Below are 59410 nucleotides of genomic sequence, written 5' to 3' on the forward strand. Positions count from 1 at the left end.
CTCCCTAGAAATCCAAGCCGTTGGTGTTGAATTGCACTCTTCAAATGTAGTGTGTGGGGGAAATCCATTCATAAGTTTCGTCTTAGGAGCCCTCCTTCTGCTAAGTAGCAGGGATCACTCACTGTATCGAGTTCAATCCTTAAAAGCCCTGTCTTTCAGATGTCTCTATTCCCTGTTCCTCTTCAGGTTGGCCTCTTGAGGTATGGGGAATGGGCTTTAGGCGATTTTATGGTGAATAGAATGGGAGGAGTGAGTCTCTTGGATTTTTGTATAGGAACTTGTATTCTCTTCTGACTTCCCTGGTCTCTATGGAACTTTCCTGCCCACCTAGTTGTTCCTGACCCTGCTGGCTTCCTCAGCTGGTGCTCACCTGCTCTCTTCTCTCTTAGCACAGGAAGGACAAAGTGGTCTTTTCTGTTTCATGGCCTCACCCCGGTCTTGTTACACTAACTGGCGACAGATGTTGTGGAAAAAATAAAGCAGTAAGAAAAGATAGAAGGAGTATTGTGTGTTTGCATGCGTGTGTGTGAGGTGCTGGTGCAATTGAAGATGGTTTGGTCAGGAAACATCTCACTGAGAAGATGGCATTTGAGCAACAACTTGAAGGAGCCGGAGAAGAGAGCCACACAGAATCTGGAAGAAGAAAATCCCAGAGGTAAGGGAGAACTGTTTCTGATATATGTTGGAGGAAATGGAAGGAGATCAGTAGGGCTAGAAAATAATGAGTCAAGAGAAAAAAACATTGCAAATAAAGGGGGTAGGGCCATGATTGTGGAAAGGGCTTTTGGTTGAATTTCAGGTAAGCTGGCAGCCATTGAGCTCTTGCGCAGATGAGTGCCAGTCTCATTTCTTCTCAAAGAAGAAGAAATTACTTGGTTACTGTGCCGAGACTCTACTCTGCTACCCCAGGGAGAAAGACCAGTTAAAAGGTTGTCAGTAATTCCAGTGAGAGGGATATTAGTGGATTGGACCAAAGTGCTAAAAGAAAGGGAGTACGAAATAATTAGATATGGATATATTTTGTAGTACAGCCAATAGCATGGGTGAATGGATTGATGTTGGGTGGGAGAGAAGGGAGAAAATTAGAATGACTTCAAAATTTTGGCTTGAATAACTAGAAGCATGAAAATATTATTAATTAAGATGTGGAAGGCTATAGTTGGATCAGCTAAGAGGGGACGTTCAGGAGTTCATTTTTGAACACGTTAATTCTGAAATGACTATAAAACACCCAAGAGTACTTGTTGAGTAGGTATTCGAAGTCTGAGGTTGAGGGAGGGGTCTGAGCTGGAGATACAAATTTGGGAGTCATGAGCATATGACCATGAAACTAGATGAGATCACCAAGGGAGAGAACATAGACAGGAACAAAAACTTAGCATAAAAACATAACAGCATAACATAACTTTTACAGCATTCAAGACCTTGAAATCTCATTTCCTGCCAGATATACTCATTAAGTATTCTACAGGCACCTCAAATTCAACATGGCCAAAACTGAATGCATAGACTGACCCCTTCCAAAACTTGCTGGGTCATCACAGCACTAGTACTCATTTCAGTGATTATCCTAGGCAATATTTTTGAGCTCTTATTATGCATTTGGCATATTACTAAGCACTTTACATACATTATTTAATTTTATCCTCCCAGTACCATCTGAAATAGATATTACTATTTTCTTTCTATTGCATATAAGAGAAATGAGATTAGAAAGCTTGGATAAATTGCCCAGAAATAGATACACAACTCTTGAGTGGGAAAGTTTGATTCCAGGTCTCTGAAATCCAGCACTCATATTTGTATCTATCAAGTCATAACAGTATCTTAATAATCAGGAAGAATAAGTCTAGAGTAGCGGTTCTCAACCTGTGGGTTGCAACCCCTGTGTTTTAGTCGTTCGACCCCCGCCGGGGTTGCGACCCACAGGTTGAGAACCGCTGGTCTAGAGACTTGTATGAGTCGTCCAATTTGTGACTTCTCACATTGTTTTGGATCATGCGGTTCTTTCAATAATGTGATGCAATTGGACTGGGATGTTGAAGGACCCAGGTTCGAGACCCCGAGGTCGCCAGCTTGAGCATGGGCTCATCTGGCTTGAGCAAAAACTCACCAGCTTGGAACCAGGGTCACTGGCTCCAGCAAGGGGTTACTCGGTCTGCTGAAGGCCCGCAGTCAAGGCACGTATGAGAAAGCAATCAATGAACAACTAAGAAGTCGCAACGCGCAACGAAAAACTAATGATTGATGCTTCTCATCTGTCTCCATTCCTGTCTGTCTGTCCCTGTCTATCCCTCTGACTCTGTCTCTGTCTCTGTAAAAAAAAAATGTGATGCAAGCTATGGACATAAGTACATGTGCAAAGAGGTCCAATAGTTTGTATTCAGTTTCATGGTTTTATAGGCACCTTTAAAATTTATCCATAGACCATGACCTTGCCAAGGTCTACCCCCATAAAAGAGTTTCTGCATTGAGTCTTTTACATTTACATATACAAACTACAACGACACAGCAAAACACTGACTAAAAATTTTAAGTGACTTCTTTTTTTGTTTTATTTATTTTATAAGATATGTATTCATACAGATCATAAATTAATACCAGATACTTTGAGAAACCTCCCTCTTAACTCTATTCCTATCTACTCTTCTCATCTTCCAATGTGTTGTATTAGCTACAACTATCACTTCCTGACTATCCAGCGTCTCTTTAATGTAAATATAAACATGGATGTATTTGTAAGTCCTCCACCCACCTCTTTTTTATAGCAAGGTAACAAAGTATGTTTATAGTTCTTCACTTTACTTTTATTAATACATATTGGACCCTTTTCCTGATCAATGCATAGAGAGCTTTTTATTTTTTTGTTGAAATATATTCCATCAATCTCACACTGATGGACATTTAGATAGTTTCTAATATTTTCTGTTGCAAACAAAACTGCAATGAATAATTGATAAAAGTCATTTAGCACACATGCAGGAATATCTTATCAGATATAGTTCTAGAAATAGAATACCAGAGTCAAAGAGTAATGCATTTATAATTTTGATAGATATTACAAAGTTGCTCTCCTTAGAGACTGCAATTTTCTGCGTACTCATCTGCAATATAAGCCAGTTTTTCTTTCTCTACAGTTCCTCAGTGGTGGCATAGTGTTAAACTTTTGAACTTTTGCAATTAAATAGGTGAGAAATGTTATTTTGCTATAGTCTTAATTTGCATTTTTCATTTTATGAGAGGGATGAGTGCCTAATAGTTCATGTTATGAGAACTTTTTGGTGTTCATTTTTCAATTGGGGTTTGGTTTTTGGACATAAGTAATTCTCTAAATATATAATTAAAATAACCTATGAAGTTACTGAAATATTATAAATAATATTACTAAATTGTATTCTGCATGGCATCATCCAAGTTCTCCCCCCAATCACTTCTCTTTCTCTGTTTTTTACAGCCAATATTCCTATAGTAAGTTCTCATTGTTATTTCTCAATGTCATGAGGTTTCTTATTTTATTTTTTATTTTATTTTTATTTTTTAAATTTTTTTTGTATTTTTCTGAAGTTGGAAATGGGGAGGCAGTCAGACAGACTCCCGCATGCACCTGACTGGGATCCCCCCCCCCCCCGCATGCCCACTGGGAGGCGATGCTCTGCCCATCTAGGGTGTTGCTCTGTTGCAACCAGAGACATTCTAGCACCTGAGGCAGAGGCCATGGAGCCATCTCAGCGCCCGGGCCAACTTTGCTCCAATGGAGCCTCGGCTGCGGGAGGGGAAGAGAGAGACAGAGAGGAAGGAGAGGGGGAGGGGTGGAGAAGCACCTGTGTGCCCTGGCCGGGAATCGAACCCGGGGCTCCTGCATGCCAGGCTGACACTCTACCACTGAGCCAACCGGCCAGGGCCATGAAGTTTCTTAATGGTGGAATAAATCCAAGCTAATAGTGAAGGCAGAGGCATTGTCCCCAAAGATGAGTTAGTCAGCCCTTACCTGCTTTAAACTCAGAAGCTCTTTTTTCTTTGGGTATCTCTGTATACCCAAGCATTTTCATGTAGTATATGTATATTTTATCTGTTGATAATTTATTGTGGTTCATGACCTTCTCTATAATGAGCCTCTTTAGCTTTTCAATTTAGAAGAAAAGACAAATACAATAGTAAAGCAAGAAAGTCAATAATGTTTTTTCTTCGATTAAATTTACATTAAGCAAGAAAAAACAGTTCTTAAAATTCTCCCAAGTACCTTTACCACTTATAATTTAAGAATATGCATTTGCAAGTTCCTGATTTTGCCCAGAAAGATCCTTCCTCTTTCCTTCCTTCCTTCCTTCCTTCCTTCCTTCCTTCCTTCCTTCCTTCCTTCCTTCCTTCCTTCCTTCCTTCCTTCCTTCCTTCCTTCTTTCCACTGATTTTAGACAGAGAGGAGGGAAGAGAGAGACAGGAACATCAATTTGTTTCTGTATGTGCCTAGACTGGGAATTAACCTCTGGGCTTTGGGACAATGCTCTAACCAACCAAGCTATCTGGTTGGGGGCCTGCCCTTAAGTACATTTTTCCAAGAGATATTTGTTTTCTGTGTTTATATTCACATGAAAAATAAACCACCTTTTCAGCTTTCATAACTGTTGTCTCTCACTTGATGAGTAATTTTTTTCACTGTTCAGAACACTTACTGAAATAGTCTGTTAAATTCTTCTCCTGTTTCTGTGTAGAGGTCATTCACCTAGGAAATGGAAACTATGATTGAATGTGATATTCCACTTTTCCAGTCAAGCAAACCATTTATTTTCAGTCTGAGAACCATTACTTTCCCTGGTTCTTCATTTCCGTCTCCAATACCAGAAGTTGGCTTTCTTTATTGGGCCATTTTTAAAAATCACATCCACCTCCCTCCCAAAAGGGTATCGGCCCTTTGAGTGAGTTACAATAGTCACAATGAATATAAAGCAACAAAGCTTCATAAATCATGGGCAAATGGCCAGGTTCACTCACTAGCTAAATGATCCCCCTTACATAGACAAAGAATATGATAAAACGGTGATATAAGACAGTAAAGGTGGCTGCACATATTAAGGCTGGCAAGATTGCCCAAGGACCTCTGCGTCCTTTTCGTGGTATGTGGCCAAAGGCTCTAAACCTTAAAATAGGATGTGCTCAGCTTCACCAACCTCCGCGACAATGGGTCTTTTATTTCTGTAAACTGCCATTATTCCCTGCTGATACAAAGATGAATTTCATGATCATCTTGTACCAGGAGTCCCCCTGTCAGGACATTCCTTGCGAGAGGGTACAAGCTGCACTTTAACCACAAATTAACACAGCAGAAGAGCTAGCTCCGTTAGAGGAACGCACCTCTCAGGGCTGCACCGAGAGCCGCAGGGGCCGCACGTCCTTTCTGAGTCTCCTCCAGCCGTTGCCACTGTGGTAGGTCAAACACAATCTCTTTTTGTTTTAACACAGCTTTAGTTTTAACAAAATTTTCAGGTTTCATAGGCTGAACATACGTATGGAAGACGTATGAAAATACGACTTCTGTGAACATCTTCCTTTTTTCTTTTACATTTTTTTAAAATCTCTTTAAAGGAACTGTAATATTTTTACATTTACCAAAAACCTACCGAATTCAAAATTAAAGTGAATACTCTTCAATTGTCCTCTCTCATTTTTGAGCACTTATAACTCCCAGGTACCATTCAGTTTTCTACCTGAGCAGAATTTAAGAAATTAAAAAAAAAAAAAAAAAAGGTTAGGAGGGAAGATTGCAACCCTAGAAACAATGCCTGTTCTTGTCTGTCATGCTCTCACCATGGTCAATCTTTGTGTAATCCTGGGGTGTGCTGGCCAACACCCAGCTCCACTCTCCAGCCTTTTATTGAAGTGTAAATTCATCTTCAGTGATTCTGGAATTGCTTTGGGTTGGCACCTGGCTGCAGGCGTCACCGTCCCTCTGGGGAAAAACCAAAGTCCAGAATAATTTCATTAGAATTAGAATTTAGTGTCCCGCCCCAAGACCAGGCAAACACTAGATGTCCACCTTCAACCCTACGCTGTTGGGATTTAGTCTACATCCTCTGGGGTTTTCCATTGGTCAGGGAGTGAGTATAGGTCTCCGTGTGACTCTGACCATCCTCCTGGCAGCCTCCAGTGCTGCCCAGGGCGGGAACCAGGGACGTGCTGTCTCTCACCTGCACCCTGTCTGGCTGTGGGGTGCGGACGACATTTACTCATCTCCACATCCCGGGGCCTTCCTTGAGCTGCATTCCTCGGTTCTGCCTCCTATTGTGGATGAGATTTGCTTCCTGTGTCGCTGAGTTGTATTTAGATTCAATTAACAGTTGGCTCTTGGCTTAGGGTTAATTTCCAACATTATTCCATAAGTCCTAACTATCCGTTGCTCAATCAAAAGCTTAGCTTGCTTTTTTATGAGCTTCCAAGCATTATTCCACTGTGGCTGGAGAATAGCATGCACTAGTGGTTTTTCAAGTTCAGACCTGAATTGCTAACTTGTCATCTAAAGCCTAACTCCAGTCCATCCTGATAAACAGTTTCCAGGACGGTGAGTCAGTCTTTTGGAAAAGTAGCAATTTTAAAGGATCAGAGTCCACCAACAGTGCTTCAGAGAGAACCTTGCAAATCTTTGCCGACAAAGGACATTTCTGGAATTGTGCATGTTTGTGCCGTCTGCTTTGTGTGTTGCCCCTGACTTAAAGTTTTTTCCATTTCAGCCACTGACAAGTTCACGAAGTGACTTCCTGCAATCTGAATAGAAAGCAACTGATAGCAGGGGCTCCAAAGCTTATATGTGGCCATGCCTACATTAACAGCCAGGGCCCAGAGTATCCGGCCTTACCTTCAGTCACTACTCTTGCAGAAGATCAAAAAGTTTCATTCTGACAGGGAGAAGCAGTAATTCTCCCTCTGGTCCCTGAGGACAGCATGGTTACTGAGGCTGGTGAGAAGACCTCCAGCAACAGAGATGAGAGTGCTCAGCCATAACGTGGATGTTTTCAGTGACAACTGAGTCTGCTCCCAGGAGCAAGAGCAGGTATCAGTTTCACTTGCAGCCCATGGTCAAGAAGGCTTCAGGTACCTTCTGAGCCCTAATAGGGCTGAAAGAGAAATATTTAAATGGGAGAAGGTAGAGACAAAGGGTAGGAATGAAGCCCAAAGATGTTTTCCCCATCCTTGTTTTAACCACTTGATTTTTTAATTGTCCTCTTCTGATTTGAGAAAGTGCAGGTTATGTGTGTATACATACAGGATTAATCTCAACTGACCACTTGCAATTCTAGGGTTATTTTCAGGAATGCCTGGAGACAAGGTGCTGAACTTTGGGTATGCAACTAAAGGGGAATAAATTCCACTCTTTGGGTAAAACCAACTCTCCTCCCCCCAAATTATCTTTCATGTATTTTAGTGGTTCCTGATTCAGATACAAAGTGCATCCTATGGGATTAAGGAAGGACTCTGGGAGCTGTGTCGGGAAGTCCCGGACTTCGGTGGTATTTGCCTGCACTTTCTTTGTCTTGTTAAAACTCAAGTTTCATGAGTCATTTCAGTTATCCACCCCTGAGTAATTGATGCTTTACAGTAGATTTTTAAATTTTAAATTTTGAAATAAAATTTAATGAGGTAACATTGATCAATAAGAGTACATAAGGTTTCCGGTGAACATCTCTATGGTATTTGAACTGTTGATTGCATTGTGTGCCCATAACCCAAAGTCAAATAATTTTTCATCACCATTTTTGTCCTTCTTTTCTCTTCTTCCCTTTTCCCCTCCCCTGGGTATCCATTTCACTTTTATCTATGTACATGAGTCTCAGTTTTATATCCCAAATATGTGTGAAATCATATAGTTCTGAACTTTTTCTGATTTACTTATTTCATTTAGTACAATGTTCTCAAGGTCTACCCATGCTGTCGTAAATGGCAGTATGTCATTGTTTCTTATGGCTCAGTAGCTACTCGGGAATGTGGTACAATAACAAGTTTATAAATATGTTTAGCTTGTGCCTCAAGCAAATCTTAGGCCTAGTTAAGCAACTGATAAAGTCGACCTTTGAGTAACCCCAATACTGGATCTCGACTCTTCTTTTCCCTTCATGCTCCTTTCTCCCCATTGCCCTTAGATATAGAATGCCCTTCTATATTTTTCTAATATTCTCCCATCAAAACTTTCTGTGGATAGCTCCAAGAAGCCTTCCTAATTCCTAACCATCCCCATGAAATAAAATTAGTCCCCCATTCCTCAGTGTCAACAAGAATGTGTTTTTATAAAACTGCTATGACACATCTTATGTATATAAATCCCTTGCCCCCCTGATAGACTGTCAGATTTATAAAGACAGCAATCTGGTCTTATTCATTTCCATGCATTCCACCAACTCTTAGCACAGTCTCTTATAAAAATAGGTACTCATTAAACAATCATCAAAGAAGTCAATGAAATAACAAATAGCTCTTTAGTGAGAAAGGAGATTTTTCTTTCTCCTTTGATTTACTTTGAAGAATGTTGACTGACTGGTAATGTACTTCTCAGGTACATTTGCATTCCAAATGTACAGGTGGATAAAACCTTAAGCTAAAGTAATGCTGTTTTAATCACAGCATGTCAAGCATTGCCAGACTGTAGATGAGTCAAGTGATCAGCTGTTTGGATGTATTCTTAAATGGGTGCACTAAGGACTGTTGCAGAAACTTCCCATGATGCCATGTAGGTTATTGTGACCATGAATCCACTTTAGAACCTGGAAAAGTCAGGGAACATTGATTTGGTTTCAGGTGGACAATTCCACCTTTAATAAAACTTCATTATTATTTTTATTGAGGTCATTTCCAGCATGGCACCAGTGAATCCGATGGTCATCCTGGACTTCTGCCATCAAATAGTGGCATGACCATGAGTCATGTTACTTGTGAGAGACTTTCATTTTCTTATTTATAAAATAAGAAGCTGGGTTCTATAATCTCTGGAGTGCCTTTCAGCTAAATATTTTATATGTGACCATGAGTAACTCAATTAACCAAATATACCAGACTAGCAAAGCAGGTGCCTTGTGTGAAGTCAGCAGGATCACCACTTTTACTGTGTTGGTAAATGGAAGGAAGGAGCCACGGCATGGAGGACTAACACGTCACCTTTGAATTGGAAAAAAAAAACCACGTGTGGTTATAACAGGTTTTTAGTTGTCAATTTATTTGGCCTAGAACAATATTGCACCAAATTTGCTTCTCTTTGGAATGTACTTTACCAGTTGACCTTAGAATTCTTTCTGATGTCATTGAATTGTCCAAACGTCTATATGGCCGTCAGTGGGCGGTCACTTGCCTATTTCAGAGAACCTGTGGCAAGTTAACAGCCACCACGAAGTCTCTGAAATAGGCAAGTGACTGCCCATTGCCATCTCATCAGAGGTTAAAAACAAGAGCCTATATATAAGTAAGTTGAATAGACAAAGAAAATTTATTGATGTTTGAGAGTTAAGTCCGTGGATTTAAAGTGTCATGGGAGGAAGCTGAGTGGCAGCCCAGAGAGCTTACAAAAATATTCAATTTGGACATTTCTAGTACAGGCTGTAGTTTGTTTTTCCAGGCACAGAATTGCAGTCTTAAGTGTAATTGGATTGATGGCTTCTGATATGAGCCAAGAAGTATCATAAGAAAATGGTATTGAGAAAAGCCCTCAAGTCTCACAAAACAATGATGCGTAAAAATAGAGTACCAGTTTACGATTTCATCTTTAGGTAGTTAGTTTCTGTAGGCAGTGAACTCACATGGGTCTCATTCATTTGGGCTTCCTGGAGAATATCTACCTGTGTGTGTGTGAGGTGCCTTCTGTTAGGTTGAAGCTTGCTTGGTGGATACGGAAATGGGTAAGGGAGTTGTGGCTAAAATTTGAATATTTAGTGGCATCTGACTGAACTGTCAAAGAAATGATATTCTAGAGTTCCTTACCCCATATAACCACATGCCACCTTTAGCTTCTAGAATTACTTAGAGTTATTTGTTTGTTTGTTTGTTTTGTTGGTTTCATTGCTGGCAAACTCCTCTTCTAATGGTTATAGTCTATCTTTAGATAAGGCAATAATTTAATCATATTTCTGACTGATATAACAAGACAAATCTTTCAAAAGTGACTTTGCATATTTTCAGTCTCAATATTTTTTCGTGCATTTAGAGTTTTACTCCCAGAATGAGCAATTTTAATTTCTTTTTATTTTGAATATTTTTTTTTGGATGGAGGGACTGTATGTAGGGTGACAATGAAACATCTTAATATTATCCCCCGAGTTACTTTCAAAACATAATGTAATTCCTTCTACTTTATAAACACTAGAATGATTGGATGAGTGAATCTTACATGAAGTGATGCTCTTTCAGTTCTTAAAAAACCGTTTTTGCTTCAGCAAGTCAACTAATTAACAAGGATTTCTGGAGCAAACTGTTGTGAGAAGTTCTGTTCCGACTTGGTAGCAGAGTTCATAATTAAGACCCTCTTAAGCTTAAGAGACAAAGGAAATAATGTGGTGTGGTCAGGATATTGATGGTTGAGTTTAGATTTTCTGTTGTGACTTTGAGCAAGGAGAGGGTAAGAATTTGAAGAGACTGGATAGCAATGTGGTGACCTCTTTGTATGTGGGTGTACTGCCACCTGCTGGCCTTGTCTTGTCATTGGCTAGGTTTTGAAGGCTGCTTCAGTGGATTCTTCATGATTAAAAAATTTTTTTAATTGGATGTATTGGGATGACATTGGTTAATAAAATTATACAATTTTCAGTGCACTATTAAATGATCTGCATATCATTAAGTGTTCACCACCCCAAGTCCAGTCTCCCTCCCTCATCATCTACCCCTCTACCCTCCTCCAACTCTCCCCACCCTTTCCTTCCTTCAATCACCACGCTGTTGTCTGTGTCTATAAATTTTTTCTTGGCTTAATTTCTTCACCCTTTTCACTCAGCTCCCCCCAACCCTCGTCCCCTCTGATAACTGTCAGTCTGCTCTCTGTATTTATAAGTTTTGTTTCTATTTTGTTTTTTAGTTTATTTTGTTCATTGGATTCCACATACCAGTGGAATGATATAGTACTTGTCTTTCTCTGACTGGCTTTTTGTGCCCAGCATAATAATCTCCAGATTCATCCATGGTGTTGCAAAACGTAAAATGTTCTTCTTTTTTTTTTTAACAGCGGAGTGGTATTCCATTGTGTGAATCTACCACAGCATTTTTATTGACTCATCTACTGATGGACACTTGGGCTGCTTCCAAATCTCAGCTATTGTAAATAACGTTGCAATGAACACAGGGATGCATATATTCCTTCAAATTGTTGACTTGGGTTTCTTTGAATGTATTCCCAGAAGTGGAATTGTTGGGTCAAAAGTCAGTTCCACTTTTAATTTTTTGAGGAATCTCCATGATGTTTTCCACAGAGGCTGCGCCAGTCTGCATTCCCACCAGCAGTGCGCTTGGGGGCCTTTTTCTCTGCATCCTCACCAGCACTTGTCATTTGTGGCTTTACTGACGATGCGCATTTTGACAGGCGTGAGGTGCTACGTTGCTGTGGTTTTAATTTGCATTTCTCTGATGATTAATGACATTGAGCATCTTTCCATATTTCTATTGGCCATCTGTGTGTCCTTTTCATAAAAGTGTCTATTCAGGTCCTTTGCCTATTTCTTAATTGGACTGTTGCTTTTGTGGTGTTGAGTTTTATAAGTTCCTTGTAAATTTTGGATATTAAGCCCTTAGCAGATGTACTGGCAAATATGTTCTCTCATTCAGTGGGATGTCTTCATTTTGTTGATGGTTTCCTTTGCTGTGCAAAAACTTTTAAGTTTTATATAGTCCCATTTTTTTTATTTTTGTTTTTCTTATTGCTCTAAAAAATAACATGCAGAAATACTTTCTCCTTAATATCTTTAATCAAAAGCATATGGTGTAATTCTAATTGTTAAATTATGAGCCATTATGAAATATGAATTTGAGGGGACTATTTTCCACTAAGTCAACAAACACTTACACAACACCAATTATTGACAACCTTTTAAGATAGATACTTAACGAGAGTTAAAAATGAGCTAGCTATTATTAGCAAGACAGGTAATAGCAAATGTTGGAGAGGCTGTGGAGAAAAAGGGACCCTCATACACTGTTGGTGGGAATGTAAAGTAGTACAACCATTATGGAAGAAAGTATGGTGGTTCCTCAAAAAACTGAAAATAGAACTACCTTATGACCCAGCAATCCCTCTACTGGGTATATACCCCAAAAACTCAGAAACATTGATACGTAAAGACACATGCAGCCCCATGTTTATTGCAGCATTGTTCACAGTGGCCAGGACATGGAAACAACCAAAAATCCCGTCAATAGATGACTGGATAAAGAAGATGTGGCACATATACACTATGGAATACTACTCAGCCATAAGAAATGATGACATCGGAACATTTACAGCAAAATGGTGGGATCTTGATAACATGATACGAAGCGAAATAAGTAAAGCAGAAAAAACCAGAAACTGCATTATTCCATACGTAGGTGGGACATAAAAGTGAAACTAAGAGACATTGATAAGAGTGTGGTGGTTATGGGGGGGAGGGGGGAATGGGAGAGGGAAAGGGGGAGGAGGAGGGGCACAAAGAAAACAAGATAGAAGGTGACAGAGGACAATCTGACTTTGGGTGATGGGTATGCAACATAATTGAACGACAAGATAACCTGGACTTGTTATCTTTGAATATATGTAACCTGATTTATTGATGTCACCCCATTAAAAAAATAAAATTATTATAAAAACAAATGAGCTAGCATGAAATGTTATGGGGGTTGATAGATGAGGTATCAGCTCTCCTTGGTGGAATAAACAGTTAAGTTCTTAGAGAAGGCGGTGATGGAGATAGTTCAACCTATGTCATCAGTCTCTACACTTTTTTTTTCTCTCCTGTGATGCTTCCATCTCAAACAACTTCCTCGCTTCTCTTCCTGGGCCCCTGTTTTTGTTTATCTCATCAATATTGCCTGAAATACCTTTCTTCTTACCTTTAGTTTTCTAAATGTTATCTTCCCAGACCTATTCTTTCTTTGAGAGTTTTCTTATCTACTCCAGCTATGGAGCCCAGTGACTGGTTATTATTTTTTTGCCTCGAAATAAGAAAATGCTACTTTGAACTGCTATTTTATTCTGATGTCTGGGCATTATTTCCCCAACTACACTATAAATCTCTAATAAGAAAACATTACATCAATGAGCACAGATTCTGTGCTAGACGTTCTAATAAATACTGTAGATGTATTACTTCATTAAACTCTTCCAACATCACTGTTACCTAGAAGCCATTGTTTCCTTTATTTTACAGATGAAGAGAATGAAGTGCAGAGAGATTTAGAAGCTTCCTCAAAGTGACACTGTCATTAAGCCATGGGATTGAGAATTTACACCCAGGCCATGTGGCTCCAGAATCCAGGCAGCAAATGACTTGATCCCAGCTGGTTCTGGCTGCTCAGTGAGTCATTTGCCCGTTGATAGAAAAGAGGGATCGTCTTGGCAAAGGTAGACCCCAAAGGGGAAAAGAAACCCTACATTGTTTTCTTAAGAATCCTCTCTTGAAGAAAAGACAAGCTTTATAAAGAATATTCGGTCCCAATATCACCAAGATCATTTAAGTTTTGTTCCTTCAGATGTAAGCTCTTGAGGTTTTAGTTCTTTGAGGACCTGGCTCTACATTACTGAAAACCTCTAAGAAAATGTCTCTTAATCTGTGCAGTATGGGAATCAAGGTGCAGGTCAAGAAGTATCTCTGAATTCCCAGCCTCTTCAAGATGTGGGTTTGGTATCCTTCACCAAGTACTGAGAAAGTCGTGCCCCCTGGAAAGGAGCATGACAGGAGTTCAATGTTCCACCCTTACTTCTAGAAAATGATCCTTTCCTTGAAGCTGTTAGTGGAGTTACATAAAGGGTATCCTTAAAGAAGTGAGTACATATGCGGGATATAAAACTGAAACTCATAGACACAGACAACAGTATGGTGGTAACCAGAGGGAAAGGGAAGCCAGGAAGTATTAAAGGGAAAAAGGAGTAAAAAATATGACGATGGAAGATTTGACTTTGGGTAATGAACACACAATGTAACATACAGATCATGTATATTTTGCATACTTTATTACTATAATTAATATGGCCTGACAGACATCAGAATGAGTGCCTTAAAAGAAGTTTATAGAAATATAAAAAATCACGTAAAACTATTTTACATATTTTGGTACAATAGATGCTTAATTTTCTATACAATTTCCATGACAACTTGCTGTCCAACATTTGCTAGGTCACTTGATCTCAAAGGCAGGACCTCTTCATTTCTTCCATGGCATTAAATTCTTTTATATGAGCAACCTTTATGTCCTTTGTGTGTTATCCTTTCCACATCTTCTTATAAATAGTAGTTGGAAATAGTCTGATAACCATATCTATGAATTGTGTCTTAATAATGCTAGAATGGTACTGATTTTTCAATAAAAGCAGGAACTTCTTGCTATATCTTTCCCAATGGTTGATATTAAGATCTGAGTATCTCATTGATTTTTTTATAATTTTCCCACTTGGACATTTTTAAGTGGGTTTTATTATCTCATCATACAGTAAAATAAAACATGAAAAGTATTTCTCATTTTAAACACAATTTTATAACTTGAAGGAGTCTTAGATAATATAGTTGGACTTTTTTTTTAATGGAAAAGACTATCAAATCCAAAAAGATAAGGATGCCTGACCTGTGGTGGAGCAGTGGATAAAGCGTCGACCTGGAAATGCTGAGGTCGCCAGTTCAAAACCCTGGGATTACCTGGTCAAGGCACATATGGGAGTTGATGCTTCCTGCTCCTCCCTTCTTCTTCTCTCTCTCTCTCTCTCTCTCTCTCTCTCTCCTCCTTCTCTCCTCTCTAAAAAATGAATAAATAAAAAGTCTTAAAAAAAAAGAAGCCTCAACTCTTAAAAAAAAAAAAAAAACCAAAGAGGTAAGGGTGAATTGCCCAAGTATATGCTAAATTTTTGCACTATTGCCCAGACCTAGTCTCTAGAAATGTTATCTCCTAGTTTAATGATGTTTCAATAATTGTATATTATAGACCTGATTAGATCATCTATCATTGGCTTAAAATGTTCTTTGTGACTGTTAATGATAGATTTTTATAATAAAAATTCTTTTCTTTTTTTTACCGGGTTACACGTGACCGATGGAAGGTAGTAATCAGATGGCAGTGACTGGATATCTTCTCTTGGCCTCACAGATCATCTTCATCAACACATTGTCCTTTTTGTCACACTTCTCTTTATCTCTCTGGTCACATTGAGGGGCAACTTAGGGATGATCACTCTCATATAAATCAATCCCAGACTCCACACACCCATGTACTTTTTCCTTGTATATATGTCCTTTGTAGATATCTGTTCCTCTTCCTCCATTACCTCCAGAGAAAAGAGGCATCTCTTTCATGGATTGTGCTGCACAGATGTGATTCTTTTTTTTATTTTGTATTTTTGTGGTGATTGAATGTTTCTTCCTGGCTTCTATGGCATATGACTGCTTCACAGCCATCGATAAGCCCTTGTTGTATACACTCATCATGTCCCAGAGATCTGTGTGCAGCTGGTGGCAGGGCCTTATGCCATGACTCTTCTAAACACAACAACTCATTAAATTCTCGCGTTTGACTTACCATTCTGTGGTCCAAATATTATCAAGCACTACTTCTGTGACATTTCACCACTGCTGTCCCTAGCATGGGCAGACACCTGACTCAACAAGTCAGTGCTCTGCATCTTGGCTGGATCTATAAGAGCACTCAGTGGCCTGATCAGCATGATCTCCTTTGTTGTACCCTGGTGCCCATCCTGAAGATCCAGACTGCTGATGAGAGGTGCAAAGCTTTCTCCCCTTGTTCCTCTCACCTAGCAGCTGTCTTCATCCTCTATGCAACTCTTTTCTATGTCTATGTTTAGCCTGACTCAAGTTCCTCTCTAGACAGCAATACAGTGATCTCTCTATTTTATACTGTGGTCACCTCCATGCTGAACCCTTTTACCTATGGCTTGAGAAACAAGGAGGTGAAAGCAACATTTAGGAGAAAGTTTAAAAGAAAAATGCAATAGTGTGATTTATAATGTGTATTAAATTAGAAAATTAGAAAATTCCTGAATCTGCCAGTTTAGCAGATCATTTGTATACTGAAAGTACTATTTATATTGATTTTTTTTCCTCAGTCTTCTCATTTGTGAAATGATGGAGACTACCCAAGAAAATGTAATTTATGTCAGAAGAAAAGAAGAAAATCCCTGAGAACTTTTATATGTGGTAAGATGTTTTATTCCAGACCAGAAAAGCAATGTTATAAGGAAAAGATCAACAGAGTTTATTATAAAGGTTTCACAGACCTTTTTAAAGGGTGAACAGTGGAAAATGAGAGAATAATAGCAAAACAGGTGACTCACAATGAGCTAATGTCCCAGTAGGAAAGTGTTGGAGCACATATATGAAACACAGCAGAAAAATGAAACACAGCAGAAAAATGAAACACAGCAGAGAAATAAACTAAGAAATGAATGTCTCGTGATTCAATTGAAAATAAAAAAGCCACAAATTAAATATATATAATGATATATTAAATGTTATATATAAATATATATATACATAATTGTTCAACTTTATAATTGTTTAAGTAAATAAAACCAAATTGACAAGGCAATGTGTTTTTTTTTTTCCGTCTATCAGATTGGCAAATATTAAAATGGTTATGTGCAAAGCTAGTAAGATTACCATTTGGGTATGAACAACAATTTTACACATAGCTAATAAAGCTAAGTGTGAATAAAGTAATTTGATGATTTCTATTAAAATGCACATAATATTTTTTTTTAGTACTGAGCATAATGTCTTTAATAAGAGTTGCTTCTTGAAAGGTAACTGATTTAAGATCTTCCTAAATCTAATTTTGTTGTATATGTTTGTTTTCCTTTTCTCTAATTTAATTTATTGTGTTTACATAGATTCTAGTGTTGCCCCAAAAGCATCCCCCCTCCCCCTAAAATACACATAATCTTTGACCTAGGTATTATTTTACATTTGGGAATCTATGCTGTAGAAATATGGATACTGGAAACAAATGTTGCAGCATATTTTGTAGAGGAAATAAAAGGAAAAAACCTGAATCTTCATTTTTAGGAGAAATACATATTCTTTCTTTGAAATATGTTCAGCTAATTACAAAAGGAATAAGATGTTTATGCTTTGGTTTGGAGGAAACTCTCTGACATAACCACTGATAGATGGAAAAGAGTCAAGTCAAAGTTTAATTTGCAGTTCACAATTTGTAAAAGACAAAAAAAGGAAATACAGGTGGGGAGTGAAGCTTACCTAATGTGTAAAATCGATTGGTATGTACACATGTACACGATCATAGGGCAAGTATGGAAGACTATCGGCCAAACTGTTAACATTGGTTAATTCAATAGCATGACATTGGAAGTAGCAAAGGGGGCATACACCTTTAAGTTGTTGGGCTTGTTTTACAATAAATATGTTTAATTCTATAATTACAACTCACTTTTGAAAAGCTGGAATCTGTATCAAAACTGAATGAATGAATATATCAGTAAATAAATAGAGGCTACTCTACATTCCAACATTCTCTGATTTCATGAAACATTCTTTTTTTTATATCGTTTTTAATTAATTAATTAATTAATTTAATTTTACAGAGACAGGGAGAGAGAGACAGAGAGAGGGATAGACAGGGACAGACAGACAGGAACGGAGAGATGAGAGGCATCAATCATTAGTTTTTCGTTGCACGTTGCAACACCTTAGTTGTTCATTGATTGCTTTCTCACATGTGCCTTGACCGCAGGCCTTCAGCAGACTGAGTAACCCCTTGCTGGAGCCAGCGACCTTGGGTCCAAGCTGGTGAGCTTTGCTCAAACTGCCCGCGCTCAAGCCGGCAACCTCGGGGTCTCGAACCTGGGTCCTCCACATCCCAGTCCGACGCTCTATCCACTGCACCACCACCTGGTCAGGCTGAAACATTCTTTTTTAACATTGGTGAATGAAATCGTTGTCAAGAATTAAGGAACGGGAAAGTATTCTCAGCAACTCTATGCTTCAGTCTCTCACTCTTTTCTCTCTAAGGCTCTGCATTCCCCTTTGTTTCCTGGAGTCTGTAATTTTTCTACAAAGTTTTATTTAGTCTTATTACAGACTTTAAAATGATTACAGGCCCTGGCCAGTTGGCGTCAGCCTGGCGTGCGGGGGACCTGGGTTCGATTCCCGGCCAGGGCACATAGGAGAAGCGTCCATTTGCTTCTCCACCCTTCCTCCTTCCTCTCTGTCTCTCTCTTCCCCTCCCGCAGCCAAGGCTCCATTGGAGCAAAGATGGCCCGGGCGCTGGGGATGGCTCCTTGGCCTCTGCCCCAGGTGCTAGAGTGGCTCTGGTCGCAGCAGAGCATCGCCCCCTGGTGGGCAGAGTGTCGCCCCTGGTGGGCGTGCCGGGTGGATCCCAGTCCGCACATGCGGGAGTCTGTCTGTCTCTCCCCGTTTCCGGCTTCAGAAAAAATACCAAAAAAAAAAAAAAATGATTACAAAGTGCTGTTAAAAGTAACGCAATGCAAATACGATGAAATTTGGAAGGTATACTAAACATTCTCTTAAATGTGTCTGCATGAAACTATATTCTGTAGTTTCTGCAGTACATTTCATAAAAAGAATGGCTGTTTCTTCTAATGTTACTAATTCAGTTTGTTTCCTTTTATTTCCCCCCAGAATGATGTTACAACATTTCTATAGCATAGCTTTTCAAATGTAAGATAGGTAGTTCAGAGATTATGTACAATTAACATTAGTGTCAGTCTTGTGAAAATTTCCAAACCAATTTTACTAAGATTATTAAAACTTTGGCTTTGGTGTGACAAAGGGAAATGTATTTTTTCCTACTTTTATACAAAAAGATGAAAAGTCTCTTTCCCAGTCAGATTTTTGCCTCAAAATGACTCTATTCTGTATCTCTATTATATAACAGGTCTCAAACCACACGTCACCTTTTAAGCTTGTCATTTCCTAGTATAAGACCTGAAATAGTTTCTTTTCAATTATTTCTTGAACATTTATGATGCAAAACCTATTGGAAGGAGATTGGGGAGAGAACAGCAGGAAGTAAGTGATAATTATACATTTCCTGAATTGCTCTCCTGCAAGTGCATGCAAATGTATTCAAGCCAACTGTCTTCCAGCCTCACTTATTGCTGTTCTGATCTCCTAATGTATTTTTCTTTAGGAGAATTCTCTTCCTATCATATTTATATGGCTAACTCTTCTTGTTTTTCCTATCCTGTTCAAGTGTCGCTTTTACCCAGAGATTCACCCTCATTTTCCAGTCTGAATTAGAGACCTTCCAGTTATTTTCCTTTATAGCACCACATTCTTTTCCTCCAGATGTTATAAGTGGAACACATTGCACATTAGGATAGATTTTTGTTTTGTTTTAAATAGTGGGAAATGTTCCCAGCTGATTCTTTATATAAGTCAGTGACCAAAACTCAATGGGAAGTGCATTTTGTTTGTTTGTTTACACTGTAAGTCTTTAACTGGTTCTCCTTATTTTGTAAAGAAAGGATAAGTAAGTTCCAATACCAGTAGGGAAATTCTCCATCGATTAAGACCTCTACACCCTGAGATCTCCTGATTACTTATCTTGGTTCCTGGGAGAAGGTCATCAATTTTCATGAGGCATGGTTTCTGAGAAGCCATATATAATTCTTATCTTTAAGAGGTGTTTCCCCCCATCCTTCTGGTTTCTTTCCAATTTTTTTTCTTATCTTTTAATTTTCTATAGTTTGAAAATTGTATGCCTAAACATAGCTTTTGTTGGCATGTATCCTGCTTGGTGTTCTCTGAGCTTTCTGGATCTGTGGTTTGGTGACTAAGATTAATTTGAGGAAATTATCAGTAACTATTGTTTTAAATATTTCTTCTGTGTTTTTTTTTTATTACTCTTTTTTCTTATATCTCCATTCTGTACATGTTACATCACTGGTAGCTGTTCCACAGTCCTTATGTGGTAGGCAGTCAGATAGGCATGAACAGAGTAGGACAATAGGCCAGGTACCCGGATGTTGCCAGGGCAGAAAGTCCTTGACACCTAGCAATGGTCACCTAACAAGGGCAGAACTGGGACAGCAAGTGTTGGAAATAAGTAATGTTAATCAGGACCTGGCCCCTAAGGCACCCTTTTCTGTCCTAAATCATCTGCAGTCATGTGGGTCAGAAATTCCCTCTGACCTTTTCTCCCCTGGCTAGCAGGTTGTCATGTGGAAGACACCCCTCCTTCTTAGAGAAGAATAAAGGGGTTGGAGAAATGCCTTGTCTGGCTTCCATACAAAGACAGGAGATGACATGACAGGCCCTCCATAGGTCAGCTAGAAGAAGAAAGAGGTTAAACCCCTCTGTTGTTCAAATAAGTTTGTAAATATGATATATATGTTTGCTCACTTGTGACTTATATTGGGTGTGGGGGACAGGCTATAAGCAGGCCAGGTCGTTGTAGCCTAAGGTTTGGTTTTAGGACTAAGCTTTTCCCCACACCCTTGACTGATTGTATGATCTAGGTGGTGCACTCTCATGAGGAATCCAATTATGCCTTGAATAAGTGACTTTGTATCAGAGACTTCCTTGTTTGTATATTGGATTAAGGGATTTTGGTTTTCTACACTATAAAGTGGGACAGACCAGGAGCTTGCACATACAGTTCCTGCTATCACAATTGCAGGGGCTTCCCTGATCCCTTGCCCTTCATGGGAAAAGCTGGTTTTCTGCTTTTCCCTTGTCTTCTTTTGTGGTTTGCCTGTCTTGGTGAGACACCAATAAATAGGATGGCCCACCATCCTCCGACTCTGCCATTTCTTTATCGTCTGCCCGAATCCAATGGGAACCTGCATGTGAATGGCCATGATGGCGGTTCCTGGCCTTACACCCTCTAAGGGGTTAAAGGGAGTCCTTAAACATACCCCAAGGCAGTTTTTTGAGACACTCACTCAAAACTTTTTTTCAAGCATACTTTTGCTTGGCTTGCTAAATAAACTTTCTCTTTTGAGCTTGAGTCTTGCCTTTGAATTTTTTCTTGGCCAGAACTCAAGTACCAAAGTCGACTTTCACCATTTACTCTTAGATATTCTGTTCTGTTTTTTTTTCCCCTCCACTCTTTGTTCTCTTTGCTTTTTCAGTGTTTGAAGTTTCTATTGATATATCCATAAGCACACTGTTTTTTTTTCCCCTCAACCATGTCCACTCTGCTAATAAGTGCATCAAAGGCTATTTCCAATTTGCTTAATGTTTTTGATCTCTAGCATTTTAATTATAGTTGATTAAAATTCCTGACCTGATCATTCCTACGTCCTTGTCATGTCTGGTTCTGATACTTGCTCTGTCTCTTCAAATTGCATCTTTGCCTTTTTGTATGCTTTGTCATTTTTTTCTTCTGGATAGGCTGACATGACATACTGGCTTAAAGAAACTACTGTAAATAGCCTTTAGTGATGTGATGACATGGCTGAGGGGGAGGGGAAGGAGAAGTGTTCTGTAGATCCATGATTACATCTCAGCCTTTTAGTGAAGTGCTGCCTGTGCTCTGTGACCTTCCCAAGTGTTCCTTAGCTTTTCTTTTTATCCCACATAAGTTGAGGCAGGACGGCTAGAGTGGGCTGACATAGGTATTTCCCTTCTCCCATGTGGATGGCTAGAGGGGGCTGAAGTCGGCTATTTCCCCTCCTCCAGGTCAGCTAGGCTCTGACAACATTCTCCCCCCTCCCCCCAGGATAGATTCTGATTGACTGGGTCAGCACAATTAAGTGCAGAGTGCTGTGGTGTATTTGAAATGTTCTTTTTCTCCTCCTCCTGCTGGAAGCAGAAGGGGATCTCCCCTGCCTGTTTATACCATCACTACCCCACCAAGAAACTCAGCTTCTCTTTACTACCTTTTCTGTTGTCCTTAACATGCAGCACCTTCTAACCTATAATGCCCTTAGAATGATTTTTCAATGTATTGAAAAATTGTTTATTAAATTTTCCCCATGTGTGCACGTTCTTTTATTAAACTGATACATCTGATTCACTATTTAGGAATTCTACTTAATTATTTTTGCTATAATTACATGACCTTATTTGTAAACAAACAAAAATGTTATCTGCAATGGATCATGCCTCTGTTGAAAGCTTACATCTGTATAAGTATCATTAAGTATAATATTCACTCATTTGACTAAAGCAAACATAGTCCTCAGGGATCTTCCATAAATAATTTATTGGAAAGATAAAAGATGTGACCACTTTTGCAAACTACAGTTGTGCCATAATGGCAATTCAATTTAATATTTAATATCATTAGATATCATAGGACAAATATTATCCTTGTTTAATTTACACTGGTCATTCACTGGGAGGTTCATATGTATAGAAATGCAAGTGACTGTTAATGCTTAGAAGATTTAATGTGTGTGGATCACCTGGGGATTTTGTTAAAATGCAGTTTGATAGAGTTGGACTGCAGTGCGTCTTCAGAGCCTGCATTTTTGATAAGCTAAGCTCCTGGGTGATGCTGGTGCTGTTGATTCATGGACCACACATTGAAAAGAGTGCTCAGAGGACTGTTCCACAGTGTTCTACTCCTTGAGAATTCATGAGTTAATTGAAATGGTCGCTCCTGCTTTGCTATTCTTATTTCTATCTTATGAGCAATATTAATTTTATCAGCAATACTGATCAGGAACTTATTAATATTAAAGTCTATTCATTAGAAAATCCAGAAATAAAACCACATATATATAGTCAAATAATTTTTGATAAAGGGGCCAACAACACACAATGGAGAAAAGAAAGCCTCTTCAACAAATGGTGCTAGGAAAACTGGAAAGCCACATGCAAAAGAATGAAACTGGACTACAGTTTTTCCCCTTGTACTCAAATTAACTCAAAATGGATCAAAGATCTAAACATAAGACCTGAAACAATTAAGTACATAGAAGAAGACATAGGTACTAAACTCATGGACCTGGGTTTTAAAGAGCATTTTATGAATTTGACTCCAAAGGCAAGAGAAGTGAAGGCAAAAATTAATGAATGGGACTACATCAGACTAAGAAGTTTTTGCTCAGCAAGAGTAACTGATAACAAAATAAACAGACAGCCAACTAAATGGGAAATGATATTTTCAAACAACAGCTCAGATAAGGGCCTAATATCCAAAATATACAAAGAACTTATAAAACTCAACAACAAACAAACAAACAATCCAATAAAAAAATGGGAAGAGGACATGAACAGACACTTCTCCCAGGAAGAAATACAAATGGCCAACAGATATATGAAAAGATGCTCATCTTCTTTAGTTATTAGAGAAATGCAAATCAAAACTGCAATGAGATACCACCTCACACCTGTTAGATTAGCTATTATTAACAAGACAGGTAATAGCAAATGTTGGAGAGGCTGTGGAGAAAAAGGAACCCTCATTCACTGTTGGTGGGAATGTAAAGTAGTACAACCATTATGGAAGATAGTATGGTGGTTCCTCAAAAAACTGAAAATAGAACTACCTTATGACCCAGCAATCCCTCTCCCAAAACTCAGAAACATTGATACGTAAAGACATATGCAGCCTCATGTTCATTGCAGCATTGTTCACAGTGGCCAGGACATGGAAACAACCAAAAAGCCCATCAATAGATGACTGGATAAAGAAGACGTGGCACATATACACTATGGAATACTACTCAGCCATAAGAAATGATGACATCGGATCATTTACAGCAAAATGGTGGGATCTTGATAACATTATACGAAATGAAATAAGTAAATCAGAAAAAACCAGGAACTGCATTATTCCATACATAGGTGGGACATAAAAGTGAGACTAAGAGACATTGATAAGAGTGTGGTGGTTACGGGGGTAGGAGGGAGAGGGAGAGGGAAAGGGGGAGGGGGAGGGGCACAAAGAAAACTAGATGGAAGGTGACAGAGGACAATCTGACTTTGGGTGATGGGTATTGTAAAGCCAGCGGCCATGGCCAGGGCCACCATCACAGCCGCCCGGCCAATGCAGGTTTGCATTGGATTCGGACAGTTGGTAAAGAAACCATAGAGCCAAAAACTGGTGGGCCATAACCTTTAATCCTACCTTGCACCCGGCGGGCAAGTAAAAGTACACACTGGGCTCCAAAACCCAGTCACACTCAGTGCTCACAAAGCCACTGACTTATCCGAGTTTCCTAGAATCAAAGGTTTCTAGCTCACCAACCTTATTCTCCTCAGTTCCCCATCTCCTTCCTTATCCCAGATACAAACTCTACACAGACTGGCATCTCACTCAGTACTCCGCCATCTTGGCTGCTTCTCCTGGCCTACTCCACGTGGCCTCCTTCCGCTGCTGGCTCTACTTTCTCTGTTCTCTCATGCTAACCTCAGGAACCAAGAGCGCAAAACTCTTGTTCCGCCCCCATTTTATATTGTAGCTTCACAACCTCTAATCCAATATACAAAATAGGGAAGTCTCTAAAACAAAGTCACTTCTCTGAGGCATGATTGGATTGTACCACCCCACATCAAAAAGGGAGGGAAAGGCTTAATCCCAAAACCAAGCCCCAGGCTACAAGGATTCCCAACACACATTAATATCACCTGGGTGACGGCCTCCATCTTTAACAAAGTGAGCATAATACATTTTATCTGCCCAACAGGTATGCAACATAATTGGACAAGATAACCTGGACATGTTATCTTTGAATATATGTATCCTGATTTATTGATGTCATCCCATTAAAAAATAAAATTACTAACCCCCCCAAAAAAAGTCTATTCATTATATCTTAAATTGTGTTCATATGAAACATGAGAACATAAAAATTATTATATGGCTCTGAATTAAGACAACGCACTTAACGATGACAAAACTCAGATTTGCAAATGTTTTGCAGGCAAATTGCTCAACTCCTTCACTTGATTTGTTCTGCAATATTCTTGACAAGTTGCTGTCTGATCACATCTGAGTGTGTGCCCTAACTTGATATGAGAAATTTTCTAAATTGTGAAAATTTTCTTACCTTTTTGAGCTTAAATTTGTGGTCTTATAATTGAGATCCTTAGGACATCATTTGTCTTTTGGGGTTACTCAGAGAAAATAGTAAACTGCCCTTGTTAATAATAACTCTTTGTCAGAACAACTTTTTCAGTATTTGACTACTAAAAGCCATGTTTCCTTATTTTATCTCCAGCCTAATGCTCATATGTCCAAATAAGATGACAGCATTACCTGAGATTGTCGCTATGTTTGTTTGTGTTGTTAGTATAATTGCTCTATGTTTCTGTGCTGAGAATCAGACTGACATATACATTGTCTTCATACTTGTAAAATGATATTCTTTTTGGATAATGTGCCGATAAAAAACAATATGGTTGAAATTGCAGTGATAATTTTCTTTCTCTGGCATTTGTTTATTCAATTATCTAACGCCCCCCCCCCACTCTCATGTATGCTGATAAGCATAGGGGATACAAATATTAATAAAGCAGATTTGCTTTGCTCAAGTTGTTCTATGTTGGGAAATGATATGATACATTTGATAAATGTTTCTTTAAGGGGATGTACTGGTGCTACAGAATCATAATGAGAGAGAAACTAATAGTGACCCGAGGCTCTAGAAATACTTAGTTACGTTAGTAAAAGAAAGAAGAAAAGAAACAAAGAAATAGTTTTTATGATATACTGTTTTTAAGAAATACTGTTATGAATAACAGATATTTAGCATATTTTATTTAATGTACTTCTTTTTCAACTAGCTCTGTGAACTAAAGTAAGTATTTTTTTTTTTTTTTTGAGAGAGCAAGAGGCAGGGAGAGAGAGACACAGGCACATGGAGCTGCTCCTGTATGTGCCCTGAACGAGGAATCAAACTGGCAACTTCCGCACTCTGGGACGGTGTTCCAATCAACCAAACAATCCAACTAGGGCTTAGTTTCAGCAGAAACCTGAATAAAGTGGAGAAGAGATTATGCAGCTATTTGGAGAGGAGAACAGTTTAAGCAAAGGAAGAGAGGAAGCTTCTAGAGGTACAATCCTGCTTTGTTTTTTCCAAGATAAGAAAGTAGACTGTGTGAGGTGTCCAGAGGTTGAAGAATCTAGGTCTTTCTGTTATTCATTTTTTGGGATCTTATGAGCTTTCAGATGAGTCAATGCTCTCAAAGCACCTTAAAAATTAAACATCTCCAGCGGCAAGATTAATTTCCTGTAGCAACATTTATGTAAATAGATATGATCTGTTTTCCGAAATACCTTGAAAGTAATTTTTGCTTACAAAAAGAAATTCAAACTTCTTTGCCTAATGTTAAAATATTTATGAAATTTGAGTCCCAACCTATTTTTTTCACTTTTAGGTTTCAAATTTTCATACAGCCTAATGTGGACAACTTTTGTCTCTCAACAATGCTGTCCAAATTTTAGAGGTCTTCACTGTTGCATAGACACCTCAATCCACCTTATTTTTATTTATCTATATCTTAGCTTCCTTTTGAGATTTATCATTCAAAAGCTATTGCCAAACCCTCTGGTTTTAATGATCCTACCTTCTTAATAACTCGTCGGCCAATCAGAGGTATTCAGCGCCCCTGTGTACCCAGACTCATCTTCTGATTGTAATCTCTCAGAAGCAGGGCTCTATTTTAGATTCTCAAATCTAAACAATGCTCATCATGCAGCAGGTGAAGGCTCAACACTGGATTTTTTAAGTGTGGGGGAGGCGTGGTCCCAAAGGAAGATATAGTTTTGTCGAATTACATTCGACTCAAAGTCCCCAAATTATTTTCTCATCAAATAACTTTAATATCTTCTCTCTAGGACTAATCCCCTGAGCCTCTGGGTCTTTGAGGAACTTAGCTCCAGTTCACATACGTGTAGCCCTTCAGAAAAACTCTCATATGTTGTGCAGAATTGAGCCAATAAACTCTTTCCTAATGTGCTGTTGGAAGTCTCAGGTTTTAAGATGGTATTATTATATCATTTCTCTTCCTAGACACCTGAAGAAGCTGAGAAGAAAAGAATGACAAGTCTACTTTTGCAGGGTAATTCATTTTCATATAGAAAATGCTAATTTTGTCATTCACTTTGACGTAAGCAGGCAAAGTCTAGGGCAGGTTTCTTCAGAAAAGTGACTTAAGTGATTTCCTAGATTGTCTTCAAGAGAATAGGTATGAAAAATAAGTTTAGAAGCCCCAGAAAACATCATCGTTAAGCTGATCATGAAGAATAAGTTGGTATAAAAAGAATATTTAGTCTATGTCATTTAGTTTAAATGACCTAGCTTTAATGTACATTTTGGTTGAATTTTGCCATTAGCATATAGATACTGAAATATGTGGCAATATTTATGAATTAACTGAATGTTAGAATTAAATGGCTTTGCTTGCCTGGGTCTTAAATTCTTCATTTCTTCACTTAGATTGGGTATTATAAGTAGAAAACAAACCTCTCTATCAGCTGACAGATTCTCTGCTGCTCATGCCCACAGTCACATGCGTACCTAGAATCATAATTTTTCTATAATAGACACTTTGGACTGGGTAAGGCTGGGAGAAATAAAGTCATATGCATTTTGACAATCAGAAACTATTGTGTCACACAATAGGTTGAGTTGGATGAGATCATTGATGGTATACTTTAGTTTCAGTCTCATAAAATTTTTTCATAGTCTAAATTTATTGTGACACTCAAAATGCTTTGTTTTGATCATCCCTGAGTCATCATGAAAACAAATGTAAAGGAACTAAAATGAGTTTTTATGTTTAGAAAATATTAAATCCTTGAAACATTTCTCTATTAAGGTACAGTTTTTATGACTCATCTTAAATTTTACCCCATTGAGTCTGTTCCTTTCTTAGTTCCATTGCCTCTGGGACCACAGGAGGTCAGCAAGTTTTTACTTCATTGATTTCTTGTAACTAAAATCCTTTCAAGCTTTCTTAATGGAAGATAATGTTTGCTAGACTTCTGTCGTGACTTCTGCTGCTGCATACTCTGCTAATATTTTTGGATGATTATGCTGTTAAAATTTTTATAATTATCTCAAGGTCTAAAATGTATGCCTCCCTTCCTTAATTTTCTAATTTTCTTTTTTTTTAATGTATTATTATCATTTGCTCTTTTTCACTTCTCATTTATTCTTTTTCTTAAGTTTTTTTTTGGAGTAAATACAGACTCCCAGGAAACTTCAAAGATATTTTAGAGGGGTTCCTTGTATTCTTCACCCTGTTTCCCCCAATGGTTACATCTTTCCAACAATTGTACAACATGAAAAACAGAAGATTGACATCAATATGATCTGTGTGTATAGCTCTATATAATTTTATTACATATGTAGATTTGTATAATCACCATCACATTCAGGATGCAAAATTATTCTATCTCCACAATGATCTCCCTTCTGTTACCTCCTTATAGTCACTCAACTACCCTCTTTCCCAGCATTCCTAATCCCAGGCAACAACTAACTTGGTTTCCATATCAAAATTTTGCCATATTGAGTACATTATATATAAATGGAATAATAGACAATGCAACCTTTTGAAATTGGCTTCAACTCAATCGAATGCCCTTAAAACTCATTCAGGTTTTTGTGTGTATCACATTTCCTTCTCTTTATTACTGTATAATATTCTGTGGTATAAATATACCACTGTTTGTTTGACCACTCAAATTGTAAGACATTTTGGTAGTTTTGAGTGTTTGGCCATTATAAATAGCACTTCACAAGTTTCCATTTCTCTGAGATAAATGCCCAGTTATGTTCTTTTCCTCCTTAAAATATTGTTTTTCTTTCCCAATTCCCAATGACTATCAATCAGTTACAACTCCTACTCAATATTGAAGAACTGGTTTCTTCTTTGATGGGATGAAAAATTTGCTGTAGTTTGATGAGATTGATGGGCAGAACATACACCAGTCATTATGAAGAACATAAGCGTTTTGGAGAAGGCATCACAGGGGAGATACTGTTGAGATTTTTGTTCCTTTTCCAAAATCAGCTTCTCTTGTGTTTCAGTTTTAGACATCAGAAGTTATCTTTTCAACAATACATTTGAACATTTTTCTGGAATCTAAAAGAATTGGCAAGGAAATTATATTTCTAGCACCCATGAACTAGAATGAGTATCAGCCTGAATTAATCAAATTCAACATAATTCCTTATTCTATGAACTGTTTTAAAGATGTCCTTGGTTCAAAGGCAGGGATTTTTAAAAATGTAACCTCTTACAGCTAAAGGATTTGCCTTAGCTAATCTCCAAAGATCACGTCTAGGTCTAAAACTTCATAATTCTCCTCCAAAATCCTGTTTTGATCAAGAAGAAAACTGAAGAACCCAGTGAGATTCAGTGACTTTGCATCACACACACAGGAAATAGGACAAGCAGTAGGGTAAAATTTGAATGTTTTCTGTCAATCTACCCTGTGAAATGTAGAAAAAATAGTTAAATACAGATGTAAAACTGAGAAGCCCTCAATGACAAATTTATTGCAAAGGGAAAATTTTTCTCTTTCTCATTATAGATTAAATCAAAGAAATGGATTACGGAAATCAAACTTTGGTGATTAAGTTTATTTTGTTGGGATTAACAAATTGTTTTCAACACCAGGTTGTTCTCTTTGTGTCATTTCTGTTGGTTTCTCTTGTCACTTTTCTGGGAAACGTGGGGATGATCACCCTCGTTTGGGTAGACTCCTGATTCCACACCCCCATGTATTTTTTTTCTCAGCCACTTGCCCTTTGTGGATGTGTGCTCCTCTTCTGCCATTGGTCCCAAGGTATTGACTGACATCTTTGTGGGGAAAAAAGTAATCTCTCTCTTTGGTTGTGCTGCTCAGCTTTGGTTTTTCTGTCATTTGTAGTGACAGAGTGTTTCCTCCTGGCTTCCATGGCATATGATTGATATATGGCTATTTGTAAACTCTTGTTGTATACACTCACTATGTCCCAGCAGGTCTGTGTGCAGCTGGTGGTAGGGCCATATACCATGGCCGTATACCATGACCCATACTGTGTTCACCTTTTGCCTGCCTTACTGTGGTCCAAAAATCATCAATCATTTCTTCTGCGACCTTCCTCCAGTTCTTTCCCTGGCATGGGCAGACACTTGGGTCAATAAATTTTTGCTTTTCATCTTGTCTGGAGCTCTAGGAGTGTTCAGTGGCACCATTATCTTGGTTTCCTACATTTACATCGTCACTGCCATCCTGATGATTCGCTCGGCTGATGGGAGAATCAAGGCCTTCTCCACCTGCTCTTCTCACCTGACAGCAGTCTCCATCCTTTATGGGACATTCTTCTTTATCTATGTACGTCCAAGTTCTGGTTTCTCTCTGGACATCAATAAAGTGGTGCCTGTGTTTTACATAGCTGTGATTCTCATGTTAAACCCACTTCTCTACAGCCTGAGAAACAAGGAAGTCAAGGATTCATTCAGAAGGATATTTGAAAGAAAGAAGTTCCTGATGAGTAGGTGAAGTAGAGTACCTTTTGCACTACAGATCAACAGCTACTCTACATGTAAGATGCAAGAACATGGGCTGGGTGTTGGGACCACAACTTTTGTGTTGAGAATCACTCTGTCTTACTCTGTGTCATTGACAAGTCATGCAATGTCTTTAGGTTACAACTTCTTTCAGTTTGGTTTTCTGATTTCTTATCCAGCAGGAATGAGTTAGAGAGCTTTAAACTGAAATAGGTGGATTATTGAACTCCAAAACTTTAAAAATATTCTCAAGATTTGTGACTGGAAAAGGAGAGGTTTTTTGTTAAATCCTACATGCTATAATCATAACCAATAGCTTAGTAATACTTCAGTATTGCTCTGCAGGTGTTGAGATCCATTAATTGTCTATAAGCTTGCTTTGACTTTTAAATATAAACTTAACAGCTGTCAGTCTGTTTTCCATATCTATGAGTATATTTCTATTTTGCTTGTTAATTTATTTTGTCACCCAATAAAAAAGTTAAGTAGATATAAACTTAGAAGGTGTGTTATAGTCAAAAGGTTAAAACTTTTAGTTATATTATAGGTTCTAAGGATGTAATGTACAATGTGGCAATTATACTTAACAATACTATATTCTATATTTGTAAGTTGCTAAGAGATTAGATCTTAAAGGTTCTCATCACAAGAAAAAGTTGTAGCTATGTGAGTTAACTGATATTCACTGCACTTATTTTGGTAATCATTTCACAATATATACAGATATGAAGTCACTCTGTTGTGTGCCATGGACTAATACAATGGTACATGTCAATTACATATCAATAATTGACTAATACTTTATCAAAGAACTATAAAGCATTATCCACTTTACATACACAAATCATGTAATTGAAATGGTAAAATCCCCATGTGTTATTTCTATGTGCAAAGAGTGTAGGGGATATAAAAAGCCTTTGTAAAATGTCTACTCCAAACACAAAAGTAGTGTTAGCTCTATTATTACATACTTCTTGAATAATTCATCATTTTTACCATTGCAATTACATGACTTGTGTATGTAAAGTGCAGGATGTATTTTAATTCTTTAATACAGTGTTAGTTATTCCTATTGTTCGTTATTATTTTTTGTGTCGTAGGCAGGGCATTATTACTATAGTATTACTATTTTTATAGATGATGAGCCTGACAAGCATGAAGAAGTAATGGGTTGTGTGTGCATGACTTCATCAATTGGTTTCACAGCTTTGTTTTCTCTAGGTACAATATTCTTTCGACCGTACTTCCATGCTTTTTTTCCTGCTGAAACCTAGCCAGAAATCTAGAAAATGAGGGGATAGATCATCTTTTTGTATAATCATTAAACTCGCTTATCTTTGAATTATAAGCTAGAGTCTTTCTTTAGAAGACATTTAATTTTAGTCCTCTGACTTTAAAAGATGTAAATAGGCTCTAAAGTTCTAACTCTTTGGGGTCTGTTTTGTTTATTTTTCACCAGGCTTTTGGTCAGTTTTGGTGTTTGTGTTGGGTAATGACTTGGGTCAAAATATTATTCATTAAATTTTAAGGCTGATAAAGAAAGTTTTAACGCTGATATTCTTTCTTCAACTTTGTGTTAATAAATATATTTTTCAAAATGACCTTATAACCTGAATTATTAAAAATTTAGCTTTAAATATTAGTCTTATTTTAGAACATGGGGGCAGAGTACGTTTTATAGTGTGTGCTTTCAGTCCCTATGACATATTAACTTCGTATTCTTCACGGAACACCTTTTCCCCCCTCATTTCACTACGTAGTCATCACCTCTGAATATGGTCTCAGCACATACAGAATGTGTTCAAACAAAGGGTCCACAACCTTCTTGGTGAAAGAACAACACATCGCTGTAATCATTTGCTTAAAAATATTGTTAGATGTTGCCTCTAGATGGCAGTATTAGCTTCTCAATCATTAAAATAAATTGACCACTATTGTTTTCCTTTTATGACTGAAAACATTATTAAGACAGTAAGCTTAAAACAAAAAGTTTTCAAAGTCTAATTATTCATTTTGTAGGGTTGTGAAATATAAATTTTGTGTGTTTGGGCCACACATTTATGTATATTTATTTCAAAGGAAAAGACCAGATCATTAAAAAAAAAATTTATTTTTATTTTATTTTATTGATTTTTGAAGACAGGAGAGAGAGCAAGAAAGGAGAAAGTAAGAAGAAAGAGAGGGGGAGAAGTGGAAAGCATCTACTACTAGTGGTTGCTTTCTGAATGTGCCTTGACCAGGCAAGCCCAGAGATTTGAGCCGGCAAGCTCAGTGTCCCAGGCCCATGCCTCAGCCACTGTGCCACCACAGGCGGCTGAGCCCAGACCTTTCCTCAGGTTCTTTAGGATGCATGGAATATCAATATTTAAAGTTTCTGATATACTCTAAAATCCTTACCTTTCAGATTGTGAAACTACAGTATAAAGGGGGAGAAATGGTTTTCTCATGACAGGTAACAGAATTATTATTGCACACCTATTTTAGAATCACATAGTTCAGAGATTTTTTGTTCCATCCAACATTCTTATAATTTCTTCTTCCATTATCATAGTGATAATGAATAAAAAGACTTTGTAACATTAGCTGCAAATACTTTTCCTAGTCTGTTCTTTGCTACTTCAAAAATAAATAAAATTGTGTAATTAAAAAAATTATTACTATTTCTATTTTTATATATTGAATTTAAGTCATACCATGCCTGGCACTTCCAGATGCCCGGGTTCTTCCCATGACTTGACCAGAGCCTTGACTTAATGTATAAGGGTAACTGCTTATACATTAGACTAGACTGCTGCAGAACTAGGAGATCTAAATGCCTTTCCCTTGCCATTGTAGAGCGGTTTACAGAATTAAATTGAATGTACATTTTGAACAGGTAGATTCACTAAACCATACATTTATTCATTTTTTGTCACTCCCTTACAATGTCACTGTTCATGTCTTCCATAAATTCTCTTCTTATTATCTCATTACCATGCCCCACCACGTGTCCATTCCTTGTCGTATTCATCCACCACTCTTCTTCACACTTTCTTAGAAGTCCAGAGAGATGTGTCCTTCCAACCCCCTTTCATATGCTGAAACATGATTCACCCCATGAAAACACAGTGAGAAGATGGCCAGCTATGAATGAAAGAACAGGTCCTCATTCTAAACAGAATCTGCTGGTGTTTTGATCTTGGACTTCTTAGCATCCAGAACTGTGAGAAATGAATTTCTGTGTTTATAAACTGTCCAGGTTATGGTAGTCTGTGATAGCAGCCTGAATGGACTAAGACACCTTGTTATCAAGCATCAATCTTTCAACTCCTCATTGAAGATTTCTTTTAACTCAGCCTTGCCCCCAGCAAGCATCTCTTTCTCTGATAAATTTAAAAGACCATATAGTTCTATTCAGCTTCTTATGAAAAAGAAAGAAAACAAACAAATAAACAAAAAGCAGTTCCTCCGTCCACTTCTCTTTCCCCAGAGGCAACCACTAAATAACTGGCTTATATTTTTACTTACTGGATTGTTTTAGTTTTGGTCACTGACTCTTGACTTTCCATTATGAAAGATGAGAATTTACTTTCCCCAAGGTCCCACTTCACTGTATCAGCCATGTCTTTTCTATTCCCCTCATACACCAAATACAATTTGTATTGTATTTTTGTTAAGCCAATGTTCAGCTATGTCATGTTTCACTATGTGAAAGCCAGCATTATTTGAGTCATGCAATATATTAAGAACATTTTTAAATCATCACTTTTTTTAATGTGCAAAAGCATTCACAATTGAGTAATGCAATGTATTATAGTTTTCTTTTCCCATACTTTACCCCTCTTAATAGTTTTGTTTTGTGTACTTTCCTATGTACTAATCTCTAATACTATCCCAAACATCCTGTTTATTATAGTTTTAGATGCATCAGGTATTCTATCAATTTTATTTCCTTAAAGAAATTGCATTTGGAGCCCTCTGATCTGCTTTCATCTGGGTTAGTTGACCTCCATATTTGGTCTATTGCTAACATCTTAGAATCTCTATTAAACAATTTTTTTTTGCTTTTTTGTTGAGTTAAATTCTGTTTTCTGTGTTGAATTTCATTTTCTTTATATCTTCTATCACCAAATTTTTGGTTACTTCTTGTTTCATTAGAGCTCACTCCAATATTTTTTTCTGAGATAGAAGTAAAAGTTTTGATAAAGTTGTCTTCCAAGAAATGTGAAGAGTTTAACAAACTGTGTAAACAATATTTATTCTACCTTTACTTTTAATGATTATACTGGCTGGACATAGAGTTCTAAGTTGGAAATAATTTTTTCTCACAATTTTGAAGGAATTAGACCTTGTTTTCTAGTTTTTAGTATTGGATGTTGGTAAATCTAAAATCATTCTAATCTTTGATCCTGAGAATGAAATAAGAATTTTTTCTCTGAATATTAGTGAAATCTTTTTGCATTATCTTAAAACTGTACAATTTGGTGAGTTGGTCTTTATATATAGTTAAAGCTGGTTACTTGATAGGCCATTAAAATATGAACATTTAGATTTTCAGTTTGGGAACATTTTATTCAATTATCATGTTGAAATTTTCTTCCCTTTATTTCTCTCTCCTTTTTTCTGGAGCTTCTATTATTCAGACATCTGACCTCCTGTCTTGAATATTTAAGATTCTTATATTTTAGTTTCTAATTTTCATTTTTTCCTTTTGCTTTACTTTCTGGAAGATTTTATCAACTCAGGCTTCCATATTTATATAGAATTTAAAAATTTTGATTTCATATTTAAAATTTCTTTGAGGAACCCTTATATAGCATTCCATTTTTGTTTCATTTAGTAGCATTTTCTTTCTCACATGATAATAATGATTTAAATTAATTTTTTCTTGCTTATGCATAGTTTTCTCCACTTTTTTTTTACTGTTTGTTTTATTCTTACCTTTTTGTTATAGAGACTTTCCCAGATAGTTGATGCTTCTTGGTTGTCAGCTTATATTAATATTGGGACACTGTAAGGGTTTTTGGAAACTATCAGTATTTGAGTGAAGACTGTAAATTGTAGGTTTGATGGTAGTAGGGTGATTCACTGAGTCACTTCATTGAAGAACCATCAAAGTTAGAATCTTAAGTCATCTTTACAGATTTATTTATATTTACAATCAAATATAGACAATTTTTTTTCCAGACCAGAGCTTCCTTGTAATAAAAAATCATTATTTTAATCTCAATATTTTAAAAATGGACTTTTCACGTGAAGCCTTTATATTTTCCTGTCAGTTTGGATTCATGTGAAGTTTCCATAATATCTTCAAAGAATTTTTTCTGTCAGAATATGTTAGATTATTCTATGATTATCAGTAATTCTCAAATCTCTGTTTCTTAAACCAATAAAGGAACTCCCCCCTTTTTTGTTCAATGTACCTGTTCTTCGATTCTTTGACCAAATACTTCAGGTACTTGAAGACTCCACATTTGCAACTCTGTTATTCAATGTGGGAGGGGAGAAAGTACACAGACTCTTATTTGCTTTATGAATTTGACTCCAAAGACAAGGGAAGTGGAGGCAAAGATAAATGAATGGGACCACATCAGATTTATTTGCTTCTATTAGGAATAAATACACCACTTCTGTTCAAGTTGCAGTGGTTAAATAGCAAATTATATGTCCATGCCTAAATCCAGCGAAGTCAGGAAAGGCAATACTCTATAATGCTGAGATACAGAGGAAATAGGGAACTGATAAAAGTGATGAATATGTGATTTCTATTAGTTGTTCACTTATACTTTGGAGAATTTATTCTCATTAATTTGGGAGAAGATTTGCAGAATAGACTATTCTTGCAAATATTTATCTTTGAGGATTTTAGTATTATTAATTGTTGCCCGTTACTAGTTTCAGTAAATTCCTCAACCTTTGAGGGACCATTTTTGATACAATGATTTTCTGAATCAGTATAACTGTATTAGCTGTTATATTATTCAGTTATTTTCTATTTCTAATCATATTGGTTCTTAAATGTAACACTGATAGTTGGTAAAATGTGAAATTGACAATTATGTGGGCATTTTGGCATCAGATATTACATGAATTAGAAACAGTTTTTAAGATTAATCTGATATGATTTTAATAAAAAATAGAGTATGTTTTCTTAATTTACCCTTATTTTCAGCTAAAAATGTGCAAATCTTTTACGGCATCAGGCAAATCTCCATAGTAAGACTTAGCATTGTTTGTGCACAGCCTTTTGCTAAGTTTTTCTTGCCCGATAGGTCATTAGGTAAAGAGATAAACTATTTAAGACCACACAAATATACATTGAAGATAAATCTAATTTTATGTCTCTTTTTTGATAAATGGGTTTGTCTTATGAATATGACATTCCAGCTTTAATAAAAATAATTATATCATTAAAGCTAGATATATGTCCTGTCTGGAAATTAGCTCCTTTTGACATCAGAAAGTATTTTTTTAATTAAAATATAACTGACATATACCATTATATTAGATTTAGATGTACAACATAATAATTTGATATATTTATATATTGTGAAATGATCACCACAATGAGTCTAGTTAACAGCCATCACCACACATAGTTGTAATTCTTTCCTTGTGCTGAGAATTTTTTTTTTCATTTTTCTGAAGCTGGAAACAGGGAGAGACAGTCAGACAGACTCCCGCATGCGCCCAACCGGGATCCACCTGGCACGCCCACCATGGGGCGAGGCTCTGCCCATCCTGGGGGTCGCCATGTTGCAACCAGAGCCACTCTAGCACCTGAGGCAGAGGCCACAGAGCCATCCCCAGCGCCCGGGCCATCTTTGCTCCAATGGAGCCTTGGCTGCGGGAGGGGAAGAGAGAGACAGAGAGGAAGGAGAGGGGGAGGAGTGGAGAAGCAGATGGGCACTTCTCCTGTGTGCGCTGGCCGGGAATCGAACCCGGGTCCTCCACACGCTAGGCCGACGCTCTACTGCTGAGCTAACCGGCCAGGGCTGTGCTGAGAATTTTTAAGATCTACTCTCTCTTAGCAATGTTCAAATATGCACTACAGTATTATTAACTATAGTCTCCACATTGTACATTGCATCCTCAGAACCTATTTATCTTATAACTGCAAGTTTGTACCTTTTGACTAGTTTCATCCATTTCATCTAATCCTTCCCTCTGTCAACTACCAATTCGTTCTCTGTATCCGTGAGTCAGGATTTTTTAAAAATGTACATGTAAGTGAGATCATACAATATTTGCCTTTCTTTGACTTATTTCATGAAGTAATTTAAAAGGAAATCTTAGAAATATATGTTTTAAAGAATGAATCAAAGCAGATTTACATGTAGAAGTTAAAAAATAACTGTAATACATTATATAGAAAGAGATAAACTATTTAAGACCACACAAATATACATTGAAGATAAATCTAATTTTATGTCTCTTTTTTGATAAATGGGTTTGTCTTATGAATATGACATTCCAGCTTTAATAAAAATAATTATATCATTAAAGAAAGAATTCCAATATTAATTTTTTTAAAGATTTTATTTATTCATTTTAGAGAGAGAGAGAGAGAAGGGGGGAGGAGCAGGAAGCATCAACTTCCATATGTGCCTTGCCTGGGCAAGCCTGGTGTTTCAAACTGGAGACCTCAGTGTTCCAGGTCGATGCTTTATCCACTGCTCCATCACAGGCCAGGCTCAATAAGTAATAATTAAACCAATAAGTAGTAGAAAAGAGGAGATAATATTAAAGGGAATAATGAGATGAAAGGGATTTTAAGTATAAAGGAATTTTAAAGAAATATCAGAATTAGAAGCCACATGGGAGGTTTTAAATAAAGAACTGACACTTAGATCAGTTTAATGTTTGAGAGTACAAGTTTAAAAAGCTCTTCAAGGTGCAGAGACAAAGGAACATATGACTAAAAACACGAGAAGAAACATAATTATATAAAAAAATAGAGATTCAACAACAGAGATTACGTGGATGTCTGGCATAAGTCAGAGCAATCGAAACAGGAGGGATGATCAAAGCTATACAATTTTTTTTTTTGAGTAACAAAGAGTCAAAAACTAGGTTTCAAACTTTTACTGTGTTTTAGACAAAAATAGATAAAAAGAAGCCCGCAAACCCTAGAGGAGATTTTCAATTGTAAGGTTAATAAAATAATTATGTATGAAGGCAATCAAAACCTGCTACCCTCAAAAAAGGTGGGGAATCAAACAATTCTCAGTCTTCTTAACAATATTAATAATAAAGAACAGATAAATAAAGGAAAGGACAACATCTAAAGGGTTTCAGGGGAAAAATAAATACAAAAGAAGGTGTTTCTGAGGAGCCTCCATGTTGTTTTCCACAGTGGCTGTACCAGTGTACATTCCCCCCAGCAGTGAACGGGAGTTCCTTTTTCTCCACAGCCTCTCCAGCAGTTAGTTGTTACTTGTCTTGTTAATTGCCATTCTAATAGGTATGAGGTGGTATCTCATTGTAGTTTTGATTTGCATTTCTCTAATAGCTAGCGAAGATGAGCATCTTTTCATATATCTGTTGGCAATTTTTTTGTCTTTATGGGAGAAGTATCTATTCATATCCTCTGTCCATTTCTTCCTTGGTCTGTTTGTTTATTTGGTGTTAAGTTGTATGAGTCTTTATATATTTTAGATATTAACTCCTTGTTGGAGTTGTTGTTTGCAAATATCTTCTCTCCTTTAGCTGGTTGCCTTTTTGTTTTGTTGATGGTTCCTTCTTCTGTACAGGAACATTGTAGTCTGATATATTTTTACCATTACTTCCCTTTCCTTGAGGGTCAAATTCATAAAATCCTCTCTAAGACCAAGGTCCATACATTTAGTACCTATGTTTCCTTCTATGTAATTTATTGTTTCAGGTTTTTGATCCATTTGTAGCTAACTTTTGTCTTTGGGGACAAACAGTAACCTAGTTTCTTTCTTTTGCATGTGGCTTTCCAGTTTTCCCAGCACCATTTATTGGAGGCTTTCTTTTCTTTATTGTGTGTTTTCGGTTTCTTTGTCAAAGATTATTTGTCCATATACATACATGTGGACAAATGCATATACATGTCTGTGCCATGGATAGAACTGAAACATCCTTCCATAGAAGATTGGATAAAGAAGATGTGGTACATTCACACTATGGAATACTTCTCAGCCGTAAAAAAAAGGTGAACCTCCAAATGCCACACCATGAATGGATCTTGAGAATATCATGCTAAAAAAAATAAATCAGACAGAAAAGTTAAGAACCATATATCACCCATATGTGGGATATAAAACTGAAAACAACAAATGACAGACAAGAAAAACAAACAAACAAACAATGGTATTGTAGTTAACAGAGGGAAGGGGTTGTGGGAGAGTAAAGAGAAAAAGGGGGTCAAATATATGGTGACAGAAAAAGATTTGACTCTGGGTGGTGTGTACACAATGCAGTCTACAGAAGAGAATCAGAATTGTACACTTGAAACCTGTATCATCTTAGTAACCAATGGCACCCAAATTAATTTAATAAAAAGAGTAGAGCAGCATGCTAAGAAATTAAAAAGAAAACAAACCAAACAGAACCTTCTAGAGTAGGACACTGTACTGCATGCTGAAGGACTTGTGGTTTTCGTGACTTCAGCTAGAACCACAGTTCAGGTTTCCACAGTCGCTCTGTTCTGTCAGGCTGATGCTATGTGTCTTGTAGGCAACTCATAACACTAAAGTGTTTTGTTTTATTTGCTTCTATTTCTTGGTGACAAGAACTGTATTTTCTTTTGCCATATGCTAACGGTTCAAATATAATCTGCTAAATTTTGAGAATTTTAAGGACCAGTTAATATATTATCAAAAACTTTTTTAAAATTTATCTTATTTTATTTATTTTTTTACCAGCTTTAGCTTACAGTTATTAAACTCTTTACATATTTTGGGCAAAGTCCTGGGAAAATTATTCCTTTGGCAACATGTGGTAAGTGCTATATCTGAGGAGAGTCCATTTTCTGCATTTTTAGCCCTTGCTCCCAAGACATTAATGCAGAAGAGACAGGGGTACCACCCTCTTGGTGTTACTTCAATTACAAAGCATTCCATAGAGTTTTCTTGCTGAGCCCTGAAGTAGAGGTAATAATTGACCAGGAAGCAGATCTCATTGGACTTAGTTAGGATATGAAGCAAAACTTCAATTGCGGTTTCCTTTAGTGGCTTCATTTTCAAGATATGGTATGCTTTGGGGACAAAGCATTTTCAGTAATAATAACAAAGAAAGAAATGATGCAACTTTTCAGGAAACTTTTATGTCCTTGATGAAGACTGAATATATTTTATAGTTGAGTCATACACATTTTTCTTTGGAAGATAAAGAATAGAATCAAAGGACTATTGAAAATTCTGCCCCATTCTGTGTGTAAAGTTAGTCATGTTAAGGGAAGGAATGAAACATGAGAATTTTGCTCATTTTTACTTTTGTTGTTTTTTCCATCTTGAAAGAAGAAAGAGAGAGCCTATTAAAATGTAAGGTGAGATCTTTTAAGCCATCTTCTGTTCTTCATTCTACTTGATTTTTTTTTTTGTATTTTTTCTGAAGTGAGAAGCGGGGAGACAGGGAGACAGACCCCTGCTTGTGCTTGACTGAAATCCACCCGGAAAGCTCTGCCCATCTAAGGCATTGCTCCTTTGCAATCAGAACCATTCTACTGCCCGAGGCAGAGGCTATGGAACCATCCTCAGTGCCTGGGCCAACTTCACTCCAATGGAGCTTTGGCTGTGGGAGGGAAAGAGAGAAATAGAGAGAAAGAAGAGGGGGAAGGGTGGAGAAGCAGATGGGCATTTTCCTGTGTGCCCTGGCCTGAAATCAAACCCAGGGCTTCCACACTCTGGCCGATGCTCTGCCACTGAGCCAGCCGGCCAGTAAACTTAAAATAATTTGTGTATTTGGTTCACAGTCAGGATCAGCATGATTCTCATTTCTGTTGGATGGTGAGTAAGATCTAAGAGGACTTTAATGTAGAGATAAATTTAAATTTTGCACCTGGATCAAACGCAGTATAAAATTGGTCAGGGATATTTTAGCAGCAGGGTAAGGGGAAAAGATGATCCTGCCTTTAACTCTATCTCTGTCTAAACCAACTGGGTGATTTACTTGCTGAAGGAAGACTAACATGATTGTGTTCATGTTTTCTAATTGCTCCGAACGTGAGAGCTGATTGTGTCCTCTATTCTGTGTGGTTTGACCTGCATGGAGCACCGTATTTTATTGGAAGCACCAAATGGAGAAAATAAAATATTAAGAGAAGTGTAGAAGACTTGGGCAGGTGTAGAAACCAAGATTGATAGAAAAGTGTTGAGGACTGCAGGCAATGGTCAAATTAAAGATTGAGATATAGTGTGTTACTGATCCTGGAAGAGTTATTAGACTCTTGAAGAGGTTTAAGCACGAGGTGAAAGTTCTAGGTAGACAATTTCACTGGCCATTTCATCTTTCTCTTTAATTTCCCCAAAGCCAAGGCCATAATGCTTCTGAGGAGGCCTTGATAAAGTCAAATAATAAATTTCAATTTAGAAAACAGAAGGAAAAGTGTCTAATACAAGTCTAACGTTAGACTCTGATATTCCTAGAATCAGAAATTTTTTTAAAAAGTAAAGTATGAGTAGATTTCTGAGCATTTGTATATCAATCCACATATTCTAAGTGGGTATGAATTTTCAGAGATCAAAGACAATAGTTTTAGTTACAATAAATGGATAAAACATTTAAGGTTTAGAGAGGTCAGCTGACTTAACCAAGGTCACCGTTATAATAGGTGACATAAGAATCTATAGAAAATACAGAGATGAGAGAATTTAGCCTCTTTCCCAAATTTCTTCCCTGTAGTGTTTCCATAAAGATGATCATTAAACTCAACACTTTCTATTCTTTAGGGGGCTTCTCACTAATGCCCACTGGCTGTAACTTCAATACCAGAGACAGGGAACCAGAAATACATTATCTTGTGTTCATATTGGAATGGATTTTAAGTCTTTTTGAACTGAGAGGAATTGTGAAGACAAACATTTTGCAGTGTGAAAAAGGAAAGAGAAGACCATTTTAACAAATGTTTCAAAGCCTACCTCTGCCTGTCACTAGCATTGTGAACATGGATTGTGCTTCAACCTCCTTCTTATATAAAATGAAATAATACTTAGCTTGTAGTCTTATTTAAAAGAGATAGGTAAGGCAGAAATGCTAATAATTATTGTGCACTTATTTAGGTGTTCAAGAAGATTCTTCTAAATGATATGGATGGGTTAACTAACTTAATCCTCACAAAATTTTACAAGGTTGGTATTATTATTCTTGTTTCACAGATGAAGTAAAGTAACTTTCCTGGAGTGACAGGAGGTAGATGCCAGAGCAATTGGATAACGTGCATTTAGTCTTAGGTTATAATCATAAGACACAAAGAAAATGACCTAGAAAATAAGTGTCTACTCATTTCTTCTTCTGCTTGCCTCACTTCCTCTCTCCTGTGTCATTTCACCATGTATATGGCCACCTGAGGAACTCAGGTAAAGTCCACTAAAGAGAGAGTTTACTCTGGAGCCACCATGTTCCGTTAGTCAACCGAGAGGACCTTGAGCAAGCTGTTCCTCTTTTCCAGGCTTCCATTTTGTTCATCTATGTACTGATAGAGTCTATGGAGAGTCTTAAATATTGTAGCTGTGGGTCTGATCTTTTGCACCGGTCTATATTTTACTTTGTATTCCCAGCTGCAGTAGGTAACTAACTCCTATTATTCCTAACACTGTTTCAGTTTCTAGTGTATTTCTGCTGGGTCTCAGTTTGGAAAATATATTTACAAAATCTGCTGAGATTCCTCTGCTCTTCTAGTGGAAACCACAACCAGTCACTGGCCAATGAAAACTACACAGGGGTCATCGAGTTCATTTTCACAGGTTTGGATTACAACCCTCAACTGCAGGTCTTTCTCTTCCTGCTCTTTCTGAGCTTCTATGTCATCAACCTAACAGGAAACCTGAGTATGATTATTCTGATACGGGTCGACTCCCGCCTTCACACACCTATGTATTTTTTCCTCAGCCACTTGTCCTTTGTGGACATCTGCATCTCCTCAGTCATGGGTCCCAAGATGCTCACTGACTTCTTTGTGAAGAAGAAAGTCATCTCGTTCTGGGGCTGTGCTTTACAGCTGTGGTTCTTTGGGTTCTTTGTGGCATCAGAGTGTTCCCTTTTGGCGTCCATGGCCTACGACCGCTATGTAGCCATCTGCAACCCATTACTGTACTCAGCTGCCATGTCTCAGAGACTCTGTATCCAGCTGGCGGTTGTTCCCTATATCATCGGCTTCATGAACACCACGACTCATACAGCAAATGCATTTCGCCTCCCTTTCTGTGGCCCCAATGTCATCAATGATTTCTTTTGTGATATATTCCCCCTGCTTGCCCTTGTATGTGCGGACACCAGACTCAATAAATTGGTTATTTTCATGATGGCTGGAGTTGTGGGAGTCTTCAGTGGTCTGATTATTCTGGTTTCTTACTTTTATATCCTCCTTGCCATCCTGAAGATCCACTCTGTGGAAGGGAGGCGCAAAGCCTTTTCTACCTGTTCTTCTCACCTGACGGTCATCTCCATCCTATATGGGACTCTCTTCTTCATTTATGTGCGACCTGAGACAAGTTTCTCCCTGGACATCAATAAAGTGGTGTCTGTGTTTTACACAGCTGTGATTCCCATGTTGAACCCACTTATCTACAGCTTGAGGAACAAGGAAGTCAAAGATGCCATCCACAGGACTATTGTTAAGAGTAAGTTTGTCAGGCCTAAAGTCTTATCTAGAAAGGAAATTGCGAGAGGAATCAAAATGGACAAATTCATTGTGTGAATTCCTAATATTCTAGGCCAATTGCAAGTGTTTGGGGGCTGGTTAATGTTTCTTTCTCCATTTATCTATCCTATGATGTATTCATGTAGTCAATTAGTGTAGATTCATTAAGCCCTGTATGTGATCTTTTCTCTGCAATATACCCATATTGAAACTCACAATTCATTTAATTTTGCCTCTCTCAGATACCTCTTTATCTAATTGCTTAAAAAAACCTTTATTTAACTTGTTATTAATTTTGTTATCATTCTGATAATATGTTTGCTCTTTCTGCTGACTTCTTATATTGCAAGTTTAAAAAAGAGTACTTTAAGTTTTGTACTCACATATAGCCCCCATCAATAGGAATCTGTATAAAAATGTAAGGTGGGAGCTCATGTTTAACCTTATCTATGGAATAAAATTTTTGGCTATAAACACCTGTTCTGGAGATGCCCTTAACACAAAGAACTACATACATCTCAGGGACTGAAGATGGAGCTGTGTTAAACTCTGACAGGCTGGTCTACAGGGTTTGTTTTCAGTAATAAGGAGACTTGTGCTCATTTAATGCATTTCACTCCTGAAAGAGCTTCTGATAAAATGGGTAAAGCTTATATTTTCTTAGGATTCAACATTTCTGGTAGATGCTTAGAGGGTTACCTAAACTTCTCTAGGTGGGGACTTGGTTGTGCATGATAGTGCCTCCCAAACCTTGTTAATAGTGAAGGTCATTACTAAGTCAGTGCAGAGAAATGTGAGCATATGTAGGCTCTTCATCCAGATCTACCTGTTCCTAGGAAGGTCAGTAGATTTGTAGCATCACACAGGAGTACATACATGCAGCTCAACTTGATGTCTATGACTCCTGGGCATGGTGAGCGCTGGGCACCATGCTCTGATCTGAGCTCCTTTAGGAAACCCAGGAATGCTTCCTAATTCCATATTACCTTCCATGACCTATCCTTATTTCTTGATGTTGCAATGAAGACATGAAGAGAAGTTTTCGCTGATGAAGTGGATTATCTTTCTTAGATGACATTATCATGCCATGGCTAAATTGTTATTCTAATTTAGGAACTCAGAGCTTTAGGAACTCTCCTAAAGGCAGAATAGGTGGAAAAATAGGTCCACCTATTCTGCCAAAATGAATTTCACAAATTTGATGAAGAAGTTTTCTCTGAAAGTCACAGTCTGTCTACTGGTTAGACAGAGAAATAAATTTTCTAAAGCTTTTGAGTGGTTTTCTACATACCAAATATAATGAGCTGTTCTCTATTTTTGTTTAATGCACAATCTCTGAAAATAGACAATTGGTCAGTGAGTACTCGCACTATCATAGCATGCTTTGTACCTGTAAGGGCCTTAGAAACCACTTCATCCTAACAAGATGCCTGGCTAATTACGGAGGCTTGGGGGAGAATGTCTCTTATTATCTCATGCACAATAAAGCTCCAAATATGACTTCCCATCAACTATATTTACAACAGAGTCATTTAAACTTCAGGAGCCTTGTTTTAGAGGGGGTTTCCTAGATGGGATAAAATTTATTGGAAATGGTAGAAAAGCAAAATGATATAACAAAAAGAAACAAAATGTAGAATTGGAAGACCTCATGCATTCATGAGGTCTTATATTAAACAGATAATTATTCAACATCTTTTGTGTGCCAGGCACTGAGTCTGGTGTTGCAAACAACGGTGATGAAAATGAACATTATTCTTGCATCCCCAGAGTTGAGAAGATAGCAGATCTAAAATGCACTTCTATTCATTACCCTTTTGGTGTAGCAGTCAAGTCCCTAATGAGACAAATGGAAGTAATGATAGTCTCCACCATATCATAGGATTATCATGAAGATTATACTAGAGATGCAAGTAGAATCACTTTGTATATTATAAACGTATTTTGCTGCTTCCTAGTAAAAACTATATATTGGAAACAACACCACTTTGGAGGTAGAATGTTATCCTTAGTGTACCAGATTCCTCTTGGCAGGATCTTAGATGCAATAATGGGAGAGAGTGTAGAGACAGCATGGTATAGAGGACAGCCACCTGAATTCTAATCCTAGATCCATCCCTAGAGTTTTGTGATTTTAGGGTTCTTTTTTAACCCCACCTATAAACCAGTAATAACAATGTCTAATTTACTGAAGATTTGTCACCCGTTTCTGAAGGAGATCAAGATCACAGGGTAGCGTAGGGGACATCTTCATTATTTTTTGTCACTGCCCCTTCAAGATGCTGACGTATCATCTCAAACTTCCTGAATACTCACTAACATTGCAGACAGATTGAAATAGTTTTTCCTTTCACTTGGAAGTAAGGAACAAGTTATTTTTATTTCCAACTGTTAAAAAGTCAAGTCCATTGTAATGCCGAACTACATACCTCTTTCCAAATTAAAATGTCCTCCCTCCCCCATCCCAGGCTCTGGAGCCTGTAGTGAGGAAAGAGGCAGATATGATTTTTTATGATCGTCTCCCCTCTTTTCTCATTCTACAGCTGCTTGGCTGGAAAGAATAGGGTACAGAGAGCCGAAAGAAGTTGACTAGGATAGTTGGAATCTGATGTCAACATCTTTTAATGACAGATGCATAAATACTAGCTCTTTCTCTTGAAAGATTGCCCTCAGGTAATAATCCAAAATGGAAGGTTGGGTGGTGGTGGTTCCTTTTATTGTAAGATGTCTGTCATTGTGTAAAATATAACCCACGTATCCCCTGGTTTCATTAGCTAGGAGGTAAAAATGGCATTCTTTTTCCTTTAATGCCAAATTATGATGGGTTCAATTTCCCATTCTTACTGATGCAAGAAATGCAGAGTTCTAGAAATGTCTCTTCTCCATGTTGTTCAGAGCATCCCCAGGGGAGAGAAACAATCCATTCTGTTGCTCTCCTGCCTTCCTAGCTGCCTCTGGCTGCCTCTGCTCTGCCCAAAGATTCTTATTCCCATCGATCCAAATCTTCTCTCTGCTTCCCAGGTATGGCTACTCTTTAAAGATTGTGCAATTTTCTCCAAAACTTGCCAATAGACCCACTTTATTCTAACTCACCCACAGCATAGCTGAGGATAAGCTGACACTTTTAATGAGACTTTATTACAGGTTGGAATAATGAGAGAGATGTGCAAGTCAGAGAATAACTTGGAGCTACCACAGAGCTTCCCCTGTGTTCATGGGTAGCTTGCTTTGTGGACTCCATAGGAACAGTCTCATCAGGACCAAGTGTCCATCCACAGACCATTTTCCTACGGTTTGGACTTAGCATGGAACCACACTATAGGAAAGTCCTCACACTTGATTCCTGGTTGAATTCAGCCAAAGTGAGTTCAGTTCTTTGTACAGTCTTGTCTTCATCTAAAGGTCTTCTTATAGAGTCTCAACCCACAATTCCTTATGAGAATCTAATTAAGGAGAACATATTGAGTCAGTCACAATTCAGAGGGATATCAGAACCTAAATTCATGCTTAGAAAAGAATAATATGTTTTAAACATATCCTACAGGAAAAAAGTATATTTTACAGAGAGATAATCAGTAGAGACACACAGGGGCATCACTGGAAGGAAAAGTCCCACAAAAAGCCTGACCAGATGGTGGTGCAGTGGATAGAGCATCGGACTGGGATGCGGAAGACCCAGGTTCAAGACCCCAAGGTCACTAGCTTGAGCGCGGGCTCATCTTGCTTGAGCAAAAAAAGCCCACCAGCTTGAACCCAAGGTCGCTGGCTCCAGCAAGGGGCTACTCGGTCTGCTGAAGGCCCGTGGTCAAGGCACATATGAGAAAGCAATCAATGAACAACTAAGGTGTTGCAACATGCAATGAAAAGCTAATGATTGATGCTTCTCATCTCTCTCCGTTCCTGTCTGTCTGTCCCTGTCTATCCCTCTCTCTGACTCACTCTCTGTCTCTGTAAAAAAAAAAAAAAGTCCCACAAAAATATACTTAGTTTGACTGCCTGCAACATATGTTGATTACTATATTATAAGGATTGGCAGACTACTTCCTGTGCGCCAAACCCAGCCTGGCACCTGTTTGGACAGTTTGCAAACTAAGAATGATTATTACATTTTTAAATGGTTAAAAAAACAACTAAAGAGCAGAATAATATTGCAGTACGCATGAAAATTATTTGGAGTTTGAATGTCAGTGTCTGTAAATAAAGTTTTATTGGCATACAGCCATTGTTACGTCAGAGCTCCTCAACAGCAGCATTATGGACAGTGTGGACGGGATAACACTGTTGTGGGCACTGTCCTTTGTGTGTAGTATGCTTAGTCACGTCCTAGCCTCTACTCATTAGATGCTTATAGCATCCCCACCCCAGTCATTACAGCAAAATGAGTCCAGGTTGCTGTGGGGCAGACATGTGTAAACCAGAGCACTGCTTCATGGCTTGTCCATAGCTGCTCTTGGGCTACAAGAGCAGGGTTGAGTAGGTGTCACAAAGCCAGTATGCCTGCAAATCCTAAAATATTTACTATATACCCCTTTATAGATAAAGTTTGATGACTCCTGCTTTATTCTATTGTTTATTTACACAATGCTGGTCATGACCTATTTACTGAACTGATTTAATTTCCCACTAATAAGACTCAAACTGTAGTTAGAGAAACCCTATCTCTGTAGCTCTAGAAAGGCAGTATATTGAATACTGGATAAAAGCATATAACTTAGAACCAAACATGGGTTCATATTCTGACTTTATTATTTAATAGTTGTATAAGCCTGAGCAAGTTACATAACCTCTCTGAGCTTGTATAATCACATATAATACATAGAGTGGAGGTGATAACAATAGCAGTTAACGCAGTTGTTTGCTATTGTTATTGGTGTTTGTATTAGTCAGGGTCCTCAGAGAAACAAAACCAAGAGGATGTGTGTGTGCCCCATCTTGGTCTCCGTATCTCCTGGCACACCAATACTTTTCATACTGATTAAAAAAGCTCTTCTTATTCACTACTGTTCTAACAAAATGCCTGCTACAGAGTAGATGCTTAGGAACATTTTTTTATTATAAACTGGTCAATAATATATATAATCGCATACATCTTTATCTCAGCAGAAAATCTTTGCTTTGTGTTTGCATCCCTAAAAAGTTGACTGACACCCATAGCAGCACTAGTACCACAGCCAAAAGGTGAAAACAACCTACATGACCATTGGCAGATAAATGGATAATCAAATGTGGAATAGCCGTGCAATAGGATATTGTTCAACCCTGCATGGTGGGCTCAGCAGGCCCAGTGTGAACTGTATTCGATTTCTGGTCAGAGAACATAGGAGAAGTGACTATGTCTGCTTCTCCCCCCCCTTTTTTCTTCCTCTCCTTAAGCCATGGCTCAAATGGTTTGAGCAAGTTGGCCCCGGGCCCTGAGGATGGCTCCATGGCCTCACCTCAGGTGTTAAAATAGCTCAGTTGCTGAGCAATCGAGTAGCAGTCCTAGTTGGGTAGAGCATTGCCTGGTAAGGGGCTTGCAAGGTGGATCCTGGTTGGAGTATTTGCCAGAGTCTGTCTCTCTGCCTCTCCACTTCTCACTTAATAAGAATATTGTTCAGCCTTGAAAAGGAATAAAAGTGTGATACATGCTACAACATGGATAAACCTTAATGAGATTAAGTGAAGTAATCCAAACAGGAAAGGACAAATATTGTATGATTCCCCTTATATGAGGTACTAAGAGTAGTCAAATTCATAGAGACAGAAAGTAGAATCGTGGCTACCAGGGGTTGGGGAAGGAGTTAATAGAGTTCTTGTTTGATGGGTACAGAGTTTCCGTTTCAGATGATGAAACAGTAATTCTGGAGATGCTTTGTGGTGATGGTTGGGCGACAATGTGAACGCATTTAATGCTGCTGAAATGTGAACTTGGAAATGATTAAAACGGTAAACTTTAACATGTAGGGCTACCCAAATAAAAGGATGCTTTTGTGTACGTGGTCAGGAGTGAAGAGTGACTGGAGGTGAGGGGACCTGGCAGGGCTGGTGCAATGAGAGTGACAATGGTCATGATGGCAAAACAATAGTGACAGTATCTGTTGAGCTCTTATGTTTCAGGCACAATGTGTGCACTGTACAATTCAATTCTCCACTGCAGCTACTATCACTTAACCTGCTGTTATAATTGAAGAAACTGAAACTTAGGAAATTTAAGTAACTTGCTCAAGATCAAGAGCTGGCGTTCAAAACAAGAGGTGTCTTCCCACAAGGCTCTGCTCTTCAACATGATGAAGACTTGGTTATATCCTTTCTTACATATTCACAAATTAATTTAATCTCCTGGGGTTGCTAGTTTTTTCTGAACTGGAATGCATTTTTGTTTTGTTTTATTTTGTTTCATATGGCAAGGAATCAAACCCCAAGAAGACAGGTTAGTGACCAATGAACCCACAGTGCTGGAAAGTGTTCCTCCTGCCTTAAATCAACTGACAGATATTGCCCATCCCCGGGATCAGACCTTCTTTGCTGCCTGACCCATGTCAGGCCCCAGGAACTACCTCTCAGAGCTGCACAGCAATTATAACCCAGGAAATTTTCCTATTTAAAATTGCCTTGATTAATTAGTTCCCCTGATGCTTGTTTAGGAATGAGGCAAATAATTTCTTTCAAGTTCAGTAATTCCTGGAATCTGAGCATGCAATCAATCTTAATGATGCCTAAGGCATCTTGTTAGAAAGAATATCTATCAGTAATGATGTTGGGCCTTGCAGCCTCCGCCTCACACTGGCGAATGCAGTTTGTTAGCATTTGGCAGTAATAGTTTTTCTTAAGAGTTAACTGCTGATTCCCCAGGCTTCAAACTCATTTTTTGTCACAGAAATGTTAAAAGCAAAAACTACCTCAGAGATGATCTGGGCTGAACCTTTTCTTTGCCAAGTGAGGGAACAAAGATGTGGAGTGGAGAATTGACCTACTAAAGGTTATGAAGCGAGAGGCACAACCCTGGCAAGAACCTGGCCCTCCCGATATTTAGTACAATTGAGCCTGGCAGGGACACCTGCTCATAAACAAAAGGAAAGAAATTAAGGAAGAAAAAAAAAGCTCAAATAGCTATCACACTGAAGGGGAATATTAAACATCTTATGATTAACTGATGGCTATTCCCAAAGGACCGTCCATTAAAAAGAAAAGGACAATTATGTTCTTCAGGAATTTTAGAAATTTGTAATAGAGCAGTGAGGAGAAATTTTTGCAGAGGGAGTCAGTGCGTCCTGGTGCTCCCTGGTGACGTCAGTAAAGGGAAGGCGATAGTTTTGAGCACTCAGGGAAATGAGACACTTGCTCTCTACTTTGTTCTTTTTTTCTTCCTCAATTTTAAACACTGGATTTTATTTTTGGAAAAATATCTGACTTACATAACCTTCTGAATGCATATAGTTATATATGTTTGTATGTATTTTCTTTTGCATATTAGCTGTGTGTACACACACATAACAGCAAATAGATGACAGAAAACTTTGTACTGGCTTGGGGAGAGGTTCTAAAATGAAATGGTAAGTTTAAGAGTTACATATCCACGTGCTAAGGATTAAGATAAAAATAAGGGGGTTGTAATGAAAATGCATGTAAAATTATGTAAACTAGTGATAGGACCTCTTGGGGAAAAAAACAGAAACAAGATTTCCTGTGTACATTTTCAGGGGGGATCTCTAAGCCCTTGAAATCGACCTATGTTCTTTCTAGTGCACAATAGACTTAGCAGAAGGAGAGCTGCTCGTTCAGGTGAAAAGGCGGGTTAGAGAGCTCAGTGCCAGAACACCTGAGACTAAACAAGTCCATTTTGAAGAGTTCTGATTATACTAACTTTGTCATTAACCCTCTTTGTGATCTTGGGTGAGTCATGTTAACCTCTCACAATCACACTAAGCCAGGGGTGGGGAACCTTTTTGGCTGAGAGAGCCATGAACGCCACATATTTTAAAATGTAATTCCATGAGAGCCACACAATGACCCGTGTACGTTATGCATTATCCAATATAAATTTGGTGTTGTCCCGGAGAACAGCTGTGATTGACTCCAGCCACCCGCAACCATGAACATGAGCAGTAGGAAATGAATGGATTGTAATGCATGAGAATGTTTTATATTTTTAATGTTATTATATTTTTATTAAAGATTTGTCTGCGAGCCAGATGCAGCCATCAAAAGAGCCACACCTGGCTCGCGAGCCATAGGTTCCTGACCCCTGCACTAGGCAATTGCTTCACTCTGTAGTTGTGACGATCTGAACGATAATCCCCACAAAGACAAGGACTCTTTCTACTCTGCTCATGGTTGCACCTGTGGAGATTAGCACATAGTGTGTTCTGGAGTCCAGAAGACCTGCATTTGACATTTGTCTGCATCTGCACATCACTAGCTGTATGACCTAGCATGGTTTACGCTTCACCACTTCTAGTCTTGTTACCTCATTTGAAAGTATTCCTATGGCTTTATTACAGCAGCTGTACCCAATGTATTTGTGATAATGTTATGCTTTCTCTTAGCTGAAATTCTTCAGGATTTTATTATTCTGCTTGAAATGAAGAAGCTTGATTTTGTAACAGCATGTCTTGCTGTCATTTCCAGCCTACTGAGGACAGTGCCAGAGATTTTCAATGATCTTGCTAATGCATTTTCTTATGCTTGATTAAAAATGTTCTTTGGGTGTTTTCAAGGTATATGTTCAGAGCAGTGGTTCTCAGAGTTCAGTCTAGGGAACTTTGGGAGTTCTTGAGATACTTTCATGGGGTCCATAACCTCAATATTTTATAACAGTTCAAGATATTACAGATATTGGTTTTTTAATTCACCTTGAACTTAACTTAAAAATACTAGTGTTTTGTTGTATTACCAAAGAAGGGTATCACAATTATATGAAGACTAACTGTATATTGTTTGAGGACTATTTTTTTTCATATACTTCAACCCAAACAAGATATCTCAGAAATTCAAAATGAATTCAGAAATACATGTAAGAATTCAACTCTTATATAAGTCAGACATTTAAAAAAACTACAAAAATATAAAACTCTCACTATATTTTTTAGAATTAAAACAAATTTATCTGTATTTATTAATCTAGTACTCAGGTTAAAAATATAACGGGCTTATTATTTTAAATGCAGTAATAAAAATATTTTAAATACCATAGTTTTTATTTCTGAAATGGTAAATATGGATAAGTCTAACCCATATAAAGAAAATCTCTGCACAGTGGCAGGATAGCTCAGTTGGTTAGAGCATCATCTTGATGCTAACTAAACTTGTGGGTTCAATCCCCAATCAGGGCACATAGAAGAATCCACCAATGAACATATAAATAAGTGGAACGACAGATTAATGTTTCTCTCTCTCTTTTCCTCTCTAAAAATCAATCAATAAAAAATGTTAAAAGTCCTCAATATTTTCTTTTCTGTTTAGCCATTTCATATAGGAGGAGGACACAGAAAAATCCTCCCTCTTCAGATCATGGCCGCATTAATCTATCCCAAAAAGTCCTTAATATTTTTAAAGAGTACAACAGGTTGCTGAGATCAAAGATTTGAAAACCTTACCTTAGTTGATCACTGAGTCAGTTGTACACTCACACCTCATCCACACCAGCATTTCTACTTCTCTAACTCTTTTGATTCTTTCCTTGCAGTACGTAAACGATGGTCTTATGTTTCAATTGCACTGACTATAGGCCTCAGTTGATATTATTTTGTGGTTTATCTATTTCTTAAAACTCCCTCACTATCCTTTCCTGACACTCTCCATAGAGGTTGCTTATGATAATTAGCACAGTCTCACCACTCCTTGAGTGTGGACACATGTGACTTCCCAGAGCGGTCCCTGCACTCCTTGTCTAAGTCTCACATGGATGTAACTCTGCCCTTCCTAGAACCTGCAAGATTGTTCTTTTCACCCTCCCAGGAACCTGCCACTTCCAACTTTATCACCACTTTGATTGGTGAAATTTTATTTTTTTTCCTTCAATTTATAGGTCTAATATAACCTCGCAGATAAGTATTCCAGAATGTCCCACACTATGTCAGGTGTTGCATATGATCGCATGACACCTTTTTATTCTGACTCTACACACCAGTCATAATTTGTAAGCATGAATTTGCATTGTTATTTGACTACCTCTCCTCTGAGGTTGTAAGTCCCACAAGAGTGGGCACTATGGATTTCTCACTATTTTATTTTTGTTCTTGCTTTTTAAAATTTTTATTTTTCCTTTTTTTTTTTTATTAAATTTAATGCAGTGACATTGATAAATCAGGGTACATATGTTGAGAGAAAATATCTCTAGATTATTTTGACATTTGATTGTGCTGTATACCCCTCCCCCAAAGTTAAATTGTCTTCTGTCACCTTCTATCTGGTTTTCTTTGTGCCCCTCCCCTCCCCTAACCCCTCTCTCCTTCTTCACCCCCTCCCCCCTCCCCCAACCTCCCGCCCCTGTTGCCATCACATTCTTGTTCATGTCTCTGAGTCTCATTTTTATGTCCCTTCTATGTATGGATTCATCTTAGTTTTTTTTTTTCTGAATTACTTATTTCACTCCGTATAATGTTGTCAAGGTCCATCCATGTTAGTGTAAATGATCCGATGTCATCATTTCTTATGGCTGAGTAGTATTCCATAGTATATATGTACCAAACCTTTTGAATCCACTCGTCCTCTGACGGACACTTGGGCTGTTTCCAGATCTTCGCTATTGTGAACAATGCTGCCACAAACATGCGGGTGCATTTCTCCTTTTCGAGCCGTTCTATGGTGTCCTTGGGGTATATTCCTAAAAGTGGGATAGCTGGGTCAAAAGGCAGTTTGATTTTCAGATTTTTGAGGAATCTCCATACTGTTTTCCACAGTGGCTGCACCAGTCTGCATTCCCACCAGCAGTGCAGGAGGGTTCCCTTTTCTCCACATCCTCACCAGCACTTATTCTGTGTTGTTTTGTTGATAAGCGCCATTCTGACTGGTGTGAGGTGATATCTCATTGTGGTTTTAATTTGCATTTCTCTAATGATTAGTGATGTTGAACATTTTTTCATATGCCTATTGGCCATCTGTATGTCCTCTTTGGAGAAGTGTCTATTCATCTCTTTTGCCCATTTTTGGATTCGGTTGTTTGTCTTCCTGGTGTTGAGTTTTACAAGTTCTTTATAAATTTTGGTTATTAACCCCTTATCAGACGTATTGTCAAATATGTTCTCCCATTGTGTAGTTTGTCTTTTTATTCTGTTCTTGCTGTCTTTAGCTGTGCAAAAGCTTTTTAGTTTGATATAGTCCCATTTGTTTATCCTGTCTTTTATTTCACTTCCCCGTGGAGATAAATCAGCAAATATATTGCTCCAAGATATGTCCGAGAGCTTACTGCCTATGTTTTCTTCTAAGATGCTTATGGTTTCACGGCCTACATTTAAGTCTTTTATCCATTTTGAGTTTATTTTTGTGAGTGGTGTAAGCTGGTGATCTAGTTTCATTTTTTGCAGGTAGCTGTCCAATTTTCCCAACACCATTTGTTAAAGAGGCTGTCTTTACTCCATTGTATTTCCTTACCTCCTTTGTCAAATATCAGTTGTCCATAGAACTGTGGGTTTATTTCTGGGTTCTCTGTTCTGTTCCATTGATCTATATGCCTGTTCTTATGCCAGTACCAGGCTGTTTTGAGTACAATGGCCTTGTAGTATAACTTGATATCAGGAAGTGTGATACCTCCCACTTTATTCTTCTTTTTTAAGATTGCTGAGGCTATTCATGTCCTCTTTTGGTTCCATATAAATTTTTGGAATATGTGTTCTATATCTTTGAAGTATGTCATTGGTATTTTAATTGGTATTGCGTTGAATTTATAGATTGCTTTGGGTAATATAGATATTTTAATGATGTTTATTCTTCCTAACCATGAGCACGGTATATGCTTCCACTTGTTTGTATCTTCCTTGATTTCTTTTATCAATGCTTTGTAATTTTCCGAGTACAAGTCTTTAGTCTCCTTGGTTAAGTTTACTCCTAGGTACTTTATTTTTTTGGTTGTAATTGTGAAGGGGATTGTTTCCTTAATTTCTCTTTCTGACTGTTCATTGTTGGTGTATAAAAATGCTTCTGATTTCTGAGTATTGATTTTATATCCTGCCACTTTGCTGAATTTATTTATCAGGTCCAGTAGTTTTTTGACTGAGACTTTAGGGTTTTCTATATACAATATCATATCATCTGCAAATAATGATAGTTTTACTTCTTCTTTTCCAACTTGAATGCCTTTTATTTCTTCTTCTTGTCTGATTGCTGCGGCTAGGACTTCCAGGACTATGTTAAATAAGAGTGGTGAAAGGGGGCACCCCTGCCTTGTTCCTGATCTTAAGGGTATTGCTTTTAATTTTTTCCCATTGAGTATGATGTTGGCTGTGGGTTTCTCATAGATGGCTTTTATCATGTTGAGGTATGTTCCCTGTATTCCCACTTTGCTGAGAGTTTTGATCATGAATGGGTGCTGGATTTTATCAAATGCTTTTTCTGCATCTATTGAAATTATCATATGGTTTTTCTCCTTCTTTTTGTTTATGTGATGAATCACATTGATTGATTTATGAATATTGTACCAGCCTTGCCTCCCCAGAATAAATCCCACTTGATCATGGTGTATGATTTTTTCCATATATTGTTGGATCCAGTTTGCTAATATTTTGTTGAGGATTTTAGCATCTATATTCATCAGAGATATTGGGCTATAATTTTCTTTCTTTGTGTTGTCTTTGCCTGGTTTTGGAATCAGAATTATGCTCGCCTCATAAAAGGAGCTTGGAAGTCTTCCTTCCTCTTGAATTTTTTGAAATAGTTTGAGAAGGATAGGAGTTAGTTCTTCTTTGAATATTTGATAGAATTCTGTTGTGAAGCCATTGGGCCCTGGACTTTTCTTTGTTGGGAGTTTTTTGATAACTGTTTCGATCTCATTTGTTGTAATTGGTCTGTTTAGGTTTTCTGATTCTTCCAGATTGATTTTTGGAAGATTGTATGTTTCAAGGAATTTGTCCATTTCATCTAGGTTGTCTAGTTTTTTGGCATACAGTTCTTCATAGTATTTTCTTACAATATTTTGTATTTCTGTTGTGTCAGTTCTTATTTCTCCTCTCTCATTTCTAATTTTATTTATTTGAGTCCTCTCTCTCTTTTTCTTGGTGAGTCTACTTAAAGGTTCATCAATCTTGTTTACCTTTTCAAAGAACCAGCTCCTAGTTCCATTGATCCTCTGTATTGTTTCTTTAGCCTCTATGTCATTTATTTCTGCTCTGATCTTTATTATTTCCTTCCTTCTACTACATTTGGGCTTTACTTGCTGTTCTTTTTCTAATTCTTTTAGATGCCGGGTTAAGTTGTTTATTTGAGCTTTTTCTAGCTTCTGAAAGTGTGCCTGTAGTGCTATGAACTTCCCTCTCAGCACTGCTTTCGCTGTGTCCTATAAATTTTGAGTTGTTGTATGCTCATTGTCATTCGTTTCTAGGAATTTTTTTTATTTCTTCTTTGATCTCATTCTTAATCCATTCATTATTTAACACCCTGCTATTTAGTTTCCATGTGTTTGAGAATTTTTGAGCTTTTCTGCTATGATTCATTTCTAGTTTCATGCCGTTGTGATCGGAGAAAGTGCTTGATATGATTTCAGTTTTCTTAAATTTGTTGAGAGCACTTTTGTGCCCTAACATGTGGTCTATCCTAGAGAATGTAGCATGAGCACTTGAAAAGAATGTATATTCTGCTGCTTTAGGGTGAAAGGATCTGAAGATATCTATTAAATCGAGTTGATCTAGTGTTTCCAATAAGTCTGCTGTTTCTTTGTTAATTTTCTTTCTTGAGGATCTATCTAGTGATGTTAGTGGGGTATTGAAATCCCCTACTATTATAGTATTGCTGTTGATCTCGCCCTTTAAATCCATCAAAGTCTGTTTTATATATTTGGGTGCTCCTATATTAGGTGCATAGATATTTATAATAGTTATATCTTCCTGTTGGATTACTCCCTTTATCATTATGTAGTGGCCTTCTTTATCTCTTACTATATCCTTTGTTTTAAAGTCCAATTTGTCTGATATCAGTAATGCTACCCCAGCTTTTTTTTCATTTCCGTTTGCATGAAATGTTTTTTTCCATCCTTTTACCTTCAATCTATGTGTGTCTTTTGTTCTAAGGTGTGTCTCTTGTAGACAACATATGTATGGGTCCTGTTTTCTTATCCACGCAGCTACCCTATGTCTTTTGATTGGATCATTTAATCCATTTACATTTAAGGTTATTATTGATATGTAGTTGTTTATTGCCATTTTCTTTTTTAAAGGTGTATTCTTTTTTTTGCTATATTCTTTTCCAACTTTGATCTGTTTACAACAGGCCCCTTAACATTTCTTGCAACGTTGGTTTGGTTGTAATGAATTCCTTGAGTTGTTTTTTGTCTGGGAAGCTTTTTATTTCTCCTTCGATATGGAAATAATCAAACTTCCAGATGCAGAGTTCAAAATAATGATTGTAAGGATGCTTAGGGATCTTAGAACAACAAACGATAGCCTTGCTGGATAAAGTAGTCTTGGTTGTAGGTTCTTGTTCTGCATTACTTTGAATATTTCTTGCCATTCCCTTCTGGCCTCAAGTGTTTCTATTGAGAAGTCAGATGTCATCCTTATGGGGGCTCCTTTGTAGGTGATAACTTTTTTTTCTCTTGCAGCTTTTAATATTTTCTCTTTATCGCTTAGCTTTGGTATTTTAATTATGATGTGTCTTGGTGTAGGTTTCTTTGGGTTTCTCTTTAATGAAGTTCTCTGTGCTTCTTGGACTTGTGAGAGTTTCTCTTGCATTAATTTAGGGAAGTTTTCAGTTATGATATGATTGAACAAAGTCTCTATCCCTTGTTCTTTTTCTTCTTCAGGAACCCCTATGATGCGGATGTTATTTCTCTTCATGTTGTCACAAAGCTCTCTAAGTGTTTCCTCTGACTTTTTGAGTCTCT

General features: G+C 37.6%; 1 protein-coding gene and 3 pseudogenes across 1 annotated transcript; 3 read left to right on the forward strand and 1 right to left on the reverse strand.

Moving 5' to 3' along the window:
* The first annotated feature begins 581 nt into the window (after positions 1-581).
* On the forward strand, positions 582-16150 carry LOC136387924 (olfactory receptor 5G3-like; annotated as a pseudogene).
* A 13498-nt stretch (positions 16151-29648) lies between these two features.
* LOC136388622 (olfactory receptor 5G3-like) lies at positions 29649-30588 on the forward strand (annotated as a pseudogene).
* Positions 30589-41017: 10429 nt separating this feature from the next.
* Positions 41018-44457, forward strand: LOC136387925 (olfactory receptor 5G9-like). The gene is made up of 3 exons (XM_066360031.1): positions 41018-41083; positions 42821-42889; positions 43363-44457. Exons 2-3 carry the CDS (start codon positions 42848-42850, stop codon positions 44455-44457), a joined length of 1137 nt encoding a protein of 378 aa, XP_066216128.1. The 5' UTR covers positions 41018-41083; positions 42821-42847.
* Positions 44458-53827: 9370 nt separating this feature from the next.
* Positions 53828-53956, reverse strand: LOC136389890 (small nucleolar RNA SNORA29; annotated as a pseudogene).
* Between the last annotated feature and the right edge of the window lie 5454 nt (positions 53957-59410).

This window comes from Saccopteryx leptura, chromosome 1, assembly GCF_036850995.1.
Source record: "Saccopteryx leptura isolate mSacLep1 chromosome 1, mSacLep1_pri_phased_curated, whole genome shotgun sequence".
Taxonomy (NCBI): domain Eukaryota; kingdom Metazoa; phylum Chordata; class Mammalia; order Chiroptera; family Emballonuridae; genus Saccopteryx; species Saccopteryx leptura.

Bases quoted from the DNA above. Each gene is read 5' to 3' on its own strand.
- LOC136387925 (XM_066360031.1), top strand. From the start codon at position 42,848: ATGGATGGGTTAACTAACTTAATCCTCACAAAATTTTACAAG. The intron at 42,890-43,362 runs GTTGGTATTATT...ACACTGTTTCAG, and splicing joins TCCTCACAAAATTTTACAAG to TTTCTAGTGTATTTCTGCTG.